Genomic DNA, 62,267 nt, shown 5'->3' with positions numbered 1-62,267 from the left:
GTGAGGTATCAATATGAACCAGGGCCGGAGTGGGGCCACTTTTCAGCCCGGGAGTTTCAGGCCCACGTTTTCCATTGTGGTGGAAATTGGATAAATGAAGCAACATTGCAGATCTTACTATGCTGTCCTTTACTACACCCTCTTCTGAGCAAACAAGGCATATAGGTTTATCATGTGGCATAATTGCTCTTTCTTACATTAAATAACTTTAATTTATCCTCTCTACTTGTCCCTGTAGTCATGGCCTCCTCATCACTAATTTCGAGCTGATTATTTTCAGTGGTCGACTGGTTGATCTGCTGCTCAGAGGCTCCCATTTTTACCGCATATGCCTACACAGATCAAGCTTCAGTTTTGTTATCAATATTTGCATACTGCAAAGTCTATGAATCGGATATTTTAAGTAATTTAATATGTTGCTTGTGAATAGCTTGACAACGCTACAACGTCCAATATTAGGCCTAGCCCTATAATTACATTGCTAATAATCATTGCTGCCACTTTTGTCTGTAATCTGGAAGCTTGGCACATTTAGCAGCATTCTACCTGGCCGTTTCAGTCCCTCCTTCCTGACGCTTATGGCTACTGTAGGGCCGGCCCGGCTATCCGTATCCGAGATAACTTTTTGGAAAAGACGGGCCGTATGGACCCAACCAACTCTTTTTGGGAGGGCAGAACTCCCTCACATGGTAGGCAACAACCCATGCAGAGGCAACGGTGTCATGCACAGAATGCGGAACGTGTATTAGCCTACTTTAAGAGAAGTTAGACTAACGTGACAATTGTCAATATTTTTTTTCCTCGACCGGCCCAAAAGTGAAGCGGCCCACCGGGAATTCTCCCGATTACCTACCCCGGGCCTGATATGAACCCACATTAGCCCAGTGAGGTGTCAATATAAACCCACATCAGCACGGATAGTGAGGTATCAATATAAACCCACATCAACACCGTGAGGTATCAATATAAACCCACATCAGCACAGGTAGTGAGGTGTCAATATAAACCCACATCAGCACAGTAAGGTATCAATATAAACCCACATCAGCACAGTAAGGTATCAATATGAACCCACATCAGCATAGTGAGGTGTCAATATGAACCCACATCAGCACAGGTAGTGAGGTGTCAATATAAACCCACATCATCACAGGTAGTGAGGTGTCAATATAACCATTCTTGGTTGAGGTGCAGCAGTGGAGGGATTGTAGTTGCAGAGAACTTTGCTTTACAACACTGTGTCAATGCGGATTTATATTATGATATCTGCACATACTGTATGGGGGTTGGAGAGAGAGAGAGAGAGAAAGAGAAAAGAGAGAGACTGTGGATCTGCATTTTGTATGCCTGCCTCTTGCAATCAGCTGAAGGCCTAGTATGGTTACTGGAAACAAAATGTACTGAATCAGGTTGCTCTACTCTCTGGAACCATTCTAGACTTGATTATTTTGGAATACAGATTTGCTTGATAAGCACATTCTGGACATCACCAGAACTATGACACCAGACGCCTTTTCTGTTTTTTTAACTCAATTCTGCCAAAAGCATGTTATGTTGTCATTTGGGTCGTTTTTGCCCATACAATATCAGTGGAATTCGCAGAGAATTATATACCTTATTTTCACCTAAAAATCAATTCGCATTTGAAGTGTTACCTTCGGGGGTTGGTTTTGTAGTGGGAGGGAGAGAGTGCGGGAGAGCGGGAGAGGTCGGCGTGGCTGTTTTTGTTGGTGGTGCCCATCCAAACCACAAATAACATCACAGGCACTTTGTCCAGCCTACTTCATCCGCTGCCTCCGCCAACCTTCGGGATTACTGGCGGCTGCTTTTCTCTGCTCCTGCCGCGAGAGCAGCGCTCGTGCCCGTTCACGGATGCCCGGGATTCTTCACCGCTGCGGCTATTATTATCAGCATTTATTTCACAGGAAAGGAACAACCTGCCACCTCATGTCATGTTTATTCGTTGTATATTTAAAGATATGTTGTCAACCGATTTCGAGGCACATACACATTTCGTGAAGCCTTGGCTGACTTGACAGCTGGGGACAACATATCGTTGTGTCCAGTACACGGTCATGCGTGTACCTTGGTAATTTTGCGGTTTAAGTTTCACTCCTTATCCGACGGAACATTGGGGATAGCAGAAATTGTCGGTCTTCACCTGGGAAAGACGCGGAGCCATGGGTGAGTAACATTAGTACTAAACTGTGATTATGGGGGGGGGGGGGGGGGGGGGTTAATTAGTGCATTTCCCAAGAATGGGAAAGTATACATTTATTTTCGAATCCGTAAATAAGTCCGTGGCTTCTGCTATTTTCCCCACCACATGGGCATTAAGTTTGCGCTTGTGCCTTTGCACCGTCTTGAGCATCCCTACCATCTTGTTTGTTAAATTGCTCTGTGGCGTTTGTGACTGTTTGTCTAAGGTTCATCTCCGACCGGCACAGCGCACGATAGTACATTACGCGCGCTGAAATCCTACGGTGAGCTTCTGGTTTGCGAGCATTTTTTATAGTCGCTGCACCTGTTGGTCCAAGCAACTCACAACCGATGTCTCTTATTGAAATGACAGCTCGTTAAACGCTGCTCATCTTTACATTTAAACATTCCAGACGAACGCGTGCATGTTCCTGATTAGTTGACATAATTTGTTTGTATGTAGGGTTAAGTGTCCGCAGTATCATAGGCTTTTCAAACCAAGTGACCATTATGCAGTAAACTATGTCATGTTTCACATCGAGTAGGCGGTATAGATAGCAGCAGGAATTAGAAGTTGGCATGTTTCAAGTGTTTTCTGCACTCCGCGTTCAATTGCGTGGGATTTGCGCCCATTTAGGCTACTGTGTAAATGCATCTCTCTCCATGATCACTCACTTGCCTGCATATGCATTTTTAAACCTTGGCTGAGAAATCTTAATCAATTACAATTAAGCAGTTGGCCAGGCGCCTGCAGCCACATTTGATTTGCTGTAATGGAGTTATTTATTAGCATATGGTAGATCATATTCAGTGCCGGTCCAGAGAAATGGCCGCTGGGCTTACAGATCCCAACCCAACTAGCACAGCTGCCTCATGGGCTGATCTGAACCGGCAGGACACAGGGGTGGCCCTGATTTGGTCATTTCCTCCTCTGGCTGTCCAGCCCTCTTTCCAGCCCACCCGCAGGCCTGGGGAAATGATACACTACTGCAACATCATTATTTTAACTACTAACACTGACCTTCAACTCCTACTCTAATACAGCAATCCTGATATTTAACTCTTAACACTGATCTACAGCAACATTGATTTTTAACTCCTAACACTGATCTTCAACTCCTACTCTAATACAGCAACACTGATTTTTAACTCCTAACACTGATCTTCACTTTATAATACAGCAACTCTGATATTTAACTCCTAACACTGATCTTCAACTCCTACTCTAATACAGCAACATTGATTTTTAACTCCTAACACTGATCTTCAACTTATAATGCAGCAACTCTGATCTTTAACTCCTACTCTAACACAGAAACATGTATCCTTAAATGCTAACACAGATCTTAAATCCATACACTAATGACCCTTAACACTGATACAACAACACTGACCTTTAACTCCTACTCTAATACAACACTCATCTTTAACACACTCACTAACTCACTGAAGTTGATGTTTAACTCCAACAGGACATTAATAGCACTCATCTCTATCCCCAAGAGCAGCATGGTATCCTTAACACTATTGCAATTCTACACTATTACAAGAACAAATTCCGCACCATCACAGTAACACTGATCCTTAAAACTATGACAATTCCGCACCATCACAGTAACACTGATCCTTAACACTATAACAATTCTGCACTATTACAAGAACAAATTCCGCACCATCACAGTAACACTGATCCTTAACACTATAACAATTCCGCACCATCACAGTAACACTGATCCTTAACACTATAACAATTCTGCACCATCACACTAACACTGATCCTTAACACTATTGCAATTCTGCACTATTACAAGAACAAATTCCGCAACATCAAAGTAACACCGATCCTTAACACTATAACAATTCCGCACCATCACAGTAACACTGATCCTTAACACTATAACAATTCTGCACCATCACACTAACACTGATCCTTAACACTATAACAATTCTGCACTATTACAAGAACAAATTCTGCACCATCACAGTAACACTGATCCTTAACACTATAACAATTCTGCACCATCACAGTAACACTGATCCTTAACACTATAACAATTCTGCACTATTAGAATAACACTGATCCTTAACACTATAACAATTCTGCACCATCACAGTAACACTGATCCTTAACATTATAACAATTCTGCACCATCACAGTAACACTGATCCTTAACACTATAACAATTCTGCACTGTTAGAATAACACTGATCCTTAACACAATTGCAATTCTGTAATACCGTACAGAACACTGATCCTGCCCTCTCTCCTTCAATGGAGGATGAAGGTCAGTCAGCTGTTATAATAATAATAAGTTCATTTTATATAGTGCCTTTCTCAAACCCAAGATTGCTTTACATTACATTACATTTTAGCAGACACTTCTTGACCAAAGTGACACATATGTCAGCTATATTACAAGGGATCACATTGTCCCCAGAGCAACTTGGGGTTAAGTGCCTTGCTCAAGGGCACAACCGGTGGAAGCCGGGAATTGAACCGACAACTTTCCGGCTACTGCACGCTAGCCCAGCTCCTTAACCGCTACACTACCACCACCCTACAGGCTACTGCACGCTAGCCCAGCTCCTTAACCGCTACACTACCACCCTACAGGCTACTGCACGCTAGCCCAGCTCCTTAACCGCTACACTACCACCACCCTTTCTGTTTACACAGGGGAAGGAAAATACAACAAACAAACACATATAAACTATGGAGCTATGTGTTGGGTGTGGAGGAGAAGTGATCATTAAACAGAAAGGTCTTGAGATGTGCTTTGAAGAAAGGAAGAGAAGGACAGTCAATGGCATGTTATGTTATGGCGCAAGGCCTCATGAACATGTGCCCGAATCACAGAATTCACTTAAAGGACCAGTCAGAGCCTCTCTAGCTGTTTTAAAGGTGAGATGAAGGTGAGGGTTTCACACAAAATACCTGCCGCTCTAAAGCAGGTTAGTTTTGTTAGCGCCACATATGGAGTTGGATAGCTGACGTGACGTCACACAGGTGGTGGTCTTACGGATGGATGGTTGGCTGCTGTGAAAAGGTGTCTCATTTCCTGGCTTCCCTGCTCAATGCATTAAGCCTATGAAGCTTGTCTTTGCTTGTCTAGAACAAGATTACTAGAACATTACTACAGTATCAAGAGAGTACCCTGATACTGCACAACCTTCGTCTCCGTCTCCCTGTCTGAAAATACGCTGTGAGCAGCACCATACGCCTCCTGACTCACCCGTGCTATGGACCCTTTCAAGAGAGTTCCATTATCAGCATCATAGTTGGCCCCACAAGACTTCCGTTTTAACATTCCATATGTTATCTTAATGCAGAGGAAGTAGATTGGGGCCCAAATAGAACGTTCAAGCATTGTTTTTGTTTACCTTGTTGAAAGGGTCTATAGTCCCCTGGTATCACTGTGTCTGGCATAAATCTGATTTACTATCACAGTAATTCAGTGAATAGTGTTAAATGTGTTGATGAGTTTGGCAGATGGTGTGTGACTAGCTGCTAATTCATTCAAAATCATTTTGGTAAATGGCTGAGAAGATCTGCACAGTGTGGGAATTCATATAGACCGTAATTTAGAAATATATCAGAAAAGATCAACAACGATGCAATGAATAGCGACATGCTACCAGAGAACATTCAACAAACTATGAACCATATGCAGCACATGCTGAATATAGTATAACATGACTATCAGTTTGTATAATCTCTATAGTCCTTATGGTTTTAGAATAGTGACCCAAACACATGCTATAGTTCTGTATGTTCCATTTACATACAGTCCTCTTGTGTTCTCGTGCTCATTCTCTTGAAAACATCACTGTTGAGTGCATGAAGCATTCAGAAATGCTTTTATAATCCCGTAGGTTGTCCTGATTTTCCAGTGGAAACGGCTACTCAGCCAATCTCATGCTGCTGTTTCTCGATGTTTAAACAGCAGTCATTACACAGTGCACACAGAAGCACACAGCCCACTCCTCAAAGCCGCAGCTGGGGGGGTAATTATCCACATGTATTTCAGTAACATGACTAGGAATTATGGAGTAGTTTTACTTCTAATCATGTGTATGGTGGTTCTGTAGAGTGTATTTAGTTCTGTAGAATGGAATATGTTTGGTTCTGTAGAGTGTTTGGTTCTATAGAATGGAGTATGTTTGGTTCTGTAGAGTGTTTAGTTCTGTAGAATGGAATATGTTTGGGTCTGTAGAGTGTTTGGTTCTGTAGAATGTGTTTGGGTCTGTAGAGTGTTTGGTTCTATAGAATGGAGTATGTTTTGTTCTGTAGAGTGTGTTTGGTTCTGTAGAATGCGTTCTGTTCTGTTTGGTTCTATAGAATGTGTTTGGTTCGTAAGTGTGTTTGGTTTTGTAGAACATATTTGGTTCTGTAGAATGTGTTTTTGTTCTGTTTGGTTCTATAGAATGTGTTTGGTTCGTAAGTGTGTTTGGTTATGTAGAAGGTATTTGGTTCTGTAGAATGTTTTGTTTTGTAGATTGTATTTGTTTCTGTGAGTGTGCTTGAGTGTTCTTGGTTCTGTAGACCATTTTTGGTTCTGTTCCTGAGCGATCGCTGCTCCTGCCACTCCTGCTTTCTGGCAGAGTGACTGAGAGAACTGCAGCAGCAGTCACAGTCAAAAAAAGTCAGCAAAGACGAAATCTCTGCTATAGAGCCTGAATACACTCTTAGCCTTGAGCATTATCAAAATCCCAGACACACACTTTTTTTGTGTTTAGAAGACTGGTGTAACTGAAAACAATGTTTACATGAAATGAGCCGTGATGTACAGTATTTACTCTAAATGTCATTATCTCTGCAGCAGCTTGCTTCTGTAATGTGTGCCTGTGACTGACGTCTTCAGAGGAATGCTCTAAAATTGTTCTGTGGGTGGGAAGGAGTGAGAGATCGGCCGTGAGAAATGAGAGTACGTCTGGTTTTGTGTGTGTATGTGTGTGTGTGTGTGTGTGTGTGTGTGCGTTTGTGTGTGTGTGTGCGTGTGTGTGTCTGTGTGTGTGTGTGTGTGTTGTAATGAGTGTGTGAGTAGGGTAAATCTGATCTGTGTGTGTATGTGTGTGTTTGTGTGTGTGCATATATGGTAAAGAGTGAGAGTGTGTGTGTGAGAGTTAAAGTGAGAGTAAGTCTGTGTGTGTGAGGTCAGGGGTGTGTGTGTGTGTGTGTGTGTGAGTTATACTGAGAGTAAGTCTGTGTGTGTGAATCAGGCTGCTGCTGTGTCGTATATCAGCAAGTTGTCCTGACAACGACAACCACTGAAGATAATCACAAGACTTGTGATTAGCGTTAGCCTCAGATGAATGTTACCCTCATACAAATGTTAGCATCAGACTTAACTTCAGACGAGCCGTAGCCTCAGACTAGCATAAGCATCAGACAAGAGGTAGCCTCAGACAAGCATTAGCATCAGACAAGAGGTAGCCTCAGACGAGCATTAGCACCAGATGAGCGTTAGCCTCAGACGAGCATTAGCCTCAGACAAGCATTAGCATCAGATGAGCGTTAGCCTCAGACGAGCATTAGCATCAGATGAGCGTTAGCCTTCGAGAGCCTCAGACAAGGCCAAGCCTTAGCATCAGATGAGCGTTAGCCTTCGAGAGCCTCAGAAGCATTAGCCTCAATTAGCGGCGTGCCGCAGCCTCTCTGCCAGCCACTCATCTCTGTTAGGAGGAATCTAGAGCAGCGAGTGTGCCCTGGGGGTGAGAAGTCGACAGAACATCATCTCATAAGTCATCTCGGCTCTGAACACCGCTCCCCCTACATCGCTTGAGATATTGTCACTCTGATAATCCATTCCACCCCTGGCTGCCTACACTGGCTGCTGCAGCGTATCCATGTCTCTGGGCTATGTTATGAAAGCTATTGAACACAAGCTCACATAACATCAATTCTCTTCTTTCCTTATTTCTTTTATTTTTTTTTTCTTTATTTATGCAAAGGCTACATTTCTCCTCTTAATTTGAAGGCATGTCAGCCCAGGGGTTTCATTTCTTAATTGATCTCTCATTTATTCAGATGATTTATTCATTAGGACGGCTGCAGCTCTCTGCGCTCTCCCGGTTTCCTACCCCATCCACCGCGCGGGTCTCCAGTGAGCCGCGCGGCATCGGCTGGCTCCTCTGATGAGCATCTGCTGGGCATTAATCACTCCCTCAACAACCAGCCCCTCCTCTCGGCAGTGGCCACCTCTCCCCAGACTCCCACTCATTAAGCACTGCTGCACTCATTCACTCAGTCCTCTTCAGAGCCCCAGACAGTCCCCTGGCGGCGGCGGAGAGGCCGGTTGGCCCGCGCAGGGTCATGTTGGGACAGCCAGCGTCCGCTGCACCCAGGCATCCGTCGCAGACAAGCGTCCACCGTAATCAGACAACCACTGCACTCCTCCACTGAGGGCCTTAGCTCATGCTTATATGGTACCTTATCCATTAAGCCCCACTATGATCTGGGCTCAGGGGAACCACCATGTGTGTGTGTGTGTTTGTGTGTTTGTGTGTCTGTGTGTGTGTTTCTGTGTGTGTGTGTGTGTGTTTCTGTGTGTGTGTGTGTGTGTGTGTGTCTGTGTGTGTGTCTGTGTGTGTGTGTGTGTCTGTGTGTGTGTGTTTCTGTGTGTGTGTGTGTGTGTGTGTCTGTGTGTGTGTGTGTGTTTCTGTGTGTGTCTGTGTGTGTGTGTGTGTGTGTCTGTGTGTGTGTGTTTCTGTGTGTGTGTTTCTGTGTGTGTGTGTGTCTGTGTGTGTGTCTGTGTGTGTGTGTGTGTTTCTGTGTGTGTGTGTGTCTGTGTGTGTGTGTGTGTGTCTGTGTGTGTGTGTCAGCGTCTGCATCTGTGTGTGTAAAGGATGTCATCTGGGGGAAGATCTTTAGCTACAGTGCAGCATGGCGCTACTGCACACACAGGATTGATGAGTGTTCAAACAGCGCAACACGCCTCATTGGTCTGCGCCGCAGCAACACCAAACATCCCCGCTTGTTACTGTAGGTGTGTGTGTGCGTGTGTGTGTGTGTGTGTGTTTGTGTGTGTGGGGATGGGGGGGGCTGTGAAAGGTGAGTTTAATTCGTGTTGGTATGTTTATTGTGTGTGTGTGTGTGTGTGTGTGTGTGTGTGTGTGTGCATAGCTGCTCTAACGGGCAGGGAGATGGATGAGAGGCTGATGGGTGCTGGGAGATGTTGGCATCCTCTGAATGGCGCTTTGCTGTGAGCCGACAGCGGATGTGAGTGAGAAAGCCTGTCAGATATACTGCCTCCCCTCATCCCTCATACTGAGGAAGATCACTGTAAAATAGAAATGTGAAAAAGTCTTTTATTGACACGTTTGTTTGCTTGCAGTAAAAACCGCAATAACTCAGAGTTTGTTGCCTGTCATCAGCGTAGACAAAAGGAAACTTTTGATTTAGTTCCAGCGGCATCAAACGGCAGCCAGACTAAAGTTTAGATCAGGTTCGCTCATGGATGATTCATGTTGTTACCCTACCCTAGTTGTAATGTCTGCACAAATTAGCTGAAATGAAACATAGCTTTCTTCTCAGTACATGTCATCCTTCAGTTTTAATGGGACTGCAATCCCCGTTGGGCTCATATACAATCCTCCAACCCAACGTCACGTGTGCCTGTTTCTAAAGTCCCTGCTGCCGAATGTAAACATGTCGAGCCACATGTCTGATGAGATGTGATTCATTCCGCATGCGTGTGTCTCCCTTATGCACTGCGATGAGTCTAAGCGATGAGTGTAAGCTAGGATGTCCTGTGTCCTAGGATGGAGAGATGCTTCCTTGCATGTGTGTCCTAGGATGGAGAGATGCATCCTTGATGCATCAAGTGTGCTGTGCTCTTCAGGGGGCAGCCATATGCTTTAGGCCAGTGGTTTTCAAAGTGGGGGCCGCGAGGGGGTGCCAGGGGGGCCTCAGCAAGTTGGAAGGAAAAATAAAAGCAATAAATAAATACATTTGAACATTTTAAAATATACCTATTACTATTAGGGTTGTTATACAATACCATTATAATAATGTGTCGCATAACTGAACATTGTATTTTCCATGATAATGACTGTGAATAATAGTAGAGTGATAGCTCTCATATAGCAGAAAGCCCCAAATACAATTTTTACACACTCCATCGCGAAGTGTTTGTGGCTAAAATAATTATTAGGATTAGCTTAATGTATTTTTACATTTGCCGTAGTATTGTCGATGGGTTTAATAACACATCACGGGGGTCCTTGGCCAGAACCTAGTGGTATTTGGGGGGCCTTGTCGTGGAAAAGTTTGGGAACCCCTGCTTTAGGGGAAGCAGAGGGGTTACATTACTCAGGCCGAGGCCTAACTGCATACTCTCCAGAGCGGCTCGCGTTCCTTCAGCTTGTTCTGTGCTTGTACGTCCTGTAGTATTATACTGTATTACTCAGGCCGAGGCATAACTGCATGCCATGCCATGTTCTCCAGCGCGGCTCCGCGTTCCTTCAGCTTGTTCTGTGCTTGTACGTCCTGTAGTATTATACTGTATTACTCAGGCCGAGGCATAACTGCATGCCATGCCATGTTCTCCAGCGCGGCTCCGCGTTCCTTCAGCTTGTTCTGTGCTTGTACGTCCTGTAGTATTATACTGTATTACTCAGGCCGAGGCCTAACTGCATGCCATGCCATGTTCTCTAGCGCGGTTCCGCGTTCCTTCAGCTTGTTCTGTGCTTGTGCGTCCGCAGGGCTCCGGGCGCGGGACAGCTGGCTGTCATGTCTGCTCCTGCACGCCTCTCTGCTTCCACTGCTGACCGCGGCCGAGAGGACCTGCCCCGGCGCCTGCCGCTGCGAGGGGAAGATCGTTTACTGCGAGTCGGCGGAGTTTGACGGGCTCCCTGGGAACATCTCGTCCGGGTGTCAGGGCCTCTCCCTGCGCTACAACAGCTTCCTGAGTCTGCTGCCCTACCAGTTCAGCCATCTGAACCAGCTGGTGTGGCTCTACCTGGACCACAACTCCATCAGCACGGTGGACGGACAGGCCTTCCAGGGCCTCCGACGGCTCAAGGAGCTCATCCTCTCGTCCAACAGCATCGCTCACGTGCAGAACGGCACTTTCTACAGCGTGCCCAACCTGCGCAGCCTGGACCTGTCCTACAACAAGCTTCAGGCCCTCCTCCCGGGATACTTCCAGGGCTTACGCAAGCTCCAGAGCTTGCACCTGCGCTCCAACAGCCTGACCACGATCCCGCTGAGGACATTCCTAGAGTGCCGGAGCCTGGAGTTCCTGGACCTGGGGTACAACCGCTTGCGGTCGCTCTCGAGGACCACTTTCATTGGCCTGCTGAGGCTGGCGGAGTTGCACCTGGAGCACAACCAGTTCTCCAGGATCAACTTCTTCCTGTTCCCGCGCCTGTTGAACCTGCAGGCGCTCTACCTGCAGTGGAACCGCATCCGCTCCGTAATCCAGGGGTCGCCCTGGACCTGGTACACCCTGCAGAAGCTGGACCTGTCGGGGAACGAGATCCAGACACTGGATCCGGAGGTGTTCCGCTGCCTCCCCAACTTAGAGGTGCTCAACCTGGAGTCCAACAAGCTGAGCAACGTGTCCCAGGAAGTGACTTTAGCCTGGATCTCCGTCACCACCATTAATTTAGCCGGCAACGTCTGGGACTGCAGCGTCAGCATCTGCCCCCTGGTGGCCTGGATGAGGAATTACAGGGGCACCAGAGATGCCACCATCATATGCAGCAGCCCGAAGGCCCTCCAGGGCGAGAGGGTCATGGATGCTGTGAAGAACAACACTATCTGTGAGGAAATCGTAACAGAGATGCCCACCCCCCCTGTCCCCGTGGTGACCAACCCCGCCCCCCCTCCCTCCACCACCCTGAGAACCACCACAAAGCCCCCCCCAGCCCCCCCGATCCAGCGCCTCGCCCCCCCAGTGGTGGTCCCTGTCTGGCCCGATCAGCGGCCTGCTCTGCCCCCCTCCACGTCCCCAGGTGCCCCTCCATTCACGCCGGAACCCGACTTTGAGCACATGACCTTCCACAAGGTGGTGGCGGGCGGGGTGGCGCTGTTCCTGTCGCTGGCGCTCATCCTGCTGGTGGCGTACGTGTCGTGGCGCCGCTACCCGGGCAGCATGCGCCAGCTGCAGCAGCACTCCATGCGCCGCAAGCGGCGGAGAAAGGCCCGCGCTCCGCCCGAGCACACCATCAGCTCGCAGCTGCAGGAGTACTACCTGAGCTACGACCAGGCCAACGCCGACACGCTGGACTCGCTGGTCAACGGAGCCTGCACCTGCACTGTCTCTGGCTCCCGTGAGTGTGAGGTATGACCCCCGACCCCCGACCCAAACAACCACGCCTCAGGGCAGCGGGACTACTCCTGCCCCGTACCCCCCCTCCCCCCATCCTCCCCCCATCCTCCTCTGTTCCAGAGCTCACTAATGGGGGTTTACACAGTGCGATTGGGCATCCGGACCAGCTCAGAGGTTACACACACACACACACACACACCCACACACACACACACACACACACATGCGAACTCCAGAGAGGCACACACACACACACAGGAGCCAAGCTTCTGTCCAATCAGAAACAAATGTTCACAGCCGTCAGAGGACCTGTAGTCACTACAGATTTTTTTGTCATTTTCTAAAATGAAGATGGAAGGATTTGCGGTAAAACACAGAGCTATTTCAATGTGACGTGCTCATTGTGTACTATAATTACATCCATATATGAATGTGATGTAATCATTCTGTGAGACATTAATGAAATGGTTTTGTTCATTGCAATGTTCATTCTGATGTTCAACATGTCTCTCATGTCACGCGTTTTTATTTTCCTTGCATGGTTGTTACTGTATGTTCATTGTGGATATGTGGTGCAGTATACGAACCGCCTCCACCTCTCTGGAATCACGCCGATGTCGTTCACCTGTTCGGCTCACATGGTTGTCTCATTTCATGGAGATCAATAGCACCAGTGGCAATGTGCTTGACTCTCAAAATGTTCTTGTGTTCCATTCATAAAATGTTGTGTACTGTATGGATGTGTTTTTGTATGGAATCATGTTTTTGTTTACAGTAATGACAGAAAAAACATATTGTGATTTTTTTATGTGAAGAATTGTATATAGTTGCACAAGTTAATAAAATATCACCAGGTCTTATATCTAAAGTGGAGGTCCATGTTAGATTCCATGTCCATTAGAACCCGTATGTGTAAAACAACACAGACAGTGTGTGTACATGTGTGTGTTTGTGTGTGTGACAGGTAGACAGGGTCTTGAGTAACACTGACTCTGGAGTACATTCTCCTGGTGACAGGGTTGGTCACACACACACACACACACACACACACACACAACCACTCTTCTGGTGACGGGGTTGTTTACACACACACACACACACACACACACACACACACACACACATACACACAACCACTCTTCTGGTGATGGGGTTGTTTACACACACACATAGAGCTCACTAACGGTGGTTTAAACAGTGCGATTGGGCATCCGGACCAGCTCAGAGGTTACACACACACACACACATACAGTACACACACACAACCACTCTTCTGGTGACAGGGTTGGTCACACACACACACACACACTGGTGAAAGGGTTGATCACACACACACACACACACAACCAACCACTCTTCTGGTAATGGGGTTGGTCACACACACGCTGTTGAGGGGTTGATCACACACACATACCCACACCGATACAACCACTCTTCTGGTGAATGATTGATCACACACACACACTTCCAGTGAGGGGGTTGAGCACACACACATTTCATTGGTTAACTAGAATGTAATGCCAGAGGAATTACAATAGTGGATGGGAAGCTGCTGGCTTAATGTTGGTGGGGAAATTCCTTGAAAAAAAACCATTAAATCACTTAATCTTTGAGTTCATACAAACCCTCATACCAAAAGACCTTGTGTGTCAAGGCGTTCTTGAGATATAACACTCAAGGTGTTTTTGACCTTGACATTTGACCTTTGACCTCCAACATCAATTCACTTCATCTTTGAGTCCATACAAACACTCATACCAAATTTCAGGCATGTATGTCAAGGCATTCTTGAGATATCGCACTCAGAGTGTTCATTGACTTGACCTTTGACCTTTGACCTCCAACATGAACTCACTTCATCTTTGAGTCCATACAAACACGTGTACCCAATTTGAAGCATATCCGTCAAACCGTTCTGGAGATATAATGCTCAAAGCATGAGATATGGCTGTGACTATTTTGACACACGGGAAACACTTAAACAGGATGTGTAGTTTTAGGGAGCACCAGATTGTATGCATTAGAAGCTGAGGCGGTTGAATTCACAGGTGACACCTGTGTCAGTGTTCTAATTAGCCTGGGAACTACTCTGGGAGCTTAACAAGCGCAGCTGCCTTTAGGCCGTTATGACATCAAAGCCTTTGAAGTTTATGGGGGAAAAATGAGCTTTTTAACATTTTTAATCCCCTATTTAAGTATAACTCTTGCCCCACTCCAGACCTTCAGAACGGTTATTTCAACATGTCTGTACGTTAAGCGGTTAGAGTCGCATTAATTCTTGAAAAGGTAAAAAGAAAAAAAGGTTATAATAAGAAGAAGCCAGGAGATTTCAAGATAGTGGATTCCATCCACTATAACTAGAAATGCAATTCCGAGGAATTGCACGAGGGGATGCAGTCTGCTGGTTAGGATGTTGGTGGGGCTGTTGAGCTTGCTACTAGCTGGTTGGTAGGGTAATTGTGATACCTGCAAAGGTGCTTTTGGAGTAACCAAATTTGAATCTTGTGTGACATGACATTCTTCAGATATCACACTCAAGGTGTTTTTGACCTTGACATTTGACCTTCAACCTCCACTTCATCTTTGAGTCCATAAAAACACTCGTACCAAATTTGAAGCATGTACGTCAAGCCGTTCTGGAGAATGCTGAATGCATGAGATATGGCTGGGACTTTTATTTTGACACACAGGAAACACTTTAACAGGATGTGTAGTTCAGGTAGAGGTAGATTGTATGCTTAGAAGCTGAGACAGTTGAATTCCTCACAGGTGACACCTGTGCCAGTGTTCTGATTAGCCTGGGAACTGCTCTGAGAACTACTTAACGAGTGCAGCTGGCTCTATTATGACATCACAGCCCCCATTCAAGTCTATGGGGGAAAAATACACTTTTAACAAAGAGTATAGAAGTAACAAGAGGCGAAAATCAATAGAACGTCCGATTGCAACAAACGCACCCATAACCAAGCTGCAGCTCCGCCATTTTGGACTGAACGCAACACAACTGTCATAGAACTTAATGATATCGGTCCAGATTAAAAAGTTTCTTACAGTATACAAAAATATATATATCTAACCTTTTCTCATACCCTGAATTCCCCAACTGTCATAAATCGTGTTGAGAAATGCAAAATATGATGAGTAAGGCTATACATTTATTCATAATAATTTAGCTTCCAACAGATTTGACAGATGGAAATAGGCACCCACCAGCCCAGCAAACTCCTAGCGTGATAAACAAAATTGGATATTTCAGGCAGTAAAAGCCCCGGTAAGAACCAAACCAGATTTGGTTCAAATCTACACACCTATGGCTACTGAAAAATGTAAGGTTAATTTATCAAATGTTATTTTGAGGTATTAAAAAACATTGTTGTTTTAGAATTTCCGAACAAAAGGGGTGGTAATTGATGCTTTGATTTACGAAGCTGAGCAGGGCCACTGATTGTAAAGTAGCCTACTGTTAAGAAAATGGATCGATTTCTAAGAGAAATGAAGTTGGTAGGCTATGTAAGATTAGCCTATTTACCTTTTCATCCAACGTATGTCCCCCGTTGTGAAATTATTGAATTATCGTTTTGCCGCTTGCTGATAGCCATGTATGCTAGTTAGTTAGCTTCTCTAGTCATTCCAGTTGACAGGCTGGCTAACGTAGCTTGAGCTAAGTGATGGCCGCCTATTCTGTTTCCAGTTTAAACATAGGCCTACTGTATTTTCAAGTAGACTTACAGTCCGGAGGGAACAGTGATGGAAAGTAAACTTTTATGTTGTAGATTAAAAATCCAAGTCTTTCTGTCAAACTTGTTGTAGATCTGCCCAGTGAATGGACATGATCTGTAACGTTAGCCCATGTATTGTATGTAGCCCTACATAATATTGCCGTTTAATTTGAGCGGTGTGATATTCAAATATTTTTTTTTCTTATACATATGACCTGTAGTGTTTAAAAGTGAACTAGTGGTTCGAAATTGAGCACAATATAGTGACCAATCTTGCTGGTTTACGTTGACATGTTCTGATTGAAGTCAACGGCCATAATGGCATGATCAGTCCAAAATGGCGAAAGCGCGACAGCAGCGCCAACTAGAGTTTCGTCTCTTGTTACTTCTATACTCTTTGCTTTTAATTACAAATATCTCAAAAAGTATAAACTTCTCAAAAATGAAAAACGGATAGGACGGTAAAGCCTTGGAAGATCTATGGAACGTTTTTTTAACCAAATTTGTATGTTAAGCGGTTTGGGCTGAATAGCGCGCACAAAAAGGTAAAAAGAAGAAGAAGAAGAATCCGGATTTCAATAGAGGGGATGCATCCCCTCTAATTATCTAGAAGCTGAGCTGAGCTGGATCGGTTAATTCTCTAGAGCTGCTAGCTGAGCTGGATTGGTTAATTATCTAGAGCTGAGCTGAGCTGGATCGGTTAATTCTCTAGAGCTGCTAGCTGAGCTGAACTGGTTAATTATCTAGAGCAGCTAGCTGAGCTGGATTGGTTAATTCTCTAGAGCTGCTAGCTGAGCTGGATCGGTTAATTCTCTAGAGCTGCTAGCTGAGCTGAACTGGTTAATTATCTAGAGCAGCTAGCTGAGCTGGATTGGTTAATTCTCTAGAGCTGCTAGCTGAACTGGATTGGTTAATTGTCTAGAGCTGCTAGCTGAACTGAACTGGTTAATTCTCTAGAGCTGCTAGCTGAACTGGTTAATTCTCTAGAGCTGCTAGATGAACTTAACCTGGCAATAGCCAGAGGAATTTCGCTCCGCCTAGCTCCACTCATCCATCTGGAACCGATCCATTGAAGTGTTGCTTCAGAAGGCTGGGCCTAATCAAAAAAATGCTTGCATATGATTGAATAAGCCACTTGTCCGTCATCTATTGAGGTGCTACTTCAACCACTCAAATCGAAGCCAACCCGTGACGCTAATAACAGACTCACAGTCGCTTCTACGCTGTCACATCTATGAAACTCCCGCCCTGCGTCCTGATTGGCTAAACCATAAAGTTGGTTGGAGAAATCACTCTCAATGGAAGAGGTCCCAGATGGATGTGAGTGAAGCTAGGTGGAGCTAAGCGGAACGACATTCATCTGGCTAGGGTCAGGTTAAGCTGAACTGGAGCTGGATTGTATTTCTACTCTCTCTGCTAGCTGAGATGGATTGTATTTCTACTCTCTCTGCTAGCTGTGATGGATTGTATTTCTACTCTCTCTGGAAGTGATTGGTTCTGGTTTGTTTGGTATTCCTGGAGGTCTTCTGCTCTCTCTGTAAAAGCTTATCATGGAGAAATGAGGTTATTGGGACGAGACATAAGAACAAATCCTTTTAGAACATGTACTGTAGGTCTATGTTGTGTTGATTTTAGTGGATGGGGGTCTCCATATGTTCTGTAATTTAAGGCTATCTGGTTTATGGTAGCTCCATGCGTTGGGTATTCAGGCCTACCAGCATATCATATTTTTTCTCTTTACAACTCAAGGCTGTAGCTAGGGGGTGTCTGCAGTCGTCATGGTGATGTGTGTTTTTCTGCAGTCTTCTGATAGAACGGGAGACTGTAAGCTGTAAGCTGAAGCATTATTCTTTCATTATAATAATGACAATGATAATAATATCTCTGGTACAAGCACAAAACTTTCAATAAATCCATCGCCAACAGGACAGTCTCTCCTGCTGTTGCGTCCATTGACAGTACCTTTTTTCCATATTCGGTAATCGACTTGTACAGACTTTCTCCTCACAAGATTGTGGCGACATGAAGAGGAGATAAAGCACTGACTGTACAAACAGCATTTTTTTTCACAACAGTCTTTACAATTACCCAAGGCTTGAAAAAGTGATTTATTTTGACATAGCGAAGTTGCCCCCAAAGGCTATGCTATACGCTATTCATATAGCATCTCATTATCATCCACAAATAGACCCGAGGGTGTTGTTAGACCCGAGGGTGTTGTTAGACCGGAGTTCCCCTTTATGAGGAACGTTGGTTTTAGTCTGTGTGTGTATGTGTGGCCTTTATGAAAACCAGTGGTGTTAATGTGTGTGTGTGTGCATCTGTGGCCTTTTTAAGGACCAGTGGTGTAAATTTGTAGTGTGTGTGTGTGTGTGTGTGTTGGGGTGGGGGAGGTAACTCTGTGTGTGTTTGTGAACATGATTATAGCTCTCCACTGCTGGTATTTCAGTGAGGGTCTGATCCTCATTCGACACTACTTCACCTAGTGTGAGTTTAATGAGGGAGTTTTGACATTCAGATTGCATTAAGCAGAGCTGGAGTTTGAGCAAGGTCTTTCTGAGCACAGCAGAGTGGGACAGCAGGGACGCTATGTGTGGACGCTGGTCAGTTAACAGACAACATTGAATCTATGTGTGGACGCTGGTCAGTTAACAGACAACATTGAATCTATGTGTGGACGCTGGTCAGTTAACAGACAGCAGGGAATCTGTGTGGACGCTGGTCAGTTAACAGACAGCAAGGATGCTGGGAAGCTATGTGTGGACGTGTGGGTGGAGATGTGTGTTTGTAGATGTGTGTGTAGACACTGGTTAGGGGGTCTGACCTCAGATGTGTGTGTGGTGTGTGTGGACACTGGTCAGAGGGATGGACATCATCTGCAGGCTTCCACAGGCAGGCGTGGTGACAGGCGGTGACAGCAGTTCTCCTCTCTCACTTCTCCCTCGTTTGGGCGGTCAATTATTCAGTGTCCTGCGTGCAGTGAACTGGCTCTCTCGTCACTGTATACACTTGTATGTGTGAGTGTGTGTGTTTGTGTGTGTGTGTGGGTGTGTGTGTGTGTGTGTGTGTGTGTGTGTGTGTGCGTGTGTCACAACAGAGAGAGACTTTACACTTTAGTGCTTTGGTGAAGTAATGTTCCAGTTTTTTTTCTCGTTTTTTTCTAGAGAGAGAACTATGTTTATTGGCTCTGGTGTAATCTGGTGGAAGTGACTAAAATTAAAGTTCGTTTGAAAAGTTTCTCTGTACAAATTTTGGAGAAGCTCTCCATTTCTTACATTATACATGTTTGTAAAGATTTCATGATGTCTTTGGAGGAGTGAGATTTATGAATGGCTGAACTCCTTTATCTCCAGACTCTCCTCTCCTCTCTGAAGCACACAGGCAGGGCAGAGAGTGTCACAGGCAGACGGTTTTGTTCCCTGTCAGTCAAGTTGGAATGAAATAAAGATTAAGGCTTCTAAGGCTTCTAAGCACACACACACAAAGGCATGTTTTATAAATAGTATTACAGAGCACAGCATCAGAGAATAAGTGTGCTTTTGTTCCTCTAACCGAAGAGAAGGAGTGGAGGAGCATTATCTGTCTCTAGTATGGTAATGCAGGTGCTATTAACCCCCCCCCCCCCTCACACACACACACACACACACACAGACAGGCAGACACGCACATATGCACACAGACAGAGACACGCACATATGCACACACACACACTTAAATCAAATGTTAATTAGCGTTTTTAGAAAAGGGAAAGTGGACCATAGATATTAGAAAGCTAGATCCCTCATGGACTGTCGAGTTCTATTAGGTGGCATGGTAATCGCGGCTGCCATATTGGTGGGGGGCAACACCTTTACTGTCTATGGGGGAGTGACAGCAACACCTGCCGCAATCAGAGACACCTGTTTGATTGCCAGTCAGAGTCACATGCTCCTCCATTGGCCTCCAGTTATTGTTGCCCCCACCAAGATGGCGACGCTATTTACGTACGTTCTGGAGCCCAGTGCGGTATCTAGCTTTCTAATATCTATGTTCTGGAGCCCAGTGCTGTATCTAGCTTTCTAATATCTATGTTCTGGAGCCCAGTGCGGTATCTAGCTTTCTAATAGACCTCTCCAGAATAAGTCCCGCCTCCGTAACTTCCGTATCCATCCAACTTCCGGGCGTCGATTGTCTATAGGAAATAACATGGCGTTTCGAAATATCATACCGGTAAAACATCTGTAGGTAGCGAAGTAGAAAAAGCTGCTGGGCAGATTGGCCTACACACTTCTGCCATCTAGCTTCCACTGGATTTTTTGATTGTCGGTGCCGTTTAAGTAGTATACTATACTAGACTATACTACTACTATACTATACTATACTAGACTATACTACTTAAACGGCACCGAAAATAAAAAAATCCAGTGGAAACTAGATGGCAGAAGTGTGTAGGCCAATCTGCCCACCAGCTTTTTCTACTTTGTCACCTACAGAGTTTGACAGGTACGATCTTTCAAAACGCCATGTTATTTCCCATAGACATTTGACGACCGAAGGTTGGATGGATACGGAAGTTAGGAGGCGGGACTTATTCTGGAGAGGTCTATATCTATGATGTGGACATCGATGACATCATCACAGTTCCCCCTAAGTGTTTTCATTGGATGTCTGTAATGACCCAGGAGGCGGAGTATGAAAGCGTATAAATTTGAGGTGACAATCATTTCATTGTCCTTTAATCAGGTGGGAGGCGGCGCTACTAATGACAAGAAGGGGCTCCTCTGACCAGGGAACCTGTATGAGATTTCCACCCCCCCCCCAATCACACAGAGTGCTGCTCATTTGCGCCATTAACATGTGGTGCAGCAGACCGCTACTGCTCATTTGTGGCTTAGACAGCAACCACACTGACCAGGTTTGTGCTCTGCTGAAGTCTGGGAATAACTCCTCTGTACGGGGGAAGGGACAGATGAGGGGGGGGGGGGGTTGCGCTTGTTAAAAACTCCCTTCGGCACTCTGTGAAAACGGTTCATCAGTCTTAGACTGCAAGAGGCTTATGCCTACATTAACACGCTCTACAGGCTCGGGTGTCCATCCCCAGACAGAGACAGCCAATGGGTTAAAATGAGATCTCTCTCTCTCACTCACTCTGCCGAACAGAGACAGCCAATGGGTTAAAACGAGATCTCTCTCCTATTATGCCTATATAGGTTAGAACATGATGATCTATCAGAACAGCTCAACACATTATGCCTATAGGTTAGAACATAAGGGTCTATCAGAACAGCTCAGCACATTATGCCTAAAGGTTAGAACATGAGGATCTAGGAGCTCAGCACATTATGCCTAAAGGTTAGAACATGAGGATCTATCAGAACAGCTCAGCACATTATGCCTATATAGGTTAGAACATGAGGATCTATCAGAACAGCTCAGCACATTATGCCTAAAGGTTAGAACATGAGGATTTATCAGAGCAGCTCAGCACATTATGCCTAAAGGTTAGAACATGAGGATCTATCAGAACAGCTCAGCACATTATGCCTATAGGTTAGAACATGAGGATCTATCAGAGCAGCTCAGCACATTATGCCTATAGGTTAGAACATGAGGATCTATCAGAGCAGCTCAGCACATTATGCCTATAGGTTAGAACATGAGGATCTATCAGAGCAGCTCAGCACATTATGCCTATAGGTTAGAACATGAGGATCTATCAGAGCAGCTCAGCACATTATGCCTAAAGGTTAGAACATGAGGATCTATCAGAACAGCTCAGCACATTATGCCTATAGGTTAGAACATGAGGATCTATCAGAACAGCTCAGCACATTATGCCTATAGGTTAGAACATGAGGATCTATCAGAGCAGCTCAGCACATTATGCCTATAGGTTAGAACATGAGGATCTAGCAGCTCAGCACATTATGCCTACACACACAGAGCAGCTCACTGTATTGTACCTGTAGTTTAGAACCAGATCTCTTCCTCTCTCTCCCACTCTCTCTCTCCATCTTTCTACCACTCTCTCCCTCCATCTCTCTCCCTCCATCTCTCTCTCTCCATCTCTCCCTCCATCTCTCTCCCTTCATCTCTCTGCCACTCTCTCCCTCCATCTCTCTCCCTCCATCTCTCTGCCACTCTGCCACTCTCTCCCTCCATCTCTCTCTCCATCTCTCTTCCACTCTCTCCCTCCATCTCTCTCTCTCCATCTCTCTTCCACTCTCTCCCTCCATCTCTCTCTCTCACTCTCACTCTGTGCCGCTCCCATGTCCGCCCCCCCCCCCCCCCCCCGAGCAGCACTCCCTGGGTGAAGCGGGCAGGGTAGGAAATTAAAGTAGGAATCCCGGTAGGATTAGGAGAGCAGATTAAAAACAAACTCCTTTGCCAGTGCGTTGAGGCTATTTATATGAGGAGGTATCAGCCCTAATCAGGGAGGGGCGGAAGGTCGCGCTCGTGACCCATCCACTAATTAAACACAGACTTAATCTCCGTCCTGCGCTGCTGCCAGCAGGCTACCCAACACCCCCCTCGTCTGCTCAGCCGCACCTGCTTCCACAGCGCAAACGGCTTTTCTAGTACACTAAACTAGTACAGCCTTCCACAGCGCAAATGGCTTTTCTAGTACACTAAACTAAACTAGTACAGCCTTCCACAGCGCAAACGGCTTTTATAGTACACTAAACTAGTACAGCCGCTCCAACCTTCCACAGCGCAAATGGCTTTTCTAATACACTAAACTAGTACAGCGCAAATGGCTTTTCTAGTACACTAAACTAATACAACCTGCTCAGCGCCAGCACGCTTCCCTCCAACAACATCAAATCAGGAGCCCTCAAGCTTTCACTGGGCCTTCAGCTGATCTGTGTGTCTCTGGGGGCCTTCAGCTGATCTGTGTGTCTCTGGGCCTTCAGCTGGTCTGTATGTCTCCTGGCCTTCAGCTGATCTGTGTGTCTCTGGGCCTTCAGCTGATCTGTGTGTCTCTGGGCCTTCAGCTGATCTGTGTGTCTCTTTAGATTAGATCTTTAGATGATCTTTTTATCTCTCTGTCTTTAGTTGATCTCTCTGGGCTCTGTCTTTAGTGGGCCTCTCTCGGCTGACCTTTGTTTGTGGGCCTTTGGCTTGTTCTGTGAGAGTGCTGTACCCCACCGCAGGCCTTTAGCTGATCTCTCTCTGCCTTTAGCTGATCTCTCTCTGTGGGCCTTTAACTTAACTCTCTGTGTATTTAGCTAATCTCTCTGGGGCTTTGGCTGATCTTTGTGTTTGTGGGCTCTCAGCTTGTTCTGGGAGTGTGCTGTACCCCACCGCAGACCTTTAGCTGATCTCTCTGTGGCTCTGATAGCTAATCTATCTGTGACCTTTAGATGACCTCTGGGCTTTTAGTTGATATCTCTCTGTGAGGCCTTTGGCTGATCTCTCTCTGTGAGGCCTTTGGCTGATATCTCTGGTGTTTAGCTTATCTATCTTTACATTTAGCTCAAATCTCTGGGCCTTTGACTGATCTATGCCCTCAGCTTGTTCTGGGAGTATGCTCTATCCAACAACTGGCCTTTAGCTGATCTCTCCTTGCCTTAGGCTGATCTCTGGGCCTTTAGCTGATTTATCTCTGCCTTTAGCCGATCTCTGGGCCTTTAGCTGATCTCTGGGCCTTTAGCTGATCTCTCTCTGCCTTTAGCTGATCTCTTTCTGCCTTTAGCTGATCTCTGGGCCTTTAGCTGATTTCTCTCTGCCTTTAGCTGATCTCTCTGGGCATTTACAGTAGATGATCTCTGTGGGCCTTTAGGTCTTTAACCTCTTTAGGGATCTCACCTGACATTTTTTTGCAAACACCTTCCTCAGCGGCAAACGCCTCAATCATATCACGGTTGATTTGCTCAATCTGGTCTTCTTCCGTGGACCAAGACATCACACAGATCACCTGGGTAAACACAGACCACCTCCATGTCCTGTATTATATCCATAGTCTTTCACTAGTCTCGTGTCCGACGACAGCAATGGACACCACTACTGGTAATATGTCCTTGTGAGAGAATCTCCTGCCGTTACCCATTTTGTCCAACATGACTGGAGTATCCTATACTGTCCTCTGAGTATCCTCCAGTGTCCTCTAGCAGACGTCCATGTGAGCCTCGTCGCTCCACTGGCCCGGTCCCTGGCGTCGTGTTTTACATTGAGGACCTGCAGTGGAACACCCCCACGAGAAGCCATTTGCTGCATAGGTACGTGACCTTGTCAGAGCAGCAATTATAGCGTCCAGCGAGAGCTGTCCCGAGAGGTGCACCCCATCCTGTGGCAGAGGCTGCATGGGATTAGTGAAGAGGCCCTCGCTTGGCAACAGACACAATTATAAAGGCTCACGCAGGGCCAGCCCCCCAGGGCTCTGCTCTGACAATCAGCCCGGCAAACACAGACAGGCACAACCCGCATGTGAACACACTGGCCCACCTACACGCTTCATTCGTCATAGGGATGTGTGTGTGTGTGTGTGTGTTGGGTGAGCACAGCTACTTGTCAAGAACTGCATGTATATCCATGCCAAAGTATGTGTATCACCACATCAGTGTGTGTGTGTGTGTGTGTGTGAAAGAGAGCGAGACAGAGAGAAAAAGAGAGAGAGAGAGACGACAGTGCTGTGTGTGTGTGTGTGTGTGTGTGTGTGTGTGCGTGTGTGCTTGTGTGTGTTTGTGTTGTGTGAGCACAGCTACCTGCTTGGGAAGAAATGCATGTCCATATCACCATATCAGGGTGTGTTAGTGTACCTCTGCCAGAATGTGTGTGTGTGAGTGTGTGTGTATATTTGCTGTTCTGTCTGTCAACACTGTACCAAGCCTACTTCCACCGTTTTCCCCTTCAGCCCGGGTGACGAACTCTGAAGGTTATTGTTTTGACATGTTTATTGTTTTGACTTGTTTATTTTGTTTATTCTGTCTTGGGAGGAATTTATGTGCTCCCTCGCTACAACCAATTGGAATTCAGCATGACTCACACTGTCACTCAGCAGCACAGATGTCCCACACACACACACACACATCACTCTCTCTCTCTCATACACACACACGCACACACAAACACAGCACAGACGTCTCTCTCTTTCTGTCTCATTCTCTCTCTCTCACACACACACCCTCATGTCTGCAGGCCCAGAGGCTCTGCTCAGCTGAGAGGCCCTGGGGGTGGGTGGGGGGGGGGGGGGGGGGTTGATTAAGGGCAGCGGATTGGCCTCTAATGGGCATTTAGGCCACATAAGCACATTTAATCTCAGTTAAAGCACCACACTGCCCTGATGACTTATTTATGAGCCAGTAATTACTTAGGCTTCCACACAATACATCTGCAACATTAGGGTGTTTTACTTAAAGAAAGAATGAGTTACTTAGAAGGCAGAGAGAGCTCAGCTCAGAGCTAGAGGAAACCCATACTCAACAACAACAACACGTTACATTTATATAGCACTTTTCTCAACACTCAAAGCGCTTCACAGGGAACTAACCACCACTGGCTGCTGGCTCAACTACAGAACCCTGATCTACCATACAGAACCCCACACCCCTCTACAGAACCCCACACTCCCCTACAGAACCCCACACTACCATACAGAACCCCACACCCCTCTACAGAACCCCACACTACCCTGCAGAACCCCACACTGCCCTACAGAACCCCACACTACCATACAGAACACCACACCCCTCTACAGAACACCACACTACCTTACAGAACCCCACACTACCATACAGAACCTCACACTACCATACAAAATCCCACACTACCGTACAGAACCTCACACTACCATACAAAATCCCACACTCCCCCACAGAACCCCACACTACCATACAGAACCCCACACTACCATACAAAATCCCACACTACCGTACAGAACTCCACACTACCATACAGAACCCCACACTCCCCTACAGAACCCCACACTACTATACAGGACCCCACACTACCATACAGAACCCCACACCCCTCTACAGAACCCCACACTACCCTGCACTACCCCACACTACCCTGCAGTTATATTGTAACCATACAAACATTATGTTAGCTTTTCTATATGCGCCAGCTTGTTGTCTTTGTGAACTAACTTGCTTTGTTAGTTCTCCACTGTCCACACTGCTGATTAGCGAAACCACCGAAGCACTGCCAAAATCAAGTCCATGAACATGACATCACCATTATTTCCCATCTTTCATCTGCTAGCTCGCGATCTTCTGTCATGATGTTTAAAACAACCTTTCCAAAGTGAAATGAAAGCAAATAACGCCATTTATTATCCGTGTTCCTTTCATGTACAAATACAAGTACATCATTGCAAATAATAGAGAATATGAGTATAGCTCATGGGTCACTTATAAATAGCAAGACTAATAACATGTTTTCATTCTAGAACACTGTAGAACTTTAAGAGAGACTAACATGTTATCATTCTAGAACACTGTAGAACGTTAGGAGATAAAGAGCAGGGTCGACAGGGTTCCACAAACTCAAACACAGTCCATGAATAAATGTCATGCTATATGCAAAAATCACTTAAAAAACCACAGTCAGTTTGGTAGTGGTTGCACAAGCCTTTTCAAACATTCAACTTTTTGACCACATTTACTTAATGTGACAATGGAAAAGCCTGTATTTCACCGCCATTTAATATGTCAAGATACACAAGATTTAAGACTTGTACAGAATGGCACACAAATAGACATGCCAGAGTTCAGTAGGCCTACAAAATTCTCTCAATAGAGTAAAACGCACTGCACTGCTGCAAAGCAATGTCTCTCCTTCTCTTGCACTGACCTACCGTAGATGACAGACAGAGCGTTGAGCCAATCACAAATGAGATAGATGTTTGAACATCACTCTGGAGGCGGACCCGGCCCGGCTTTGGGCCAGCTCAGTGTGGTGCAGTCAAGTTGTAATGGAAACAGAAATTAGCGTGGTACATCTTGGCTTGACGCGACCACAAGTGGCAATGCAAAAGGGCTAAGAGAGACCATCCAGCCGTGACAGCTGCAGACCGTCCTCATCAGTATGCGGAGCGTTGTTGCAATGACTCTAATGGCAGGCTAAAGTGATTGTGTAAGCAGTCGCTCTGTGGAAGTGATTGAGGAAGCGCAGCGTCTCTATGGGAGTGGGGGGCTGCCTCTCCAGGCACAATGAGCGGGCCACACTGACAGGTCGACTTGATGAGCTGGAATGAAATGGCATCAGATGAGTTTCCATCCACCTTCCTCAAAACACATCTCCAAAAGTACTTACTTACACATTACCACTTCAGAATTAGAAACACAAAACTCGTACTATAAAAAGTTAGGAACATTATATCAGCAAAAATATTGAATGACTTTCTATGAATAAGTAAGCCACAAGTTTGTCTTCCCATAAATCCCATGACTACACATTATGCAAACTTTTACAATTAAAAGATTAAAGTCTTAGTGCACACTAGATTTGATTTCACTGTGAAGTCAGCTGGATTTAAAACAGACTAAAATTGTACACACAGTGTCAAAGATTGCCATATCTTAGGCTTATACATTGTATACTATAACTACTTCTATAGTATATAGTATAATATACATACTTATTTGGTATAGTATATAATTTCAATGTTTTAGATACATGGTTCTATACTATAATCTCGTATTTAAAGTTCATCATCCCTGTAATTCGTGTCTATTTAGTGCAGTGTGCAGAAAGCAATCAGAAAAATAAGGATGAATATTAACTTTAAAACATCTTACCTAGACTGAGAGGATGTTAACCATGACAAAGTCAAGCCATTAACCAAGACACAGATAAATGACTGTGGAGCAGTAGTTCTCTCTACATGCAAAATGTACACGAATGGCATAGCGTTTGTGTTTAAATTAAGGATGATGGATGCTGGCGCTCAGGGCTCTGGGTCTGTGTGTTTGCGGCTGATGATAAATTATGCACACTGCCTGATCTCATTTGTTCTCTGCCTCTTCCCCCAGGCTGAGTACCCGAGCACGAGGCCCCTACCAGGTGCCTGGCTGGGAGATATCCTCACCATTCACTGAGTGCTGGAGCTCAAACGCCATCCACAAGCTCCTGGACCTCCACCACCACCACCACCTCCCACACAGAGCCTGGATCTCCACCACCATCGCCACCACCCACCGAGAAACCTTGACCTCCACCAACGGCACCACCACTCACAGAGAACCTTGACCTCTACCACCACCACCACCACCCACAGAGAGCGTGGACCTCCTCCACCAACACCACCCACAGAGAACCTTGATCTCCACCATCACCCACAGAGAAACCTTGATCTCCACCACCACCCACAGCGAGCCTGGACCTCCATCACCACCACCACCATCCACAGATAACCTGGACCACCATCACCTCCACCAACCACAGATAACCTGGACCTCCATCACCACCACCCACAGAGAGCCTAGACCTCAGCAACCACCACCTACTCACTGAGAGCCTGGACCTCCATCCCCATCCACCAGGCACCTGGACCTGTCCGACCACATTGAGGACACGGACACCTGGATGTCAGCTCAGCTCAACAGCCACCATAGGGCCTCAGGTTCCTGGGTTAAAGAGGCATGTAAACTTCAGCCCCCCCCCCCCCCCCCCAGACTGTTGTGACTATCAGCCAGCCTGCACTCCACCCGTTTCACCACAGAAGCAGGCCAACTGCAGCACATAGGGACGCCACGTCTCTCCCCCACATCTGCAGTTGGAATCCGGTTGGAAATGAGGAGGTGTGATCCTGCGCCATGTGGGAGGGGAGGGGGGTGGACTCTCTCTCCTGGTTTTTGAGTGTGGGGGAGGGGAGAGGAATATCTCTCCTGTTTTTTGGCAGAGCCACGTAATGTATGTGTGTGTGTGTGTGTGTGTGTGTGCGTGCGTGCGCGTGTGTGTGTGTCGTGCTGCTGCTGTGGCTGTCTCTGATTCAGACAGAGCCCTTCACAGCACTCGAGGCACTGGTGGAGGATGGGGCTGTAATATACAGTGGGTCCCAGTTAAGAATTGACACTTCATTCACCATCAAGGTGATTCACGCAGCTGGGTGAAATGTAAGTACAACTACAGCCGCTTGGGGGCAGCATAGTCCGCTGTGGTATTCCACGGTCGAACTGGACGGAGCATTCGACAGCAAGGGCTGTGATTGGCCGAGTTTTCAGTGCGTTTCTCTGTGTTTTTAGCAGCCCCTGCAACATGCTAGTCCACTGTAGCCTATAAGCTTTGTACATAATGTTAAACATAGTTTTGGATTCAGTGGCAAGATGTCTTGATTGTACAGTGCCTGTCTCTCAGTAATGTTTTAAAATGAGAGCTTCGTCAGCTGGCAGTAGGCTACTTTGTCGGCAGTCATGAGAAGTTCGCTTGCTAACATAATATAAATATGCCGCCCAGAAATCTCGTGAATAGTTCTGATTTGTTTTACTACACTAACAAGGTTAAATATAGCCTTTGCCTACAGCATCTCCTTAACAGTAATGTTAACAAAATGACAGCATTCATATGACAAAGGAAAATGAATTCGGTCACTCAAGACTGTGCCACAGCAACCAGTACAGTCCTACCCAATAGGCCTACTCGAAGCAGATAGCGTTGTCTGACGGTCGTGTGGGTTAATGCGCGTATTTCCAGAACAGGTATGCAACTTTCAGGCAGTTCTGAGTTCGAATCTAGGCAGGAGCAGAGCCATATAAAGGCCTAGGCCTATTGTTATCATTTTTTGCAAGGTGTTGCTCCTGGCAATACTTGTTTATAAGACGTTTGGTGATTAGTTGATAGCTGTTTTTGGGACACGTTAACGTTCTTTATAATGAGCGCATACGGGGAGTAAAACGACTGTTACGCGCTGTTACAACTGTAGGCTACAATGATTGCAATACAAAAATATGTGCGTGTTAGTTTAGTTAGTTTTGTGATGTTTTGCACTTTTGCCTCATGTGTTTTCAGGTTTGAATGCTTTTTTGGCAAGATTGACCTTGGTTAGACTCTGCATATGTTATTTCTCCGTATGGAAAATAAAGTCAATTTTCGACACATGTCTGTTATTAGTTCAATAACAAGTGTCCCTTGTTAAAACATGTGACTAGTGAAACTCAAATGATTTTAGAAATATTTAGCCAAAGCCAAAAAGTGTTAGAGAGAGGAAGAGACGCCGGTGCAGCTCAGATGTCTTCTTAATTTTCTTTATTCTTTAGTAAAAGGTGCAGAACATTATTAAACTTTGACTAACGTTTTGATGTTCGTTAGTCAAAAACATCAACACATCGAAACGTTAGTCAAAGTTTAATAATGTTCTGCACCTTTTTCAATTCATAGAAGGGAGAGCCCAGTCTCTCGTGTGACATTGAGGTGCGCAAATAGTTTTTAATAGCCTGTTCAACTTCGAAAAGCTTCACCCGATGCCAGTCACTGATCGCAATTTCAAATTTGCTTCGTTCAATCTTTTTAAGTTTTAAGTGCAGTAGGCCCCTATATCTGCCCCCTTTGGAATTATATCTCGAGCCTATAAGGTCCAGTGCGTTATGTCCTGGGATTCGGATGTGCTCAAAAAGAAAAGAAAAAAACACTTTTTTTTATAGATGGTTATGAGGAGCAATATGAGTCTGAACTCTGTGTCATTCAGACTCAACCCTCTTGCTTTGATATCTTTTTCGTTGTCGTTTGAACATCGGCAAGCAGGCATGCGGTTGCAATTTAAGTGAAATTTAGGCCTACAACATGCAACATGCTTGTTAGGCTGGGCTACTGTCTTGTACAGGTAAATGGTCAACAATTGCTGGTGTGCAGGCTATAATCATTTGTCCAGCTGTTTAAAAAAAATGTCGTGCTACATTTAAACGCAAAAGGTGCTTTGATATCTTTTTCGTTTGAACGTCGGCAAGCAGGCATGCTGCGGTTGCAATGAATGAGGATAATTGGTTTTATCTGCGGATTTATTTTTTGCATTATTTTGAATATGACTCGCTCCAGTCTCAACAGCACGTCTACTTTTTCCACACACATCTAAGTTCTAACACACATCCCCTCTCGCTTTCTCTCTTTCCATCCCTACGCATGGGGCTTTCTTAACCCTTTAGGCGCCAGAGGTTTTTTTTCGAAACGTTCGATTTTGACATCTTCATTTCAAAAGGCTATATCTTAAAAGTAGTGATGGGCAAATGAAGCTTTGGTGGACCACTAAACCACAGCAGTGTGAAGCTAGCAACACTAATAAAAAAATCCAATATGGCTGCCAACGTAGATATTTCAACATAAACGTCCTTACCCAAACCAGTATATGTAACCAAAAATATTGGTTTGCTAAGGACTTTTATGTTGAAAAATGTATGTGTGGCGGCCATCTTTTTGCTTTTCAGCTAGTGTCGCTAGGTTCACACTGCTGTGGTTCAGTGGTTCACCAAAGCTTCATTTGGCCATCACTACTTAAAAGTGATAAGAGATAGAGACTTTCTGTAAATTAGAGAAATATTAAGGATGACCCAAAGTTTATGTAGAGATTAAATGTTTATATCTAATTTGCATATTATGACGTCATATGGTGGCGGCCATCTTGGATTATAGAATTTTCATGAAAAGTTGCATGTTTGAATGAACCACTTCTTTTCCCCCAAAATGCCCCTCACCTTCTGTATGCTATATTGCACAATACTGAATGCTCAGGTAAATAGTAAGTAGTAAACAAACGGTATAAATCATTACTAATAAATGGCAGAAACAAACCAAATGCATGCCTTTTGCTGTAGAGATTTTCCATTTACTACATACAGTAGGCACTCTGATTCCATGTATGGGGCACATATATATTATTCAGATGACACACAAACACAAGTAGACAAGACCTGTTTAGTTCAAAAGCTCACTTGCCACGGCAAGGCACAGATCAGGAGTGAGATGGCGAGACAAGACAAGAGACAATGTATTTTTTTCCTTTTTGTTGTTTTTGTTGATGTTTTTTTTTTTTTCTTAGCTGACAAAGACACACACATCACAAGGACATGAACACACAAAAAAAGAACACATAGGCCTAGTGTATGTCCTAAATGGTCAGGGAAATAGGTAGCAAATCAACAGTGTAAATCATTACTAATAAATGGCTGACAATTTTTTTTTTATGTAGCAGGCCTTTTGCTGTAGAGATAATGACTCCCTATCCCTATCCATACAGGGCCGGCATTCCCATCATCTTGTGATAGACTATGCATAGCCTAATGGCTCCCCTGCCCCGTGTCACCACCTCTGCTCTTGCTGCGAGCAGCATGGCCAGATCTGCCTCGCGCGCGCCGAGTGGAGAGAATTTGCGCAGCTCAGACTAGGCCTACTGTCATTCTCATTACGACTCCCCACACTGCCTCTACGTTCCCCCCTAACTATCCTATGAGCACTTCGACCTCGTCTAACATACCCAGTGGCATTAGACAAAGGCTCCACCACGTTACTGTCGCCGCGATTGCGGAAAAGCACACGGTCAGAAGACAGAAGCTAGCGCTACATGGACATTACCACCAGCCTCGTTCGCCACACCACTAACACCCTGCTAACTTCCCGATGAACACTCCAACCCCGTGAAACATTATTCCCACCACCCACCATTATTGGGCAAACGATTCAACGTTTGTGCTTGGTGTAAGCTAAACTCTCACTTTGTCCAGCTGCATCATTGCAAGGCAGGGACGCATCTGAAGCCTCACTAAACGAATCACCGTCATTTTCTGAAGGCAGATATTCCCCTTCAGAATCAGGGTCCGCGAATAGAAGACCCAACACTTCATTTCGGGTAAACTTTTTTGATGCCATTAGACGATAATCTAATGCAAATACTCGCTGACGTTGACAATATCGCTCTGATAAAGTGGCTCACACGCACACTAGCTCCGGTATTGCACACACTGATTCAATGCGCTGTAGCTTGAAAGTTTTGTTTAAAGCATGACCTTTTTTGGACTTGGGGATGACGTATGACATGTCTGCCATCTAGTGGAGTGGAGGTCGAACGAAATATGACACCCTATTTGACTAAATCGGCCGTTTTATTCAGTACCGCAACTTGTTGAGTAAACTCGACCGTGGCGCCTAGAGGGTTAAAGGAGCTGCACCATTTTACAACAATTGCATCTACATTTTCATATTAGAATGTTTTGTCTGTTTAAGTGTAAGCTTAAACTACCGTGATCAATTTAAGTTCCCGTGCCCCCGCTGAAAGTCTCATGCGCTTATCGTTACACTATCAAATCTATAAGTAACCGTGACAAAAAGGGTATAAGATATATAAACTCACGCTATTGTATTATCATATGTTTGGTAATGGCTCACTGCGTCATGGAAGCAGTTAAGTCAAGTCGCATCAAAAATAGTAGTGGCAGAACTCCCAAGTGACACCTTGTGGTTGTTTGTGTCAACTGCAGTTTGTGCCATTTCTGCTGAGAAAATGGGGTGCGTGATTCATGAAGGAACCCGTCCAAACTTAACTGGGACCCACTGTACAAGCCTCAAGGACAGCTCCGACTGCATAAAGAAGCTGCTCTTGTCTCCAAGGCCCAGATGGAAACACCACGCCGCTCCAAGCCTGGGATGGGTAGAGAGTCCCCCTGACAATGAGCTTCTCTAAAGTGCTGTGGTTATGTTTATTATTGTGTTCTAGTTTAATGGGTCTTGTGGTCTTTGTTGTACATCTTTGCTATATCTGTATTTCCCTAAATTAACGAATTGAATTAAGATGACAGATTGGGCTGTATTTGAATTTGCTTGTAATGTAAGAACCATTTCACATGGATGCAGAGAGGCAAAAGAAAAACTCAAATACAGAAAAGTATGAATACATCAGGTTTCTGTTGTAGTGTTTTGTGTAATCCACGTGCCATGAAGCCACAATGTTATCGTAAACGTGCTAATTACCAACCATTTCTTTTGGAAATTCTTAAACAATGATGTTTTTTAATACTTCAAATTAACATTTGATAAATGAACCTTACATTTTTCAGTAGATTCAGTAGGTGTGTAGATTTGAACAAAATCTAGTTTGGTTCTTACCGGGGCTTTTACTGCCTGAAATATCCAATTTTGTGTACCACGCCAAGGTTAGTGCTGGGCTGGTGGGTGCCTATTTCCAACCTTTCTCACGGCATATCAACGGTTAGCCCGAGAATTCTCCTCGCAATTCAAAATTCCATTGGAGCTCCAAGCGGATTTGTACACGCAGCCTTACAAGACTGTTTACAGCTCTTCGAGTCACGGTAAAATGTAATTTTTGGTACTGAAAGTAATTGTGGTAAATAATTACTTAATATTAAAGGTGCGATTTGTAGGATTGTTACCGAACGTTCTGTTGGCCAAAATCAAAACATTGGTGAACGTTCTCAAGACTACCAGACGCGAGCCTCTTCTGGGTTGCCAGATGTAATGAAGACTTAGCTAACGTTAGTTGACCTGCAGCTGCTTTAACGTTTCTCCAACCATGACCCAGCTACACATTACGGAAACAGTGAAAACAAAAAATACCTCTCTAACCAACGTAACATATGTAGCTGAAGTTAGCGATGCAGATGAAGTTTAGCATAGGCTACCTGTTGTGGAGAAATATGGCCAGCTCTGCGTCAGACTTGATATTCTTCGTTTGACGAAGACGTCACTATCTCAGGAAGCTCCTCCGATGTCCACTTAATTTGTTTCTTGTTTTAATTTGGGAAATTTGCCTGCCTCTTGAAATTTGCCTGCCTGCGTTCATGACTACAACTGACAGCTGTTGACAGTTGGCCTTTGCTAATTTGGCAACCCAAATAGGAGGACGTGCTAGCCCATTATTAATACGCTATTCTAGAATGAATCGTTCAAAACATAAACGAAAATTCCAAGAGATTCCGCCCCGTAACTGATTTTTTTTCATGGGTTTTACGGGTTTCACGGGTTAGATTAATGTTGTCAAATAAGCCATTACTTCAATTCATCGTGTTTCCTCACTCTCTGACAACATATGGTGATCATTTTTGGAATGGTTACAGTTTATTTTCCATTATTTCCTACATACTGGACCTTTAACTTAGACTGGCAAACTTCAGGAACACTCAGGAATCAGGTTTATTCTGTTACAAGCAGAGAGGGTAAAAAAAATGGCACAGAGGCCATGGCCTCTGTTGGATCACCCTCTCTCTCTCTCTTCTGATAGCCCTAGGAACCAGTACATTAGCATTTCATTGGGGGAGGGGAGGGTGCCTTTGTTTAATGCCAAGAGGGGCCACATGGCTAACTAAAAGTAGTTTTGAAACCCTAAAATACTATTGCTATCAGTACATAGCAATTTAGATACACTTGTGGTGTGGGTGCTTGCGTTTCTTTAGGAATACGCCGTCTTGGTTTGTATAGAAATTAATATTAAGTGAAAACATAGACATAGGTGTGCCTGAACACTACTCGAGTGCTACGTGGCTAATTACCGTTGGAGCAGCGCGGTGTGCCTGAACACTACTCTGGAGTGCTACATGGCTAATTACAGTTGGAGCAGCGCTACAGCAGCATGCGGTGTGCCTGAACACTACTCTGGAGTGCTATGTGGCTAATTACAGTTAGAGCAGCGCTACAGCGGTGTGCCTGAACACTACTCTGGAGTGCTACATGGCTAATTACAGTTAGAGCAGCGCTACAGCGGTGTGTCTGAACACTACTCTGGAGTGCTATGTGGCTAATTACAGTTGGAGCAGCGCTACAGCAGCATGCGGTGTGCCTGAACACTACTCTGGAGTGCTATGTGGCTAATTACAGTTGGAGCAGTGCGGTGTGTCTGAACACTACTCTGGAGTGCTATGTGGCTAATTACAGTTGGAGCAGTGCGGTGTGTCTGAACACTACTCTGGAGTGCTATGTGGCTAATTACCATTAAAGCAGCGCTACAGCAGCATGCGGTGTGCCTGAACACTACTCTGGAGTGCTATCTGGCTAATTACAGTTGGAGCAGTGCGGTGTGTCTGAACACTACTCTGGAGTGCTATCTGGCTAATTACAGTTGGAGCAGTGCTACAGCAGCTTGCGGTGTGCCTGAACACAGTGTGCCTCAACGAGGAAGCAACACAAAAGGGAGATTAGCATTAAAAATAGAGTACAGAAAGAGCCATATTAGCATAATGCTACTGTATATTCACATGGGTCCATTCTTCTCTGACTAGGTGGAGTGCTTTGGCCTCCAGCATGTGTGTGTGCGTGTGTTTGTTTGTGTGTCTGTGTGTGTGTGTATGATGGATTCAGTGCAGATTGTTAATCTGCATCAAATCACAACAGATGTTTCTTTCTTGGTGTTGAACACCAGTGGCCTGCTTCTGCTTCTCCTTCAGCTGAGGTTGGATTAGATAGTCACTGTGTGTGTGTGTGTGTGTGGTGTGTGATGGATTCAGTGCAGATTGTTAATCTGCATCAAATCACAACAGATGTTTCCTTCATGGTGTTGAACACCAGTGGCCTGCTTCTGCTTCTCCTTCAGCTGAGGTTGGATTAGATAGTCACTGTGTGTGTGTGCAGGGTGCGATTTGTGTAAAAACCAGAGGGGGGGATGATTTTGAATAAGTTTGTAACCCCCCCCAAAAAAAAAATGAACGAACAATTTATAGCCTATAATGTCATGGCTAATAATACCCTATATTATTTTTGCCACCTTTGTAACATTTTAGTTTTAGTTTACTGTGGTCTATGACTTTAAACAGCGAGTGTGCTTGGTATGATGATCAGCTCCTCTAATGCAGGGTAGGAATACGTTTTGACAAGCATACAAATTCACCTTGTTCTTGCCCCATCTGAAATGACTCCTCTACTTTTGCTGCCTCCATCCTTTCTGTATTTGTTGTGTAAAAAAACTTTGTATATGATGGCACTGAAGTCTTAACCCTTAAAGGAGTACCGTCACACCGGTGTGACAGGAATGTTGGGAAATTAACATTCTAAAGAATATCTGGGTTCATTGAATTCAACATAGAATTTTAGAACCTTCAATTGTTGCGGAACTTAGAATGTTCAAAAACCTACACCTTTAAGGGTTAAGTTAGGGAATTGGCTAACAGTGTTAGTTTGTAACCAAATAGCCTACACATTGCGCTACACGCTGCGTAGGCTACGTGCATTCTCTCTCCTGCTGATTTGCGTTCAGTAGCCAAGTGCGTAATATTGCAAAAGTTGAAAAAATAAATGTGTTTATTGTAGCCTACAGAAAATAAATAGCCTATCATACTGTCAGTTAATTGCCTACAGTGCAGTGAAGAGTTTGGAGAGTAAAGTTATAGGGCAACAAGTTTTATGAAAATAATTTACGAACCAGAACATAAAGACCATGAAGCTTCTATTTCTTGCAGCTGTTAAAACACCCGCTAGATAGTTTAAATACCCACCAACATTCGTTTTTGCAGTACAGATTATTTCTAAAGGTTATTTGTCTACTAGGCCTAGCCTACTTGCTGATTTATCAAACGAGTGCTTTCTCGTTCGTCCTCCGCAAACTACAGGTGTTTCGGTAGAGAGCCATTGAATAAGCGATGCCAAGCAATTTCTATAACACTTTTTGTGACATTCAGCAAATATCTCCTCATTTAATGTAAGTTCCTTCGGACAATAGGCCTACGTTCTACTCTACGTGCAGTTGTCCTCCATCTCAGTTGCATCAGTTTTCTAATTTTGAAGGTTCGAAAACATTATTATGCTTCACTGAATCCTTCTCGTTTTCTTTCATTTGTCCAGCTAACTTTTCCATTGAAACTAGCCATTTATGATGGATTACACACTTGACATTCTGAAATGTCCTGCACGATCAAGGCCAAATTAAGTTATCACGCAGCCACTGTATCAGCAGCATGAGTGCTGATGGTGACGGTGCGTTTCTGATGTCAGATTATTATGTAGGCTAGCCTAGACTGTTCTCACGTTGCAGCTCTTTACTTATATGAAGTAGCATTAATCAATATGAGGGGCAGAGGGTGATTAATGTTGTCCCCACCGGGGATAAAAATAATTTAGCAGAGGTAGGGATAGGAAAACCAGAGGGGGGGAAATCCTCACCATCCCCCCCACAAATCGCACCCTGCGTATGTGTGTGTGTGTGTTCCGTGTGTGTTTGTGAGAGAGTGTGTGTGTGTGTGTGTGTTTGTGTGTTAGTGTGTGTGTCTGTGTGTTAGTGTGTGTGTGTGTGTGTTCAAGTGCATGTTGTGTCTCTGTGTGTGTGTCTGCGTGTTAGTGTGTGAGTGTGTGTGTGTGTCAGCACCATCTGCAGAGAAATGAGTGAGTACTCTGGGAGGGCCTTGGAGCTGGCTGCAACAATAAGCAGTGAAACCTAAGCCTGATTGACTGGAGTCTATCGGCTGCTACGCCTCGTCTGACCCCATTCCACTGCCATCAGCTTGTTGATAATCTGAATAATGTGGATTTGTAGCGTATCACTGTTATTTACCACACACACACACACACACGCACACTCACACACAATTGCACACATATTAGAGGCTCGGAGAATGAATTTGTCATAATCTGAGTCAGACATTCTGTGTTTTGAAGGCTGTGCTCTTGTTAATGCTGATTTAAAGTGTATCCTTCATAATTACCTGACAAGAAATCACTGCAGTTATGAGACAAACTTTAATCTCTCACTTTTTCTGAGGTACAATGCAGTTCAATGCAGTTTCATGTCCAAAATATTGCATTTCTTCCGTAAAGTACAATGTAGTTGCAATGCAATTTTGTTATGTCCGAAAAACTACAAGGGCAAGGAATTCCTGAAAAACTTGACACATGAAAAACATTTTGTAAAGGTGCTTTCAGATTATGTCTGTCCTGGGTTAGATCCAGATGTGTCTGTCTTTGGATAGATATGTTCATATATTTCTCTCCTGGTTTAGCTAAGTCATATAGCTACCCTGGGTTTCACACATTGGCCATTCAGGAAGAGGGTTACCTATTCTGGGTGCGGCCTACAAGTTTGAGGGTTAGCTGTTAGTTGGGTTTAGACATTAGCTACTAAGGATGAAAATCAGCTCTTTGTTGATTTAAATGTGGTCTACATGTTCCCAACAAACAGGGGATGTCCCCGGACTTTAACCGGACATTCACAACTTCCCCGATTGGTCCCCAACATTATGTTCTCTAGCGGACGTCACCGGAAGGTTATTGACAGAGACAACATATCAAATGTTGAAAATGACAAATTTGACTATTTCATGGGAAATATATGTGAATTTTGAATTCGATACCAGCAACATGTTTCAAAAAAAGTTGGGCGGGGGGAACAAAATGCTGGAAAAGTAAACAAAAGGAGGAATGTTTCACAACTAATTAAGGAAACTGGCAACATGATTGGTTATGAAAAAGAGCATCCCAGAGAGCCAGGGTCTCTTAGAAGTAAAGATGTTGGGGTATTCATCACTCTGTGTAAACCTGTGTGCACAAATGATGAAGCAATGGAATTTTAATGTTTCCACTATCCACTATAGACCAGTCAAAATTTCCCATTCTTTTTAGGAATCATGGACTCATCTGGGCTAAAGAGGAGAGGGCGTATCCAAGTATCCAACTGGCAAAGCACAATCTATTCTGAATGATGTATACAGGTTTTGAGCAATATACTGCCATCCAGGCAATGTCTTTTTCAGAGAAGACCTTAAATATTTCAGGAAAACAATGGAAAAATGAATTCTGCATATATTTAAACAGTATTTCTCCATAGAGGAAGAGTCCAGGGGCCTCATTTATAAAAGGGTTGCGTAGAAACCATCCTTCATTTGATCTTAGATCATTTCTAAAATGATCGTACGTGTGATTCAGAGACAAAAAAACGTGCGTACGCCACCCTTCCAAATGTGCCGATTATAAATCACAAATGAACGTCAACTTGTGCGCAGCCGGATGGTTACAAGGTCTCCGCCTTGTAAACACCCCCTCATCAATATCATTAGCATAGGTTTTAATGAAATCAATGGCCTAAAAGCTGTAGCCTATGTCAAATTATATATGGAAAACATTGTATAGGCCTAGCCTATGCCATCTGATGTTAACTAGCCTATATGCGTCAGTTCGAATAGCTTAACTAATTATGTTTTTTCCAGCAAAGCTTTCTGGAAAGAGATGGTATGCATCCATGTCCATTGTCCTCGGCTCGCTTTCATTCCTTTTCCTTGCAGTAATGTGAATAATCAACATTTAGTATGTTTAGGCCTACTTTGTAGAAAAAAAAATGGGTAAGCCTAGCTTATGAAGGAAACCTTTCTTCCTTAGAACCTCAGATTACTTGCAGTACCCCGGCATTAGCACAAGGAAATGGTCGTACATCGGACGTCAAAGACGGCTTTTATAAATCTGAGCGTTGGCATGGATTTGAGCGTACGCATGGTCTAAGATCAAATCTGTGCGTAAGAACGCTTTATAAATGAGGCCCCAGGTGCTAAAATGGCCTGTCTGCAGTCAAGACCTGTCAATCTGCATCAAGGAATGAAAAAAAACAATACTGTTGAGCAACTGAAATCGTATATCTAGCACTCTAGCAAAACTCTAGCAACTGGTCTGGTGTCGTTGCTAAGCACCGTTTAGAAGTTATAAGCATTAGCTGTCCCCAATGTTACAGCAGCTCCTTGTGGAAAACAGCATGGAAGAGTGCGCTTCTACGATGAGATTTCTCGGAGCAGAAGATCTCTGGCCTTATTGTTTCATGAATAACAAAATATATGGAATAGAAACAGGAATCTATTTCTTTTAGCTTAACTTTGGCTACAAATGGCATTAAGAGCCTAGAGAAAATGATACATTTTTTAACTGAAAGTTCCCAGGATGATAGGCTAGGCCTATGTTTGCCTTTCTGTCTGACCATGGGTTTAATAAAGCATTTGGAAGCATCTTGGAGAGTGGATGTAACAATTACTTTGTTTCATGTTGAGGTTTGCTTTCCAGCATGCATTGCAAGTCAGTTGCCTCATTTAGTTTTGATTTTGAAACAATATGGTTGGAACAGTTCAGCATAGGCTAGCCTACTCTTGCTGATGTTTTGAACAATGAAATTACAGGATATGCCCATTGAAAATTATTTAATAATTTATATGAAATATTATTAAACTATCAGGTCTAACCCGGTATAAAACTCTAACTGACATATTGGCTGAGTAACTTGAAGGAGGACGTCAGACCAAGCTGCCTACATATGTAATTAATAGCGACATGGATAACCATGTGTTCTTATGTTTCGTAAGTGGACTCTCTCCTACGGTAGCATTAACGTGTCCCATATTGAAGCATTCACTCCATATTGAAACATACAGGTGGTAAACCTGCTAGACAGGTAGGTGCGTGTAAGGCAACTAGCATATTAGCATTATTTTTAAAAGGTTGGCAGTATGGGAACGTCTAAAAAGTCTTTCAATGACGTTACTGTCACGTCGTCCTTTGAACGTCCCACAATAACGTTGCGGTGACAACTAGAAGACGTTCACTCAAAGTCTCTGTAATATCCCAGGGGTGTGCTTTAGACGTCCCGAATAAGGTTTGCGGGACGTAACGGGAACCCTACACATTCTCGAGGAGAGGATGTTCGGCGGGGACCTGTAGGGGACGTCGACGGGATGTTATTTTGTTTGCTGGGTTAGCCAGACAGGCTAGTGGTTAGCCAGTCAGGCTAGTGATTAGCCAGTCAGGCTAGTGGTTAGCCAGTCAGGCTAGTGATTAGCCAGTCAGGATGAGTATCAGGTGTTATCCCTCAGCTTGGTCTCTTCCTGGCATTGGCTTGTCCTGTGCCACAATCTGTCTCTGACAAAGAAACTCCTGAATCACAGCTTTTCATCTATTGGCCAGTTGCTTCTCAAGGACAGGAATTGATTGGATTTGATTTCCCTCGCAGCGTGGGGCTCCAGGACGGATGGACTAGAGCTGCGTCTCTGCTACCTCAGCGAGAAAGCTCTGCTCTTGCTTCGCAAACCTCCCGGAACACCAGCATCATCTGTAGAGATTGCAACTACAATGTAAAATGGATAATCATACTATAAAATTAGTAATTTGGCTGAATGTACCCTTAATGCACCATGATGCCATTATTTTAAAATGAGTATGATGGGAAATAAATACAAATGGATTATTGTTATTATTTTTATTATTGTTGTTGTTATTATGTTTATGTTTATGGTATTTGGCAGATGCTTTTGACCAAGGCAACTTACAATATATAAACAATACAGCAACACTACATCATTAGTTAAATCCCAAATCTATCACATTTCTTTAGAGTCCCAAATCTAGCACATTTCTTTAGAGTCCCAACTGTCACATTTCTTTAAATCCCAAATCTATCACATTTCTTTAGAGTCCCAAATTAATCACAAAGATCATAACTCACCACAATGATTTAGCAAACAGAGCAAAAGACAATATTAGCAGGGTTAATGATATTATATAATGTAATCATTTAACAGACACATATGTACACGGTTGTTATGCAGGGTTAATGATATTATATAATGTAATCATATAACACACACACATACTGTATGTACACAGTTGTTGTGCAGGGTTAATGATATTATATAATGTAATTATATAACACAGTCATATGTACACCGTTGTTGTGCAGGGTTAATGATATTATATAATGTAATCATATAACACACACATATGTACACCAGTACAAGAATACATATAGCGACCACAATTGCTGCGTAACAAATGTTTTTCTTGGACAATTTGCATCATTCAGTGGAACTATATGTGATGGCATCAACTGGCCTGGGGCCTGTACTACGAACGGAGCTTAACCTACCCAGATGTAACCCAGGGTTACTTTGTAAAACCTGGTTATCTTAAGTGGTGTTAATCGGTACTACGACGCTGATTATGAAGTTGATTTGTTGAGCCGGGGTCATTGGAGTTTGTATGTGTTCACATAAAAGGGGCGGGTTGCAACGCAAGTCACCACTTTCAATGATGACGCGATCATCTTATTTTACGGATGAATTATTATGACAAGTTATGAGGAATTAAAACCCACTCTACGACAAAAATCAAATACGTCGGCAGTGAACAAAGCAAGGCTGTTGGCAACGTATTGCAGATTGGGTAGCCTAAATGCCTAAAAGTAAAGTTTTAGATAGATAGATACTTTATTGATCCCCAGGGGAAATTCAATTTATTCCCACATGTTCTTCAAATATGTGTTACGGAGGATTAGTAGCTTGCGGAATGTCTGAAATGAGTTGAAATAATTAAATAGCCTATTTTGAGTTCATCGAAAGGCCTACAGATGCAACCCAATTCAGAAGTGGGCATATAGATTACAGTAATAAGGATAATGTAATGTTTAAGTAGCCCCCATTGACTAATTTAGTGTATGCCTAATCCTGTGAACATTTCAGATGCAACACCATTGCCAAACGCACATGGCAGCAGGTGAAAATGAAACACAAAAACATTATTCAGAATAGTAGGTTTATATAGTTATAGCTTGCATTAATATTTCTTAATTATGAAAACATGTAGGCCTAGCTTTTAGCCTTGGCCTCTGTTTTACAGCTAACAAGAAAAAGGTGTCTTTGAACACTACTGTAGGAGGAAAGGCAGTTTACAGTAGCAGAAGAGTTGAAGTGGAAGGCCGATTATGGAGGGGGTTGAGGGAGGCATTCGGTCGGATTCTGGTGCTGTGGAAATGTGTAGCCTTTATGTGCAGGGTACAGTAACATTCAATTCAACAAGTTTGTTAAAATTGTGGCTATTCTTGCTCAGATTTTCAGCATACTGTAGGCCTATGTCCGATTTATTTTCGGACATACAGTATTCTTGCATCACCGATGGAATACATGAATGTCCACGTACGGGCATTGCTATGAGACGTCTTCCTAGATCATCTGACAAAGATAACGAATTCCCTTGGCTGACAATCTATATCTTCATAGAGAATATCGTCCGGGTAGGCTATATATATTTTCTGGCGGTCTCTAAAACCCCTCGCCCTGCTAAGAGAGTCCCTCACGATTTGCACTCCAATGTCTAGATCATCCAGGTACGCCGACATGTCTCGAGAGAAATTGTTAGTGGAGGGGTGGTACTTATAAAGGGTGTGGTTAACGGAAACCTCGGGTTAACCAAGAACATAACCTGCTCGGAGCAGGTTTGAGATGCAGCGTAAATTGCCATGGCAGCATACCTCGGTTAAAACCTATCCACCTTCCGTAGTACGGGTTAATCGGGAAGTTACGCCACACGTGATCAAGTTACTCTCGAAGTTACCCAGATAAGCCAGTAACCCCGCTTCGTAGTACAGGCCCCAGGTCCTGGTCTTACAAACACACACACACACACACACAAACACGCACACACACTGTCCCATCTCTCCACCAGCAGCGAGAGGGAATATGAGGGGAAAGTGGTCTCTGGGGGGAGAGAGAGCACATTTTCGCGAGGGGGGGGGGGCTGCACACAAATGTGTCCCCATCTCCACCTCTCCGCAACACAAATGTGTCCCCCTCTCCCCACCTCCTCTCCTCATCTCCTCCTCTCCCCCTCTCCATCTCTCCGCAACACAAATGTGTCCCCCTCTCCCCCCTCTCCTCTCCTCCTCTCCGCAACACAAATGTGTCCCCCTCTCCTCTCCTCCTCTCCTCACCTCCTCTCCTCCTCTCCCCCTCTCCTCACCTCCTCTCCTCTCCTCTCCTCCTCTCTGCAACACAAATGTGTCCCCCTCTCCCCACCTCCTCTCCTCATCTCCTCCTCTCCCCCTCTCCATCTCTCCGCAACACAAATGTGTCCCCCTCTCCCCCCTCTCCTCTCCTCCTCTCCGCAACACAAATGTGTCCCCCTCTCCTCTCCTCCTCTCCTCACCTCCTCTCCTCCTCTCCCCCTCTCCTCACCTCCTCTCCTCTCCTCTCCTCCTCTCCGCAACACAAATATGTCCCGGACTTTCCTTCTCTACCAGCTCTAATTGAACACCTGTTGAGCACTGCCTGTGGAGAAAATGGTGGCTTGGTGGGTTCCTCTCATTCTTTCTTTTGCGTTCCACTTTAATTGAAACCATTTTCTTCTTCTTCATCAAGTGGCATCCCTGTTCCTGGTGCCCGCGCATGCAGTGTAATCTTCCAATTTGCCATAAAATATCACAGAATAGCACTCTGAATAGCACAATAGCACCCTGGATAGCACAATATAGCATTCTGGATAGCACAGAATAGCACTCTGGATAGCACAATATAGCACTCTGAATACAGAATAGCACCCTGGATACCACTCTCATCTTTCCATCTTCCAGGACTCTCCCACCCCTCCACAGATTCACACGTACGCACACACATATACAGCTCACACACACACACACACATACAGCTCACACACACCCACATATACAGCTCACACACACACACACACACACACACACACAGCTCACGAACACACACACAGCTCACATACATACCCACAGCTCACACGCCCACATTCTGATGTGCCGATGAGCACCCAGATTACGATGGTCCTAATTTGTGTCTTCAGCCAACAGATCTGGAGTCCAGTCCATGCACAGATCCCACTGTGGAAGTCCAGCTTATGGGATGCTTTATAGAGCAGATCACAAACAGCTGTTGGTCCAGAATAATGCCCATCTTATGGGATGCTTTACAGATCACAACGCAAGCAGCTGTTATAGTTGCCCAATTGATCTGATGCGGTCTGGACTGCACTGGACACAGCTGTCTATATAAACCCCTGTCTGTGCTTTTGTATGGTTCTACTATCTGTACATGTGCCCTTTTGGGTTGGTTGTAGATGATCCAGAACGCGGCGGCGCGCCTGGTCTACAACCAACCCAAAAGGGCACATGTTACCCCCGCTGCTCATCCAGCTACACTGGCTACCTATGGCGGCCCGCATCAAATTCAAGGCTCTAACGCTTGCCTACAAAGTAGTCTCTGGTTCTGCTCCCACCTACTTGAATGCCCTCATGCAGCCATACGCTACCTCCAGACCGCTGCGCTCCTCAGACGAACGACGTCTAGCTCTACCACCGGTACGCTCAAGCCAATCCAAACTTTTCTCATCTGTTGTTCCTCGTTGGTGGAACACACTGCCAGTTCCTACAAGGGCAGGGACATCCTTCTCCATTTTCAAAAAACTCCTGAAGACCCAGCTCTTTAGAGAACATCTCCTCTCATAGCAACACTTACAACAAGTCTTACTGATCCTAGCACTCACCAGCCGTCTTAAACTGACAAGTAACAGCACTCACTGATGCACTTATTCTTACTGTACTCTAATGTTTTTAAATTGTCCTAAAATTGTTGAGAATTGCTCTAAAACTTAAACTGTTTACCATGTTGTTAGTCGCTTTGGCTAAAAATGTGTCAGCCAAATGTAATGTAATGTAATGTGCTATCTGATTGGCTTTTATCTTAGAACAGTGGTTTTCAAAGTGGGGGCTGCGAGGAAGTGCCTGGGTGGCCTCAGCAAGTTGGAAGGGGGAAAAAAAGCAACAAATACATTTTATATATATATATATATATTACTATGAGGGTTGTTATACAATGCCATTAGAATTATTTGTCGCATATCTGAACATTATATTGTCCATGATAATTGGACTGGGAATAATAGTAGAGTGATAGCTCTCATATAGCAGAAAGCCCCAAATGCAATTTTTACACACGGTGTGCTCCATCACAAAGTGTTTGTGGCTAAAATAATTATTAGATTAGCTTAATGTATTTTTACATTTGCCGTAGTATTGTCGATGGGTTTAGTAACACATCAAGGGGGTCCTTGGCCAGAACCTAGTGGAATTTGGGGGGCCTTGTCGTGGAAAAGTTTGGGAACCCCTGTCTTAGAACACATGACATTTGTAAATGGCTGTGGCTCTTTCAATAAAATGTTTTGTAGAAACCTGTGCTGCTGTGTTTCCTCTACCTCTGGCATAAAGCAGAACCAACATGATTTCTATCAACACAAAGCTGACTGCAGGAATGACCAGGCACTGCCATGGCTCAAGTTCCCACGAGTTCTGTGCTGTGTATGTGTGCGTGTGTGTTTGTGTGTGTGTGTTTATTTGTGTTTTGTGTGTGTGTGTTTATTTGTGCTTTGTGTGTGTGTATGTGTGTTTTTGTGTGTGTGTATGTGTGTTTTTGTGTGTGTGTCTGTGTGTGTGTGTGTGTGTGTATGTGTTTGTGTGTGAGTTTATGTGTGTGTGGTGTGTGCGTGTGGTGTGTGTGTGTTTGTGTTTGAGTGGTGTGTTACGTATGTTACTGGGTCCTGATAGAGCTGTAGGCGGTGGAGGTTGTGCTGTGTGGAAGAGCGTCTCTAAGTGCACTACCTGCTCTTTAAACCTGTTAATGTGATCACACAGTGTGACAGGCCAGGCTGACTGCAGATGCAGTCACGCTGAAGGGGAGACTGGCAGGAAGCAGCAGCTCCAGCACACCACACTGAGATCAAGCTTATTTTTATGCCACTTTATTTCAAAAGATCAAAGGGGAGGGTTGGGCATGGCACGATCAAATGTTATTAAATGCGGCTATTTACAAGCACTCACTGAGGCTGATGTGTTCCTTTTATTCATCTTGTAAACAAAAAAAGTCACATTTACCAAGTCTGCCAATCTCATGTATAAGGGCCCTCTACCTCTTTGCACTCGCAGTATTCAAAACTCCAGAAGGATAGTGTGTCACAGCAGAAGAGCAGTGTGTGTGTGTGTGTTTGTGTGTGTGTGTGCTGTGCATGTACTGTATGTGTGTGTGCTTGCATTCTTGCGTGCGTGTACCTCAGCAGACATTAGTAAAGAAGAGTAGTGCACTCAGGCTTTAGGCACTAAATGCATTTGTGCTTTCATCACTAAACAAAGACAAGTGCATTTCCACTAGGGGTGCACAGCGACATCATCACTAAACAAAGACAAGTGCATTTCCACTAGGGGTGCACAGCGACATCATCATCTGTGTCTGTGTCTGTATTTGGATATGAAACCCAAAGTGGGCGTGGTTTATCCCGGAAATCTGGCAGATATTATATTTCCGTAGCCTAATATCACTGGGAAAGCAATTGTTAGATTGAGTATTGCACCTATTGGCTAGCTAGGTGCAAAGGATATTGAAACCTTACCATAGCTATACGACGTCTAGTTCTACCACCGGTACGCTCATGCCAATCCAAACTTTTCTCATCTGTTGTTCCTTGTTGGTGGAACACATTGCCAGTTCCTACAAGGCCAGGGACATCCCTCTCCATTTTCAAAAAACTCCTGAAGACCCAGCTCTTTAGAGAACATCTCTCATAGCACCACTTACAACAAGTCTTGCTGATCCTAGCACTTACTGTACCACCCATCTTGAACTGACACTCAACTGTTTAAAAACAGCACTCACTGATGCACTTATTCTCTACCGTTTTTTAAATTGTCCTAAAATTGTTGAGAGAATTGCTTTAAAACTTAAACTGTTTACCATGTTGTTAGTCGCTTTGGTTAAAAATGCGTCAGCCAAATGTAATGTAATGTAATCTATATAACAACAGACTAAATAGCCCACTAAACATTAGCTTTAGTGTAGAATTATTACGCAATAATGTCATTACACTCGTTTTGAAATGTTTTGTTGGCCGATATCAATGACATGCCTATGAGAGAAATAGACTAGCCTTCATTATGTCAGACCTTGAACACTGCTTTTTGACTACTTCAGACTAGCCTGGCTAACGTCAGACCTCATCTCATTGAGATGGGGTCTGGGAACTAGACGTTCATTTTCTCGTATTTGAAATGTGGTTTACGACTGCCCAGAGCCGTTTATTGGGCGCTACGAATGTCTATGAAATGCGTCTGTACGTAGCTCATAACGGCTTCGGTGTGTCGTCATCGTCTTGCTGCCCTCCCTCCGTTCTATGATTGGTTCCTTCGTTAAGGTGAAAACGAAGTCCATAGAATCCGGGCTGCCTAGCAGCGTGAATAAAATTGAGCGCGTAAGGCAGCATGGGGAAACCCAGAAGGTTACTGATGTCAACGTTTCTGAGGGATATGCCTAATGGCGTAATGACCATCGCCTTCCCAGACAGCAATTTCCTTTGGGATGGATCCGCATAAAAGCCTTTAGATCCGCCTGTAGCGGACATACGGTATCTGACTGTGGGCCAGATCTGCTCCTGATAGAGGTTTCAGCTCTGCTAGCAATGCTGTTTTATCACCGGTTTACAGATTTCTCCCAGGTCCGATTTCCGCAACTCAACTGGAAGTCAGGAGATGCGTTTAAAATACAAAACACTGATTTGGCCCAAACCTGGATTACGGATATGAGCCGAAGGACCATTTGTTCACAGCACATCCAGGTGGTAATGACATGGGGACAGCCGTGGCCTACTGGTTAGCACTTCGGAGGGTTGCCGGTTCGAACCCCGACCAGTAGGAACGGCTGAAGTGCCCTTGAGCAAGGCACCTAACCCCTCACTGCTCCCCGAGCACCGCTGTTGATGCAGGCAGCTCACTGCGCCGGGATTAGTGTGTGCTTCACCTCACTGTGTGTTCACTGTGTGCTGTGTGTGTTTCACTAATTCACGGATTGGGATAAATGCCGAGACCAAATTTCCCTCACGGGATCAAAAGAGTATATATACTTATACTTATACTTATAATTAATTAAGGTGCTGATTCTGCTAAATTGACTGTGCTTTCCCTACTTCATTGTCAATTGGCTGCTAAAGAAAAAAAAAGCTTTTGGATTGGCACAAATTTAGAAACCATGGGGGTGCACTATGTTCCCATGGCCACTTCATTTCTACAGTAAGGCTGGAAAAGAATATATAGTTGGCTCATTATTGGTCATATGCTGGTTTCATTATTTTTATTATTACCTAGCAGTGGTAAAAGTAGTCAATTGTTGTTTGTGTCAGATCTAACACTGCAGTAACAGACAACTCCATATTCTTGCCACGCATGAAGAAGTCCAAGCAGTAACGTTAATCAAGGATCTTTGGTTTGCTCACTATCAATCTTTTGACATGATTTGCCAGCCTGCGGTTGGACTAGGACGCAGCCCAACTTTTCAAGGTAGGCTATCTGCTTTTTATCTCTGTTGGTTTATTCAGAGACAACAACAAGCAGCCAAGTGATTGATAACTTTACTGTAAGGTTAGGCCTAGATGCTATTAATTTCCTGCAATATACTAGCTTAGCTTGAGCAAAACAGCATCACAATAACTATTTTGGGATTGTGATAACGCTAACAGGATCACTGATGATAAACAATGAGTGTAATTGTGACTTAGCTATTTTCAAAAAGGAATAAATGGCTGATGGTTATTTTGTTTTGTTTTAGATTGACCATGGAGATGACTGAGGAAGACAGCCTGAATATAGATGGGAACAGTGGAATTAACATGACTTAACTTTGTCTGGGATTGCACTTTTACAGCCAGGTTGTTGAATAAAAAAATAATAAGACACTTATGTGTAAAGTTTTTTTTTCCCCTGTAGGAGCCAAATTGAGCTTCATGTTAATTCTTATATTTTCTTTGTTTATTAGCCGGAGTAAGTGTGTGTGTGCATGTCTGTGTGCGTATGTATGTGAGAGTGGTTGATTGAGTATGGACTAGGGATGTGACGCTCGAAGCTGACGTTTCGAAACAGTGTCGAGCTTCCGAAACGCAAGTGTTTCGAACAGTGTTTCGAAGTGTGGTTCAAAACGCCCATGTCACGTGACCATGGCTTAGTGAGGCTTCGTGGTGTTTCAATTTTGTTTGGACAGGTGGCACACTTGCTGCGCGAGCCAATTACCCGAGTAGCCTAAACACCTGTTTGATCTAAATTACAAAGTCCCAGAATGCTTAAAAGTCATTCAAACACATCCTATCTTTGTGGGTTTTTTGTGAGGAGAGAGATTTTGAGAGATATAGCGACATAGAGGCATATAAAGATATAGCGATTTATAGTGCACTTGTGATTGATAGGTTAGTGATATAGATTAATTGACAAGCTAGACAGACAGTGAGCGATAGTTTAGATAGATATCGTCTAGTGACGTTAATATTTAGATAGTAGCAGAAGTAAAAAAAATATATGACTGATGCCTTTATTTCAAGAACAGCTGACCCTTTGAAATACTGGCAGGAGAGGAGAGTGGTTTATCCAAACCACTGCCAACCAATGCCAAGACGGCAGAACAACTGTTATAATAAAAATGTATGTTGACATACAAAAAATGGGTTGTTTATTTTTCCCATGTTGTACCTGATTAGTCTAACCTGCTTCACATGTATCCTTTATTTCCCTACAACATGTTCCAAAAAAAAAACCCTGGGCCATAAGCATAGCCTACATTTTAAAACCATTGTAGCATTTTCCTCTCCAGCATATTCCAAAGGATAATGTACTATGAAACTGAAATAACAAAACATCTAACTGGCAGATATAAAAATGTTCTAGTTACTGAACGCATATACTAGTCTGAAATTTCTAAGCACCAGCAGGGAGTCGAACACCGGCCGCTCCGGCCGAATGCAAGTGTGTTAACCACTGAACCACGAAATCTTGCGTTCCATGTTGGCTATTTATATTCTTCGTCTGAAGCAGATGTGCTTCACGGTCAAAATGTAATGTTATCAAAACTGGCCACTAGATGTCACCATGGAGTTACGTGTGTCGGATTGTTTCGAAACCTCGACACATTCCGGCGCAATTGCTTCGAACGTTTCGTTGTTTCACAAAGCCTCGTTCTGCCCATCCCTAGTATGGACACAGGTCTGTCTGTCCCACCTACAGGATCCTGGAGGAGGCTGCTGAAGGTGAAGCCCCAGGGGGATGACCTTAAGAGCTGTTGGCCACAGCATGTGGGCGTGGCTGAGAAGGGCATACAGTCTTTTGACCGTGCTGCTGTGCTGACTAAAGCTTGGACTTTAATAGAAAGCCTTATAGTGTATTTACTTGTTTTTCTTTACAACAAACTGTCAACAATAAATGGTCAGAAGGGACCGACTTGGAACAAACCACTACTCCTCATCATTTCAAACACGCGTCAAGACTAGGATCCACTCAGCCACAAGTAGTAGACAAAATTGGAAAAACTTAAACGCTACTACAATTTAGTCAAAAAACTACCCTGGATGGATTCTTAGAACATTGGATGACATTGGATTTCTATGCATGCAACTGGAAACTGGAACAAAGGAAGTGAGTGTCACTCTGGATTGTTTGAAGGCCCAAAGTTAATCCAAGTGAATCTGGATCAATCGGTATGTTAATGAAGAAACTTTGAAAGGATTCTTGTTTAGTATCTTAAAAAGAATCAGTTTTGAGGAATATCGAGTTATAGTTTGAAAGAAAAATAACTTTTAAGTTTGTCAAGTTGAACAAAGAACTTTGGTTAGTTATCAAGATGGATGCCAATGCCACGGCCACGGCTTCTTCACCTCTAGGAGAGCTGGAAGAAATTGAGTTAAGACTCTGACATGTGAAGATGCAAAAAATGCTAGAAAGAATAGAAGTGCTGCAATGACTCGCAAAATGAATAAGATAAATAAACTTATGTCTGATCAAGCAATTGTGGAGGAAATTAAAAAGGATCTACAGAAATACATACAATCACATTTCACATGTCAAATAAAGCCGGCTGATATCTGATAAACGGGTCCCTACCACACACAATAAGCGCACCCGTATTGCATATGATAAGCAGATCTGGAACACGTCAGTAACACAGACTATCACACGGAACTGGGCCAGTCTTGTGCGTTTGGACGCCGGATCAGGTCCATTATGCAGATCCGTGCCGGACGTTGTGGTAGGTGTGGCCCAGTTCCATCCCAGTGTATTTTTGCTATCAAGTGTTGGCTACACAGGCCGTACACACCCACACACACACACACACACAGGATCACACCAGGATCTGCCAAGGTGCGTTTAATGATGCAGAGTTGCCAGGTCTGCTTACGGAGTTTCTTTAGTTTAATATGAGAGTGTGAGTGAGATACAGGTTTGAGATAGGCCTAATGAGAGTAAAGATTCAATCTCAAGTGGGGAACAATTCAAACACATACACAACACACACACACGCAGAGGGATCAAACACAGTGTGACTTACAGTGTGGAATAGGCTACATGCACAATGGCCATTGTGCAAACCCTCATCAAAGATGCTATACAGACATTTAATTCACACTCTCAAAAACTACTACTACTGTACAATCTTACACAGTCTGTTCTGCATGCTTTGTTTGAAGTAGCTTGTCTTTGGCTTGTTTTTATATTTTTTGTATAAGCTTATTTACTTATAAGTTTATTTATTTCTCTTGTTTATTTATTTCTCTCCCGAGATCTGGCAACACTTGCTCACGTCCTCGCTCACAAGCTACAGTGACACTGAACGCTTATACAAGTGTTTAGCTTTACATTTTATCAGATTATCTGTGGCTGTCACTTAATTTTGCTGTTGTTTGTGAATCAGTGGCTAATGACTGCATGTTACACCGGAGGAATATAAACTGGAATGCAATCAAATGGATGAATATCAAATGGAAGGTAACTTTGACAGCTGGTGTACAGCCTAAGGGTTTCAATGAATGATCTGGACACAAAGCCACCTCCCCCTAATGCAGTCTGTTGAGCGGACTTTTTGCAAAAATGACGTGTATATTCGGGTAGATTGTTTTGTTTTTGCATTATCTGTGTTTTTTGCAATAAGGGATTTGGATTCGGGTGCATCCCTAATTTTTACAAATCGTAATAAATACTCTACTCATTAAATGAGTGTATCTCTGCTGCATTCAATCAGGCCAGGGCACATCTCTGCAGGTCATACTGAAGAGGATGGATGCATATTGCCGAGTGTGTTGCCGAGTGTATTGCCGAGTGTGTATCTGCTGTGTTCACTAAGGACAGTGCATTTCTGCAGGTCATACTGAAGAGGATGGATGCATATTACCGAGAGTATCTCTGCTGTGTTCACTAAGGACAGTGCATTTCTGCAGGTCTTACTGGAGAGGAAGAGTGTGTCTCTGCAGCACTCGAGTCCCTGTTGCTCACGGATGAATGGAGTCACCCAGCCAGAAACACAAGCCTTTTTTTCAGGTGGGCCACTGCTCACGTCTGCTCTCTCTCTCTCTCTCTCTCTCTCTTTCTCTCTCTCTCTCCAGCTCATTTGCACACGCTCTGCATTTCACCATTCAAATATTAGCTTTTCATAAGAGATTAGACACTGACAACACACACATCATTGTGTGTGTGTGAGTGAGTATGTGTGTGTGTGTGTGTGTATGTGTGTGACAGCTGAAAAAAAAGGAATGACTCTCTGTCGAGCATATCCAAGGGGAAAATCACATGCAGTGACAACAGCAGGCGTGTAGAGGTGATAGCCCCAGCAGTGGCAGGGGGAGCCACAATAGCTCCATTACCCCGTGCCCGCACCACACCGTACCGCACCGCACCGCACCGCACCACACCACAACACACTGCACCTCACCACACCTCACCGTACCGTACCGCACCGCACCGCACCGGCCAGACCAAACTGGCCTTTCATCACGCAGGACTTATCGGCCTGGAATGGAAGTCATACCAAAACGGCCTTCTTCAGGGCGCAGATTGGAGGGTTGGAGGTTTGGAGTGTTTTCGGGAAAACGCTGGCACATGAAGTGTGATGCCCTGAATAAAGGCCCAGCTGAGGAAGTCTGGCTGTGCAGGTAGTGCCATTCACATTCAGCCCTCATTAGCCGGCTAAGCGCCCTGCGTACTCTAGACATGCATGCTGCTTAAGCATTGTGCGTACCCTAATTGTGCGTACCCTAGAACTGCACTGACACTTTTGTTTTGTCTGTCTGAAGCAGCAAAAAACAATGTCATTTTTTGACATGCGATCTGCAGAGTCTCATTAGTCTGGTTTAAACAAAAGACAGAATGTCACAGAAATGCGGCTTTAGTTTGTGTGCTCGATTTAGCGTGCTGTCAGTGATATGGAAGAGTCTTATTCCAGTCATATGAGCTTTGGCAGATTGGGGTGAGTGAGTAAGCAATACTGCTATTAGCCACTAGGGGTCACAGATTGACCTTTGCTTGAGCCATAGTGGCACGGTGCCAACCGCCCCCACAGAAGGCAGGTGTCCAAAGCAGTCAAAGTGATGGCACCTGCTCTGATAGGAGCGGCTGTCTGGAGAGTAGACTCTGCACACACTCCCAAGCCAAACGAGCACCCCCACAGAGTCACAACACACACACACTCCCAAGCCAAACGAGCACCCCCACAGTCACAACACACACACACTCCCAAGCCAAACGAGCACCCCCACAGAGTCACAACACACACACACTCCCAAGCCAAACGAGCACCCCCACAGTCACAACACACACACACTCCCAAGCCAAACGAGCACCCCCACAGAGTCACAACACACACACACTCCCAAGCCAAACGAGCACCCCCACAGAGTCACAACACACACACACTCCCACAGAGTCACAACACACACACACGACCACTACGACCCAGCACCCCTATAGAGTCACAACACACACACACTCCCAAGCCAAACGAGTACCCCCACAGTCACAACACACACACACTCCCAAGCCAAACGAGCACCCCCACAGTCACAACACACACACACTCCCAAGCCAAACGAGCACCCCCACAGAGTCACAACACACACACACTCCCAAGCCAAACGAGCACCCCCACAGAGTCACAACACACACACACTCCCAAGCCAAACGAGCACCCCCACAGTCACAACACACACACACTCCCAAGCCAAACGAGCACCCCCACAGAGTCACAACACACACACACTCCCAAGCCAAACGAGTACCCCCACAGTCACAACACACACACACTCCCAAGCCAAACGAGTACCCCCACAGTCACAACACACACACACTCCCAAGCCAAACGAGCACCCCCACAGAGTCACAACACACACACACTCCCAAGCCAAACGAGCACCCCCACAGAGTCACAACACACACACACTACCACTACCACCCGGCACCCCTACAGAGTCACAACACACACATACGACCACTACCACCCGGCACCCCTACAGAGTCACAACACACACACACACGACCACTACCACCCGGCACCCCCACAGAGTCACAACACACACACACTCCCAAGCCAAACGAGTACCCCCACAGAGTCACAACACACACACACTCCCAAGCCAAACGAGCACCCCCACAGTCACAACACACACACACTCCCAAGCCAAACGAGCACCCCCACAGAGTCACAACACACACACACTCCCAAGCCAAACGAGTACCCCCACAGTCACAACACACACACACTCCCAAGCCAAACGAGTACCCCCACAGTCACAACACACACACACTCCCAAGCCAAACGAGTACTCCCACAGTCACAACACACACATACGACCACTACCACCCGGCACCCCTACAGAGTCACAACACACACATACGACCACTACCACCCGGCACCCCTACAGAGTCACAACACACACACACACTACCACTACCACCCGGCACCCCTACAGAGTCACAACACACACACACGACCACTACGACCCAGCACCCCTATAGAGTCACAACACACACACACACACACACTACCACTACGACCCAGCAGCCCTATAGAGTCACAACACACACACACGACCACTACCACCCGGCACCCCTACAGAGTCACAACACACACATACGACCACTACCACCCGGCACCCCTACAGAGTCACAACACACACATACGACCACTACCACCCGGCACCCCTACAGAGTCACAACACACACACACACTACCACTACCACCCGGCACCCCCACAGAGTCACAACACACACATACGACCACTACCACCCGGCACCCCCACAGAGTCACAACACACACACACACTACCACTACCACCCGGCACCCCCACAGTCACAACACACACACACTCCCAAGCCAAACGAGTACCCCCACAGTCACAACACACACATACGACCACTACCACCCGGCACCCCTACAGAGTCACAACACACACACACACTACCACTACCACCCGGCACCCCTACAGAGTCACAACACACACACACGACCACTACGACCCAGCACCCCTATAGAGTCACAACACAACACACCCCTATAGAGTCACACACACACACACACACTACCACTACGACCCAGCAGCCCTATAGAGTCACAACACACACACACACACACACTACCACTACGACCCAGCACCCCTATAGAGTCACAACACACACACACACACACACTACCACTACGACCCAGCAGCCCTATAGAGTCACAACACACACACACTACCACTACGACCCAGCAGCCCTATAGAGTCACAACACACACACACTACCACTACGACCCAGCAGCCCTATAGAGTCACAACACACACACATAGAGAGATAAAGAGAACATAGAGAGGAGGAGAGGGAGAGACAACGTGAGAGAGATTTGGGCTTGCAGTATACAATCAGAGCAGAGAGCAAGAGAGTGTGAGAGGTTTGGGCTTGGAGGATAGACGCACAATGAGCGTGTGAGAGGTTTGGGCTTGCAGTATACAATCAGAGCAGAGAGCAAGAGAGTGTGAGAGGTTTGGGCTTGGAGGATAGACGCACAATGAGCGTGTGAGAGGTTTGGGCTTGTAGTATACAATCAGAGCAGAGAGCAAGAGAGTGTGTGAGAGGTTTGGGCTTGCAGTATAGACGCACAATGAGTGTGTGAGAGAGGTTTTGGCAAAGAGGAGGGCTGGGCGTGTATGTGTGATAAGAGGCGTTCATGAGGAGGGCTGACTGAGCCCGGGGACTGAGAGGCAGCAGGGCTGAACATGCAGAATAATTCATTAGTCGTACACCAACCGCACCGCCATTCTCCGCCATTCTCCGCCATTCTCCGCACTGTTTGCTTCAAGACAAGTCCAAAACTATCCGTCATTGTACTGAAGTAGTTTGCAAATATGATGATAAGGGTTTTAATTAAATTGCATGAATGAGTCTTTTCTTCAGTGCTACTCAAAAACCCAGCAAGAGGAATCTCATTTATGTGTGTTAGTGCAATTTGTGTTGGTGCCAATGGCAAACTGAATGACTTCCAGCAGAGACCAATGTAACTGCATTCTGCTAACATGGTTTGATCCTCCCGGCAAGGATCCGGTGTCTCGTGTGTTGATCATTTATATCATTTCAACTCAGTCACTACTCTGTTGAATGGCTGTAGCTTATGGTGGTTAAGTTCATTCTAGCAAAGCAATCTTTCTGGATGTAACATTTCTAATAACATTTCAAACCTTCTAATGAAATAGTTGAATTGCCCTCAAAGCTGCATCTCTGAAGTGTTTGGCCTCTTTTTGTTGGGCGGTGGAGATTATCCTGGAGTCACACACATACACATGCACACACACACACAGCCACACAGAGACATTCACACACACACTGAAAAAGAGGGAAAAGCATGAGTCTGCGTTTATAGACCTGTTAGTGCTGTTAGTGTTGAGATCACCTGAAGGACACATCAACAGACAACAGAATGGGGTGGATGTGGATAACAGGTGGGTGTTGGGTGGATAACAGGTGGGTGTTGGGTGGGTGTTGGGTGGATAACAGGTGGGTGTTGGGTGGATAACAGGTGGGTGTTGGGTGGAAACAGGTGGATAACGGGTGGGTGTTGGGTGGATAACAGGTGGGTGTTGGGTGGATAACAGGTGGGTGTTGGCTGGATACCAGGTGGGTGTTGGGTGGATAACAGGTGGGTGTTGGGTGGGTGTTGGGTGGATAACAGGTGGGTGTTGGGTGGATAACAGGTGGGTGTTGGGTGGGTGTTGGGTGGATAACAGGTGGGTGTTGGGTGGAAACAGGTGGGTGTTGGGTGGAAACAGGTGGATAACGGGTGGGTGTTGGGTGGATAACAGGTGGGTGTTGGCTGGATACCAGGTGGGTGTTGGGTGGATAACAGGTGGGTGTTGGGTGGATAACGGGTGGGTGTTGGGTGGATAACAGGTGGGTGTTGGGTGGAGGGATGTGGCTCAAACACTAAACAGCATTGTGTGAGAGGAGCAGCATTGTGTTCTCCATTGGCTCAAGGTCAAGTTCAGCTCCACTGAGGAGAGGGTATGAGTGGGGGTTCTAACAAGTTCCGCTGCACTGAGGAGGGTATGGGTGGGGGTTCTAACAAGTTCTGCTGCACTGAGGAAGGTATGGGTGGTTGCTATCTAATGTTCCAGTCCTAATGTCTCTGGCTGAGATGGCTGCTGAGGGACCAGTGTAGAGCACCTCAGAGGATTATTTAGTCAAACACACACACACACATAACAACACACACACACACACACACACACACATAACAACACACACACACACACACACACACACACACACACACACACACATAACAACACACACACACACACACTCACACATAACAACACACACACACACACACACACACACACATAACAACACAGGCAGAAGTTTCAGCAGTGTAGTTTTCAGATTAATGAACAACTGACAAATGTATTAGTGGAGCCTTGCGGAGAATATGCAATAAGCAATGTTCCTTAGCAAGCACATTAGTGCTGTATATTCTGTCAGATTTCTGCCTTCAGCAACTTAATTATGCGTGTGTGTTGGACTAGTGCGGCGGGGGAATATCCCCTGCGGCTGATGAGCTCCTCCGCCGCATGCAGCTCCCAATCGATGTCTGACTCCTCATCCCAGCCATGAAGGCCCCGGCAGCATCCAACGTCAGTGATTAACAGTCCCACTCTATAGGCCCTCACTAAACTCCCCAGGCCTCGGGTGGCCTTGAACAGACACTAGGGGCGTGAGCTCGGCCTATCACAGACCTGTGAGTTACAACTCGGACCTAGGAGCGTGAGCTCAGCCCTGGGAGCATCACGGCCCTGGCAGTCAGCTACAACCTGGGAGCATCACGGCCCTGGAAGTCAGCTCAGACATGAGAAAGCCAGCTTGGCCCTGGGAGCTTCCACTTGGAACTGGGAGCGTGACTTTGGACCTGGGAGCGTCAGAACTGGGAGCAACAGCTCGGACGTGAGAGTGTCAGGATGTGGGAGCGTGAGGTTGTAACTGGGAGCATTAGCTCGGACATGAGAGTGTCAGGTCGGACCTGGGACTGTGAGGTTGTACAGTACCTGGGAGTGTGGGGTTGTACCTGGGAGTGTGGGGTTGTACCTGGGGCTGTGAGGTTGTACAGTACCTGGGAGTGTGGGGTTGTACCTGGGGCTGTGAGGTTGTACAGTACCTGGGAGTGTGGGGTTGTACCTGGGGCTGTGAGGTTGTACAGTACCTGGGAGTGTGGGGTTGTACCTGGGGCTGTGAGGTTGTACAGTACCTGGGAGTGTGGGGTTGTACCTGGGAGTGTGGGGTTGTACCTGGGAGTGTGAGGTTGGACAGTACCTGGGAGTGTGGGGTTGTACCTGGGAGTGTGAGGTTGGACAGTACCTGGGAGTGTGGGGTTGTACCTGGGATTGTGAGGTTGTACCTGGGAGTGTGGGGTTGTACCTGGGAGTGTGAGGTTGGACAGTACCTGGGAGTGTGGGGTTGTACCTGGGATTGTGAGGTTGTACCTGGGAGTGTGGGGTTGTACCTGGGATTGTGAGGTTGTACCTGGGAGTGTGAGGTTGGACAGTACCTGGGAGTGTGAGGTTGTACCTGGGAGTGTGAGGTTGGACAGTACCTGGGAGTGTGAGGTTGTACCTGGGAGTGTGGGGTTGTACCTGGGAGTGTGAGGTTGTACCTGAGAGTGTGGGGTTGTACCTGGGAGTGTGAGGTTGGACAGTACCTGGGAGTGTGGGGTTGTACCTGGGAGTGTGGGGTTGTACCTGGGAGTGTGAGGTTGGACAGTACCTGGAAGTGTGGGGATGTACCTGGGCACATCAGCTGGGCCCTGAGCTCCTCTCATTGGCTGGCAGAGCAGACAGAGCAGATGTGTCTCTAATGGCGGCACTGTGCCACTGCGCCTGGGGATTCTGTCAGCAAGAGAAACAGACACAATACATTAGAGGCCCACTCATGCAAGACGTTTATGTGTGTGTGGGTGTGTGTGTGTTAAAGAGAGAGAACAGTAGTTACTTCAACAGAGTGTGCACTGTATGTTTTTTATTTATAAAGTGGCACAGCAGTGTTGTTGAAGAATAATGTTTGTGTGTGTGTGTGTGCGCGTGTGTATGCATGTGTGTGTACGTGAGAGTAAGTGACAATGACCTCTTGAAAGAAATATTTCTAAAATGTTTTCTAGCACACCATCTCCGAGCCTGACTGAGATGGATGAGGTGTGTGTGTGTGTGTGTGTGTGTGTGTGTGTGTATGTGAGAGAGAGAGAGAGAGAGGGAGAGAGAGAAGCCCCAGGAGTGTGGCACACTCACAGTCTCTCATGAATTTTAATGGCCTCCAAACATCACACTTTTCATCTGATGATGCTGTTTTCCCCAACGGCCCTGTGTGTTTGTCTGCTACTCCGCACTTGGCCTCTCCCATCTTCCCATCTTCCCCAACGCAGCCCCACACATTCAGACCGGCCTCTGTAATAGAGGGAGCTGCCAGCTGCTTATGTGGGAGAAATGAAATGTCAAGGACGCAGATGTCCTCTAGAGTGGCAACCAAGCAGATGCACTTGGAGGTGTTTTCTCTCCTTCACCTGCATGTGAGTGTGTGTGTGTGTGTGTCTCTGTGTGTGAAGAGTTTCACAGAGACAAATGAGAGGCAGTGAAAGAGAGCGATACAGTCCTACACAGACCTTCAAGCCTGTAGGGCATCTAACGCTGCAGACGGGTGCTATGTGACGGGGGAACTCAAAACGAGGTCCACATGCTTTAGGACACCAAAGGAAACAGAAGGGCTAGACGATATGTCTGTCACAAGGTCCATATACACACACACACAAACAATGTACAAAGACACACACACACACACACACTGCAGCGCTATTAAAAAAAAAAAAAACATTTTTTTTGTGGTTGTTGAGTTGGCCAACTGTCAAGGTGCTAAATCAACCTCCCGCTCAGGGTCACATACACACACACACATACACACTCTCTCTTTCTGTCTCTCTCTCTCTCTCTCTTTCTCTCTCTCACACACACACACACACACACACAAACATACATGTTTGCACATTCATGAGCAAAAAAAACATGCATGAGGAAGAGGAAGTGATGTTTACACTACAGACTGTCTTGTCTCCCCATC

The 62,267-nt window shown here is 45.2% G+C and overlaps 1 protein-coding gene across 2 annotated transcripts; it reads left to right on the top strand.

Moving 5' to 3' along the window:
* The first annotated feature begins 1,856 nt into the window (after positions 1–1,856).
* lrrtm4l2 (leucine rich repeat transmembrane neuronal 4 like 2) lies at positions 1,857–28,291 on the top strand. Of its 2 annotated transcripts, XM_042102336.1 has the most exons (3): positions 1,857–2,184; positions 10,903–12,485; positions 28,147–28,291. In XM_042102336.1, the coding sequence occupies exons 1-3, from the start codon at positions 2,181–2,183 to the stop codon at positions 28,210–28,212; spliced, it is 1,653 nt and encodes a 550-aa protein (XP_041958270.1). In that variant the 5' UTR covers positions 1,857–2,180; the 3' UTR covers positions 28,213–28,291. The 2 variants fall into 2 exon arrangements, with proteins under 2 accessions (XP_041958270.1, XP_041958271.1); XM_042102337.1 differs by lacking the exon at positions 28,147–28,291 and having other exon boundaries at positions 10,903–12,548.
* The last annotated feature ends 33,976 nt before the right edge of the window (positions 28,292–62,267 follow it).

The sequence above is a fragment of the Alosa sapidissima genome, chromosome 8, assembly GCF_018492685.1.
Source record: "Alosa sapidissima isolate fAloSap1 chromosome 8, fAloSap1.pri, whole genome shotgun sequence".
Lineage (NCBI taxonomy): Eukaryota > Metazoa > Chordata > Actinopteri > Clupeiformes > Clupeidae > Alosa > Alosa sapidissima.
This window is presented reverse-complemented; position numbering and strand designations above follow the sequence as displayed.

Coding starts and splice junctions, on each gene's coding strand:
- lrrtm4l2 (XM_042102336.1), top strand. Junction 12,486..28,146: donor CTGGCTCCCGTGAGTGTGAG/GTATGACCCCCG, acceptor CTCTTCCCCCAG/GCTGAGTACCCGAGCACGAG.